Genomic DNA, 72,089 nt, shown 5'->3' on the forward strand with positions numbered 1-72,089 from the left:
GAGGGCAGTCACTCTAACTGTGCACTGTTGTCTTTTAGGGCAAGGCATTCAGAACACTGCCATGTAAGTGGTGGCTCTTACCTGAGGGCAGAGTAGGTGGCATCCATTTGAAAATACCTGGAAATATTTGTCAGCCATTTTACCTCCTCTGTCTGTCTTATGTAGCCATTTCTCTGTCTGCTGCACCCTGTAGCCATTTCTCTGTCTGGCCCAAGTGTTTATGTAAGGTGAGTGACGGTACTAGAATTTTGTAAACACTAATTGGAACACATAGAGATGTTCAAATTTGAATATTAATGAGGCAGGAACCAATTACAAGGCTTGCCTTTATTTTCAGGTGGTAGAAATGGCTGCCATCAGCAAAGAGGCACCTTTTAAATGTGGTGATTCTCTTATATTTAGCAGGGAAAGAGCAACCGGCCTATCCACCCCCAGCACAGCATCCCTTCAGTGGCTGTTGCTGGTGTCTATCTTATGTTTGTTTTTAGAGTGTGAGCCCTTTGGGGACAGGGATCCATCATATTTATTTATTATTTCTCAATGTAAATTGCTTTGGAAACTTTTGTTGAAAAGCGAAATATAAATATTTGTTGTTTTTCCTGCTTCTTTGTGTTTGCGTGTGATGGAGCTAGGACCCTGGCAGCATCAGCTCTCAGCTGCAGTGTCTCATAGTGACCACTGGGATTTTTAGGGTCATGGATAAAAGTGCTGGACTCCTTCCCTTCTTTGTTCTTCCAGTGTTAGTCTCCATTTTCTCTCTCCAGAGATGGCTGTTTGTTTGGGTCTTTCTCTTCAGCCATGAGCTACAGCTGAAATTGAGCTGCAGGCTTTTTCACATTTGTTCGTAACCTTTTTCTTTAAATAAATCTTTGTAATTCTTCAATAGTAAAGAACTGTATCAAGACCTCTTGCTTTTCTGCTTTCTCACCAAACTGGTTTTGTTCTGCTATTTGGGGACTGAACAGCCATTCTTCCCCTACAGTTTGGTGGGGAGGAATGCAACCTCTTCTTTCTCTCCCTTGATCTCTGATCTGATCTGATCTGTATGCAAAGCATTATGGCTCATTCCCAAAATGACATGCCATAAAACATTGGAAGGAACAGCAAACTGTAAGCCTCGACTAATTAGATTAGAAACTGGCATAAGAAACTAGAAAGTTATTTTAGGGCATATGCATGGATTTCTGAGTCCAAACTGCTTTTCAAATAATTGTAGAAGTGGCTTTCCATGTGGGTGTGGTGTATGTAGAGAAGGAATGGATTATGGTTGAAGGAAGATAATTTTAAAAGTCAATTTCCTTTGCAGAGAGCTAACCAGGTTTTTATCTAGATTGTGGCCAGTATCTGTTACGTTAATATGTCCACTGGTGGACTAAGGATTAAGGATCTCTATAAAAAGCATTTGTTGCTTGCTCAGATGGACCCCCAGGCTAAGTGGTGGGCACCCAAGGTGGGCAGAGAGTGGCACCAAGCAGGCATGGAGTAGGGAGAGGGTGTCCCAATGCATCTTTGTTTCCCATGGAGGCTATTCTAACACACTGCTGTGTGTGAGAACTGCTGGGATCAGGCCTGATCCTGGTGGGACAGCAATGCCTAGCCCCACCTTTGAACTCACTTTTAAATCTCTTAGCTCAAGAAAGCCATTAAGTTGACTCTGGGATCATGTATTCACTGGTGCTCTGTTTAGCCCCAGCAGATAGACGCGGGCGCCTAGAGTGCCCATCTCCTGGGGGAATCCCCAAATTCATTGTGCATGTGTTGTGGTGCATTGTGGGATGTCCTGGCCTCTAGAGCTCCACACTGTGGCATGAAGCGCAGATCGTCTGGGAGTGCAGTCCGCGCTCCCAGCAACAGAACAGCACTTGTCAGGGGGGAGGTGAGTTTAACCAGCCTTCCCATCTGCCCATCCGCTGCCTCACCCACCCAGTCATATGAACAACCTCATGGTGTCCTCTAAGTTATAGGGAATGGTTCATAACTGCAGCAAGCATCATTGGAAAAAAAATCATTGATTTTTCTATTATTTATGTATGCATTTTTGAAATAGGCAGGCAGAGTTCCCCTTGTAACATCAGAATGCGTTTATTCTGCACTTTTGTAAATGGTCTCTGCTTTACCTGTGGCTTATATAGTTTCATTTACTTTTACATGTATAGTCTGTTTTCCTCCAAGAAGCCCAGAATAGTGCACAAGGTTACATGTATCTTCCCAACAGCCCTATGAGGAAGGTTATGCTGAGAGATAAGTGACTGTACCAGAATCACCCAGTGAGTTTTATGGATGAATGGGGATTTGAACTTGGATTTCCCCAGTGCAGTCCAGCACACTAATCACCGTATCACTCTGGCTCAGAGTTCTTTCTGGTTGTTGTTGTTTATTTGCAGTAATATTCATTTTTGAAATAATCAGGCAGACAGATCTGCGCTGGCGACTGCCCTGCCCTGCCCACCCCCCACCTCAGGAACCAGCAGCTGCCACTGCTGAAGATTACATCTCTGTGTTGGCTTCTCCCTCAGTCCCTGTAATGTTTAGGCACATTTACCTGCTTCTATGATATATCATCACATTATGCTTTCCCCTGCCCCTTCTGCATAGCAGTGGCTGCTGCTGGTTAAACAAGGAAACTTAAAATATGATTATGCTACACCGGGGCATGTGTAATGTGTACCTTGCATTTCCTGTCTTCTAAGAGCTGGTTCATGCATAGTACATATATATCACTTGATTTCTCAGCACTAGATTGCTCTACACTCAAGCTGAATGTATGAATAGGCTGTATTGATAAGCACTGTTTCGGGTTTTTAGAAAAGCTCTGTCTGTGGTGTTTTGTCTGTGATGCACATTCACAAATGCAAGTCACTGCTTAATGCTGTGGTTATCAAGTGATGAACATTCTCATGTGAACTGACTCCTATGTATAAGGCTGCTATATGGAAGAGCGGTCTCCTGTACCTTTAAGACATCCTCAGAAGAGCAAATTTCAGCAGGTGCAGCTTGTCATAGACAGGGAAGAAGTAGGGATGTGCATGGAACCAGTTCCATGCACTCCCAGGAGAGCGGGTGGGGGGGGGGGGTGTCGCTTTAAGGGAGAGGAAATTCATGTGCATGGCTCATATGTGCATGTGTGTCGGCCATTTGCATGGTGACACTGGTCCAGGCTGCAGGGAGGCACGCTGCAGTCTGCATGCCTGCTTTTTGGAAGAGCACCAGTGGGGGGGGGGAGAGCAGTGGGGTGGTGGCTGGCAGGTAAGCAGCACCTGCCCTGCCCCTTAAAGTAATCCCCATCCCCCTCCAAACCGCCTTGAACGCTGGTTTCCGGAACTGGTTTGGCACTCCTAGAATGGAGCACTGACCAATTCCCTGCACATCCCTAGGAAGAAGAGCTGCACTTACTGAAATTCCTTCTTCTGTGCATCTATTAAAGGTACAGGAGACCTGTCCTCTTTTCCATTTGGCAGCCCTACCTACATCGAGTACATCTATTGGGGCTACATAGAATATATCTATTGGGCCTTCGAGTATTCAAGTATTGGAGCACATCATGTATGAATGTTCATATGATACCTTCAAATGATATACCCTATAAGCCTTTGTAATAGTGGAGGGCTAAAGCAAGACCCGCATGTTGTGTACTGTCTGTAGGTCCAAGCTGTCGTTAAGAAAATTTATAAACTGCTTTCCCACAAACTAAAGCAGTTTACATAGCATACGGAATGGGAACATGAGAAAAGGATTGGGAAAAGGTTTTGTGCCCCAAAGAGGCTAACAATCTAAACAAAAAACAGGGAGATACCAGCAATGGCCACTGGAGGGGTGTTGTGCTGGCTTGAATAGTTGCTCTCCCCCTCCTAAATACAAGAGCACCACCCACTCTGATAGAGGCATCTTTGCCTATATAGTAAGTGTGGGTGCAAAGTTCTCTTGTGTCATATTGAACTGGGTTTTCAGGGTGTTTTCTCCCAAACTTGCATGTTGTAGAGTACTTGTGCACACCTTCCACTCACTTCAGTAAGGATCGGATGGGGGCAGAGAATCTTCATGTGGATAAAGTCCAAATTATTTATTGGAAAAAAGAGCTGTCTTATCCATCAGCAAACGCAGAGCAAGATGCACAAATCATAAGAGACACAGATCATGAGTCTGCAGACTTCATTTTTATTCCAGTAAGAAAAATGCTTCTTGTTTGAAAGTCAGTGAGCATGTACATGCTCGGAAATTGTTTACCATGTTTCAGAAACACAAACATAAGGCTGCACTAAGCTTGATCAGCCAAGTCTGACTGTATTCTCTCTAATACAGCATAGTCTGCAAGCAGCATGAAAGTATAATTTGCAGATGCCATTGGGAAAAGAAGATGAGCCTTTCTAGTCATTAAGAAGCTTCTTTCTTCCACTTTAAAACGGAAGCCTACAAAAGAAATAGAAAACATTTCAGTCGAAGGCAGAAAATGTCTGCCAGCATCCTGGTGACATGCAGAAACAGTGATACCATTATCTTCTACTTTGTAAAGCAGAAACCAGCTGCTTTGGAAGCACACTAGAGTACCCTGTTTGATTATTTCCATTTTGGATCACAATCTTAAGCATAGCAATGTCCAGGCTTCACACTGAGCACTCTGGTATGTGTGAAAACCTAATCACAGATAGCCTTGCTATAAAATAAAGCCAAACCTTTTGCACATCATTAGTGCAAAATGACTGACAGATCTGATCCATTGGCCAAAATCTATCTGGATGCCCTCCTATGCAAGCCCACTGAAATGAATGAGAATGTAGAGCAGTACTGCACTTTTTCTCAACTCCCATGCATTTCAAGGGGATCAAGTGAAATAGCATCAACTGGATTTGAGGACAGGTCCTAAAGGATACTACCTGTATGTTTAGTTTTCAGTGCTCCTTCTGGATGTGCTGTCTCCTACACACCTACAGACTTACTCAACTGACTGATCCAGACAATATTGCCTCCCAGCTATGTATTCTGTGTTGCCAGATTATTGATAATTTTCTGGTTTTGCAGTCCCAGGCAGCCACCAAACCTCCTGTTAATCAAACCTCTGGGTAGTCATCATAATGGGATAGTGATCAGCACTTGATTGGGTAAATCAGTGTTCTAGGGAAGGCCTTCACAACATATGACCCACAAAGTCAAACACAGCCCACCAACCATGAGGGACAGAACCCGCCCCCCTATGTTTATCTATGGGCAATTTTTTCTTCATTTCATTCCTGCTGAAGAGGTCTCTGCCAATCAGGGATCATGTACTGGATGTCATGACATCAGGACACTACGGGCTGGTTCACAGGATTAAAACTATAAGGCCATTCACACGTAATACAAAAGCAGAGTTGAAGGGACCTCAGGCTGAAATTTTTGTAAGTCCAAATGCGTGCAACCACAGTTCAGACCTAAAAGTGGCCTGAGGTTTTCCTTCCGAGACTCTGATTTGTACCACGGGTTTGTAGTGAGTTCTGCTGCCGCTACCTGCAGTTTGGCAGTGCCTGTATTACACTGCAATCCCACTCTGTTGCAGCCAGAGTTGAGGGAGGAAGCTCCTCCCTTGCTTCGGCTGCGATTGGCTGCCAGGGCTGTCCTTCAGTCAAGAAGGAAACCCATGCAGCCAATTTCCCCTCTTCCCTGCAGTCTTCTTGACTGCAAAAACCACTCTGTCCATTATGTGTGAACGTGGACAGGAGTGTGTGTGTGTGTGTGTGTGTGTGTGGGTGGGTGGGTGCGGGCGGGCGGGGGGAGCGGAACCATGGGTCCACTGGACCTGCGCTTCCACGCTATGTGAGACTGTAGCTCATGTCTCTTAAACATTAAATCCTAGATCTGTGTGGCATGCACACTCCCAGTTTCCAGTGGGAAACCCAGAAATTTCCAGCAATGTTGGATTGCCAATCCAACACATGCCAATTTGATATTTACCGAACATCAATAGCTGAAGATCTGATTTTAGATTATCAAAGTTAGGTAAATGTTGGGTTGGCACAATGTCAATCTGACACTGCTGAAAATTTCTGGGTGCACATGTCCAGAAGTCAGGAGTCCATGCACTATGCGAATCTAGAATTTAACATTTAACCGATATTATCTTAATCATGTGAACTAGCCCTATCTAGGAATGAGATTTGGCTATTTGCTGGCATCACGAAATGCAAATTAAGTCCATTTAGAAAGAAAACAATGCTTCTAGTATAGGGTCAATCAGGAGTCACAAATGATCAGGGTTTCACTTTCACAGCCCTTTTGCAACGATATACACACACACACACACACACACACACATATATAGAAAGAGAGAGAGAGAAAGAGACACACACACACACTCCAAACATGGGGGCAGAATATGATTCTGACAAAGGTTTGGCTCACCCCCACCTGAGATAACATCCTTAAAAAATGGAAGCTTCACTGCAAGCACCTTGTGTCATTGCTCAGCACAAATACCCATTTTGGATTGCAGAATCTTATTTTTGCATCCTTAATAAGCTTTCAAGGCCTTCAAATAGATTTAGACAAGGGTTGGTGCAGGGAAAAAAGGATAGAGTTGGGGGTAATTTAGTAATCCCAGGAGGTTCCCCTGAACATAGGAGGGTTTTTTTAAAACATATGTATTAATTTTAATGGGAGGTGCACAGGAATATCACCACTAAACTGAATGGTAGCTGTACAATACTGCTCTTGTATGGCTCTCATTAACATATGGGGCTTACACAGGAAAACTTCCAAGTGGTTTGTGCCCATTGTTTTCTGTTACATATATAGCACATTCTCATGCTCATATAATGCCACAGACTTGCCTGAGTACAGGTGTTGATAATGGAAGAGCTTATCGATCATAGCTAAATAATCCATATATACCTGTTGCTCTTTTGTCCATAAAGTTATTGAAATTCTAGTTAGTTTCCAATGAGATGCCCTATTAGCAATCAGTCAAAATGTATGTTCAACAGTGAATGTAGAGGTTAAAAAAACCTCTCAATTATTCCACTAACCCAAACCCTCTCTGAGTTCATTCTGGCTCTGGCAATGTTATTGTTACCATGGTTCTGATATTTTAAAAGCAGTGTTTTATCTTGAGAGACAAAGGTGCAAAATATTGATAACTAAAAAGGCTACGTATTTTTGTCTCCAATCACAGGTGCTAGTTTATTGATGACTTTGTTACAGGCATGTTGATTCATTAAGATACATTTGTTGGCAAGTTTCTATTGATATGTAAAAGCAACACAGGTAACTAGATATCAATATTTTCTTGCATCTATATATCCTTAATGATGCAGCCAAATGGCTGTGAGTTAAAAATGCACTTCATCAACAACAGAGCCAGCATGGTGTAGTGGTTAGAGTGCTGGACTAGGACTGGGGAGACCCGAGTTCAAATCCCCATTCAGCCATGAAACTAGTTGGGTGACTCTAGGCCAGTCACTTCTCTCTCAGCCTAACCTACTTCACAGGGTTGTTGTGAAAAAGAAACTCAAGTATGTAGCACACCGCTCTGGGCTCCTTGGAGGAAGAGTGGGATATAAATGTAATAATAATAATAATAATAATAATAAAAACTATCATAACAAAGCAGGCTGGATGAAAGAGGTCGAAAAAAGTAACCAACAAATGCAAGATCTAATAATAACACCAGAATTAATAAGTGAAAGAGCAAAGAAAATTAAAAATTGGACTGCGCCAGGCGACGATGAACTGCATGGCTTTTGGCTTAAACACCTAACAAGCCTTCATAAACAACTATCAAAACAGTTCCATGGAATTTTGCAAGGAGGTGATATTGAACAATGGCTAACAACTGGGAAAACTCATCTCATAATGAAAGACCCAGCAAAAGGTGTAGTTCCAAGTAATTACAGACCAATAACCTGCCTGCCAACCATGTTCAAATTATTAACTGGAATAATAGCAGATGAAGTGATGCAACACTTATTAACTAACAAACAGCTTCCAGTTGAACAGAAAGGAAATTGCCCATACATGAGAGGCACAAAAGACCAGCTGCTGATTGACAAAATGATTTTAGAAAATTGCAAGAGAATAAAAACCAATCTAAGTGTTGCATGGATTGACTACAAGAAAGCCTTCGATTCATTGCCTCACACATGGATACTAAAATGTTTAGAAACAACTGGTGTCAGCAAAAACATTCAGATATTTATTTTAAAAAGCAATGAGCATGTGGAGTACACAGTTAACAATCAATGGCGAGACACTTGGACAGGTTAGCATTAGAAGAGGCATTTTCCAAGGGGACTCACTATCCCTCTGTTGTTTGTAATCGCCATGACTCCACTTTCACAAATACTAAACAAAACAGGCCTTGGATACCAAACATCTAAAACATCAAGTCAAATCAACCATCTGCTGTACATGGACGATCTGAAGTTGTATGGAAAGTCCCAGTCAGAAATCGAATCACTGCTAAACACTGTCCGTATATTCAGTAGCGATATAGCAATGGAGTTTGGACTAGACAAGTGTGCTGCATTAATAATGACGCACACCAGTGCCGCTAAATTGAATGCCACTCGATCTTCCATGGCAATCAGGAAATTTTTCTGGGCACAAGGTGGTGGCTATATTCCGGCAGCTAATAAAGCCTTTCAGGCTAAAGTGATACCTCAGCTGCTATATGGGATTCAGGTTAGACCACCAAAAGACTTACAAGCTTTAGAAAAAGTACAATCGGGCTTTCTGAGATCACTACTGGGGGTACCAAAATGTGTCCCGAACTCCTTAATACGGCTGGAGATTGGGCTATGGAAATTGGAGACCAGGGCCTGGCTGCTCATAATCCTGTATTGGATTAAGACTTATCTTCACCCGGCAGGACTTATACCTCATCTCCTAGCCGCTACCCCACAACCCCGTTGGTGTATGATGGTTGAGGAAAGACTCCGGAAGATGGGCTTCTGCCCAGTACAATTGTTAGAACAGGGCAAGTCAACAGCAAGATCCCTAGTCAAACAAAGGCTTAGGGACATAAATTTCCAGGAGGAAAGGGCCTCCGTAAATAGGCCGCTACAATTCCTAAGCACTAAGAAAGACTGGGTCACAGCCTCTTATTTCTATACAATCTATTCACCAAAGCTGCGCTGGGCGTTTACAAGAGCTCGCTTGAATGCTTTACCCTCAGCGATGCTAGTAGGGAAATTTGAGAGAAAACCCTATGAGGAGAGACTATGCCTTTGCGGAGCTGCTCCCAAAACACTGACGCATTTACTGTTACACTGCCCACTTTATACAGATGAAAGAGATTTATTTTTATCTCAGTATCTGAAAGATCTCCAAAGCCACTCAGTGGAGACAATTCTTATATGCTTATTAGAAGACAGGGACCCAACAATATCCCTGGCGGTTGCTAAATTTTGTTACACATTGACCAAACTAAGAGAAGCTAGAGCACAGCAATTGGTTACTGTCAAAGATTCCTGATTTTATATATTTGATGACATTTTAGACTTTGTCTCCATTATTTTCTTTTTACTGTGTATATTCTGTGTATATTGATGTTTGATCTAAGATCGTAAATAAACAACTAACTAACTATTTTAAAAAGCAATGAGCACGTGGAGTACATAGTTAAAAATCAATGGTGAGACACTTGGACAGGTTAGCATTAGAAGAGGTATTTTCCAAGGGGACTCACTATCCCCTCTGTTGTTTGTAATCGCCATGACCCCACTTTCACAAATACTAAACAAAACAGGCCTCGGATATCAAACATCTAAAACATCAAGTAAAATCAACCATTTGCTGTACATGGACGATCTATAGTTGTATGGAAAGTCCCAGTCAGAAATTGAATCACTGCTAAACACTGTCCGTATATTCAGTAGCGATATAGCAATGGAGTTTGGACTAGACAAGTGTGCTGCATTAATAATGAACAGAGGGAAAATAAGAAAAACAGAAGGAATAGAACTAGCCAATGGAAGCAAGATAAAGAACCTGGAAGAGAAAGAACGTTACAAATACTTGGGCATTCTCCAGGCTGATAACATTGCAGACACTGAAGTTAAAAGAAAAATTGGAAGTGAGTACATCAGGAGAGTTAGAAAAATCCTCAAGTCCAAACTCAATGGCAGGAACACCATACAAGCCATAAAGACCTGGGCTATACCTGTTATCAGATACACTGCAGGAATAATAGACTGGACCCAGGCAGAGCTAGAGACGCTAGATCGTAAGACCAGGAAAATCATGACCATCAATCATGCTCTGCACCCCCGCAATGATGTAGATAAGCTATACCTCCCTAGCAGCTCAGGTGGAAGAGGGATGCTACAAGTCCATCAAACAGTAGAAGAGGAGAAAAGAGGCCTTGAAGAATATATCAAGGACAGTGAAGAAGATGCACTTCAAATGGTCAATAATGCGAAACTATTCAACACCAATGAAACAAAGCAGGCCTACAAGAAAGAACAAGTCAAGAACCGAGCAGAAAAATGGAAAAATAAGCCTCTGCATGGTCAATATTTGCACAATCTAAGTGGAAAATCAGACATCACCAAGACCTGGCAATGGCTTAAGAATGGCAACTTGAAGAAAGAAACAGAGGGTTTCATACTGGCTGCACAAGAACAGGCACTAAGAACAAATGCAATAAGAGCAAAAGTCAAAAAATCCACCACAAACAGCAAGTGTCGCCTTTGTAAAGAAGCAGATGAAATAGTGGACCACCTAAGCTGTTGTAAAAAGATCGCACAGATGGACTACAAACAAAGGCATGACAAGGTAGCAGGGATGGAACATTGCAAAAAATACAAGCTACCTATAGCCAAAAATTGGTGGGACCATAAAATTGAAAAAGTTGTCGAAAACGAAGATGCAAAAATATTACGGGACTTCCGACTACAAACAGACAAACATCTGCCACACAATACACCAGATATAACTGTAGTCGAGAAGAAAGAAAAACAAGTTAAAATAATCACCATAGCAATACCAGGGGATAGCAGAATAGAAGAAAAAGAAATAGAAAAAACAACAAAATACAAAGATCTACAAATTGAAATTGAAAGGCTGTGGCAGAAAAAGACCAAAATAATCCCAGTGGTCATTGGTGCCCTGGGTGCAGTTCCAAAAGACCTTGAAGAGCACCTCAACACCACAGGGGCCACAGAAATCACCATCAGCCAATTATAAAAAGCAGCTTTACTGGGAACAGCCTATATTCTGCGATGATATCTATAATAACAACATTGACAATAAAATTCAACCATCCTAGGTCCATGGGAAGGACTCAATGTCTGGATAAAACAAATCAGTCAATAACACCTGTCTAACTGTGTAAACAAGAAATAATAATAACAGCAACATTTAATGCAAGGATTCCCAGCTTTGGATCCCCAGATTTTGTTGGTCTACAACTTCCATCTTCCTTGTCCTTTAGCCATTATGGCTGGGGGTAATTGGAGTTGTAGTCCCAGTATTTAAAAGTATTGAAACCTAAATGGGTTTCACCAATACATCTGATATTTCAAAAGTAACCCAAAACAATGTTATCATACAATAGAAAAACACTGATACCTAAAAGATGTACATGATGTGAACCTCTATATATGCTATAGGACTCGCAGACAGTATATTAACAACATTTAATAGAATAACTTAGCTAAAATAGCAATATAAAACAGCAAACAAAAAATAAGCATAATTAATATACATATCAATCAGAACCGGAGTACAAGCAATTGCTATGTGTTATAAACACATAGCAATTGATGTCCGGTGATGTCCGGTGACAGTTTTCAACAGTTTCCCCTCTTCCTGCACTCCCTACAACCCCTCCTACACTCGTCTAGATGGGGTTCTTCCTCCATTCTGAACCTTGAGTGGATCAGTCATAGGAACATAGGAAGCTGCCATATACTGAGTCAGACCATTGGTCTATCTAGCTCAGTATTGTCTTCACAGACTGGCAGTGGCTTCTCCAAGGTTGGCATCTCTATAAGCCCTATCTTGGAGATACCAGGGAGGGAACTTGGAACCTTCTGCTCTTCTCCATACCCTAAGAGGAATAACTTACAGTGCTCACACATCAAGTCTCTCATTCAAATGCAACCAGGGCAGACCCTGCTTAGCTAAGTTCCAGTTTGTGACTCCTGAGGATGTGGACATGTTGCTTGGAATGGTGTGGCTTACCACCTGCCCTCTTGATCCTTGCCCGACATAGCTTATACTATCTGGCAGGGAGGTGTTGTAGAGGGCCTGGTAAAGATTATAAATGCTTCTCTGAGGGAGAGCAGGATGCCTCCTTGTCTTAAGGAGGCAATCATTACACCGCTTCTGAAGAAGCTTGCCTTGGATCCCTCAGAGCTGATCAACTACAGGCCTGTCTCCAACCTTCCATGTTTGGACAAGGTGATTGGGAAGGTGGTGGCCTGTCTGCTCCAGGTGGTCTTGGAGGAAACTGATTCTCTAGACCAGGGTTTCTTAACCTTAGGCCCCCAGATGTTGTTGGACTACTACTCCCATCATCCTCAGCCACAAAGGCCATGTTTGGGGATGATGGGAGTTGTTGTCCTACAACATCTGGGGGCCCAAGTTTAAGGAACCCTGATCTAGACCAGTGTTTTTCTCAACGTTTTTGGAGTCATGGACCGGTACATTATTCGTGCATAGTTTCCCAGATGAGCAGTTAGTAAGGGGATCATCCCCCTCACCCCAACTCCACACCCAGGCACCCCCCCAAAAAACAATTTTGGGCAGCTATCCGGAGCTCATTTCCAGACAGCCCTTGTTGCTGGATATCGTTCATTTCAAGGAAGCGAAATGAACGTTATCCAGCAGCGAGGGCTGTCTGGGAATAAGCTCTGCAGAGCTCCCGCCGGCCCCTGCAAGCCTGATTTTTTTTTTTTTTTTTTTGCAGGGGGTGATTTTTATTAGTGATGCTTCATGGCCCCAACAGCTCATGGACCCAACACCTTGCGGACCGGCACCAGTCCGCTGACCAGTGGGTTGAAAAACACTGATCTAGACCCATTTCAAACTGGCTTTTGGGCAGGCTATGGAGTGGGCTATTTGGGCGGGCTATGACTGCCTTGGTCGGCCTGATGGATGATCTCCAATGGGGAACTGACAGAGGAAGTGTGACTTTGTTGGTCCTTTTGGATCTCTTGGCAGCTTTCAATACTATTGACCATAGTATCCTTCTGGAATGTCTGAGGGGATTGGGGGTGGGAGGCACTGCTTTGCAGTGGTTCCACTCCTACCTCATGGGCAGATTCCAGGTAGTGTCTCTTGGAGAATGTTGTTCTTTCCTATGGTGTCCCTCAGGGCTCCGTATTGTCTCTGATGTTGTTTAACATCTACATGAAACCGCTGGGAGAGATCATCAGGGGTTTTGGTGCAGGGTGTTATCAATATGCTGATGCCACTCAAATCAATTTCTCCATGTCAACATCAGAAGACATAACCTCCCTAAATGCCTGCCTGGAGGCAGTAATAGGCTGGATGAGGGATAACAAACTGAGGCTGAATCCAGATAAGACCGAGGTATGTATTGTGCAGGGTCGAAACTCAGGAGACGATTTTGATCTGCCGGTTCTGGATGTGGTCACTCTCCCCCAGAAGGAACAGGTACACAGTCTGGGGGTGCTTCTGGATCCGAACCTCTTCCTGGGGTCCCAGGTTGAGGCAGTGGCCAGAGGTGCTTTTTATCAGCTCCAACTGATAAGCCATCTGCGTCTGTTTCTTGGGATGAACGACCTCAAAACAGTGGTACATCTGCTGGTAACCTCTAGGCTGGATTACTGCAATGTGCTCTATGTGGGGCTGCTTTTGTACGTAGTCCGGAAACTGCAGATGGTTCAGAACGTGGCAGTGAGTTTGGTCTCTGGGTCATCTAGGAGAGACCATATTACTCCTGTGTTGAAGGAATTGCATTGACTACCGATACTTTCCCGGGGAAAATACAAGGTGCTGTTAATTACCTCTAAAGCCCTAAACAGCTTAGGCCCTGGGTATTTGAAAACTTCTTCTTCACCACAAGCCCCACTGCCTGCTAAGATCATCTGGAGAGGTTCGCCTGTGTCTGCGGCCAACTTGTCTGGGGGCTGATCGGGAATAGGCCTTCTCCATTGCTGCCCCTGGACTTTGGAATGTGCTCCCTGTTGAAATAAGAGCCTCCCCATCTCTGGCAACTTTTAAAAAGGCACTGAAGACACATTTATTCACCCAGGCTTTTAATTAGATTTAAATAATTTTAATACTGGCTTCTAAATGTTTTTAATCTTTTAAATGATTTTAATTGTAAACTGCCCAGAGACCCAAGTTTTGGGCAGTATAGAAATATTGTAAATAAATAAAACTAAATAAGGGGACAAGTCATGCTTGCTACCACAAGACCAGCTCTCCTCTCCAGTCCTTGGATGTACACATCAGAATGCACCCAGGGCTGGTCCAAGGATTCCTGGCGCCACAGGTGAAGCCTGGCTTCGGTGCCCCCCATCCCCTTCAGCCATGCAGGCACCTCCACTCCATTCACCCATATGGGCAGTTGCCTCCCATCATCCAAGTGGGTGTGCAAGTAGGTGGGCAGTCAGTCTCCATTGTCCAAGCTGTTGGGTGCCTGGGTGGGCATTCCCCCATTCGAGCGGACAGGCAGTCCGTGTCACCCTTGCACCTCCCCACTTTCTTCCTCCACGCTCTGCTGTCTTCACCTGCTGGGCATCTGGCCTGTCATGGCATGTTATAATGATGTCACTGTGCAACATGGCAAGATGATTATAATGCACTGTGGCAGTCCAGCTGCCCAGAAGCAGTCAGCAGTGGCAGGAGCAGTGGGCAGAGGCAGCAAGGAGAGCAAGTGGGTGGCTGGGTGGGTGACACGGATAGGAGTGCCTGCCTGGTCACTCACCTGCTCACTAGCTCCAATTGGAATCTGCCCATGGGGGGAAATGAGGCAGGGGCACAACAGTGCACCCCACAGGTTGCCACTACAGGTGGCTGCCTAGGTCTGCCTAGCAGCTGGACCAGTCTTGCTTTTGGCTTGCAGGGTGGCATGTGACCAAAGCCATCAGCGCCCCTCCGTGCTTGACACCCTAGGCAACCACCTAGTTCGCTTAGTAGCAAATGCACCTGGTTCAGATGCTTTCTGATACTGACAGGGGCTTCTGATTTCCATGTTATGGCAGGAAATGGAACCAGTATTGGACAAACAGTGAACCACTGCTAGGTGACAAGCAGCACCACACAAAGTTTCCAGGCACCACAAGTTCCTGTGAAAGAGAAACACAAACCTCATTGCTCATTTGCACTTTGGTGCCCTGTCAATTCAGTCATCTGCATTTGAGCCAAAAACGCTCCGAACAGTCCCCCAGGATGGCTGTTCAGAACAGAATCCATCACGAACTGGTGCAGAAACCTTCATTTGTAATTCAAAGTACAGTATAAACAATTCAGATTTCCATGAAGGTGATTTTTCATTCAGGGGATGCTCTAGCCACCGGGGAAAGCTCTGGAAAGATAAAATGCTGTTCAATTATAAAATTTGCCTATGGCATGGGCCTTTTCTATGCATTTCACTCTCCCCAGAGAAGTTTCTACAAGGTTTGTTTGTCTGTTTGTTTTGTTTGGCTTCTAACTAATCTCAGGAACCTCATTTGTAACATTCTACAAGCTTCCAAAGGCAAATGTAATTTTAAAAAAAGGGGAGAGACAAAGTGGAAATGCTGAGTCCGTCAACATAAATTATTGACAGTGCCTTAACTTAACTTACTCATCAGGATTCACTGTTAATGATCTGTGGATTCTAGTTTTAAATTTGCTACAGGGTGCAGGAAGCATGCAACTTGAATCCCTGCATTCAGAAGGATTTCCCTTCAACGTGATCTTTCCAAATCTCTGATATTCTGTTAAATGCCACAGCTCTTGAAAAATGAGACTGTCAGTCACTGGATGTGTTCATCCACGGGACAGCTGTTTGTACAGGAAACATGAGTCAGAATTCTAATCACGAGCCAATGACTTGGTGTTTCAGATTATCTTTTGTCTTACATTGGGCCAGATTAGTCAATATTTCATCTGCCAGTCTCACCGCACACTATCAGGATGTGTATATGCCATGAGTACACATATTCTTCCCACCTCCCAGCATGCCGGGGAGGGTGCCTTTCCTTAATCACAAAAGGCAGAGGCCAGGGACGTTGGACTGGCAAGAAGTGGTGGGGTATATTTCTTACCATTCCAGCTTTGCCTCCCTTGTGTTTTCAAATAGGCAGAGGACAGGATACGGAGAGGAAGAAGAGCAACAGTATCGGGTGCTCTCCCACACACATACCAGATAGGGGAAAGAGGGGTTTCACTATCCCTGCACGGATTGGACTGGGGACTCCCAATCAGACCCTTAAAGTCTTTGCAAGACTCCATACATAGAGGGAAGGCCTTCAGAGGAAGAACTTCAAAGCCTTCAAAGGGAGGCTGCCAGTAGCCCTTCCTCCCTTCCCCATGTTCTTGCAAAGTCTTGCACAAGTTGGATTTGGCCATTGCCAGCCCTTGCAAAGAGCACAAGCAGAGGAGAGAAGTCGCCATCAGTTTCCCATCCTGAGCTTGCTCCCCTTACAAATTGCCTGGAGACTGCAGCTAGGACAGGTGTGGCTTTAGGGCAGCATCCTGTCCTGGTCCTCCTCCCTTTGTAAATCTTAGAAAGGGTGCCCAGGGCAAGGAGAAGAAGCTGCTGGAAGCAGGCTCCTCTCCTCAACTTGTGCCCCCTTTAAATGCTGGAGGGGTATGGCCCTGGCCTTGAGGAGGAGAGTGAGGTTGGGGTGAGGTAGCATATGGCACTGGTGCCCCAATATCGCCTCTGGTGCCCCAGTACTTTGGGCTGCCCCTGGTCTGAACTGTCCCAGTGTTAATAATCTCCAAGTGTTAAGCCGGAGTTGGTGTATTCAGAAGCGGAGGGAGGCTGGTGGTGGCTCCCTGGCCCTGGCCCCCACATCTGATGCTCTGTTTGGGAGGGAAATCAACCCCACTGCATTGGCAGCAAGGCCAGGAGCAGCTCTCCTTGCCTTTAAAACGCAGGGAGAGTCACTCCAGACGTGCTGCCAATGCAGCATGATCTCATTTCGGGCCCAAATTGGGCTGCACAGCCCCACATGGGAGAGAAATAACGCCCCCTGCATCTGACATCAGACACAGGGGCATGTCTGGGGCTGTGAGGCATGGCCCCTGGGGGTGGCAGCCCAGGTTCTTTGAACCCGTTCGGCCAATGGTGGCTCCATCCCCAGGTATATTCCAGGTATTTATTATTAATTATTAATTAATTAATTATTAGATTTATATACCACCCTTCCAAAATGGCTCAGGGCAGTTTAAAACACGATAAAAACAATTAAAACAAGTTAACAGTTAAAATCAAACTATAAAAACAGAATAAAACCAATTAAACAATTTAAACAGCTAAAAAAACCCTTGAAATCAGGGCTGCAATTTAAAACAATTTAAAGCAGTTTGTCAATCATTTAAAAACCCTGGAAGGCCAGGCCAAACAGATAGGTTTTAAGGTTTTAAGGACAGTAATGATCTCAAATTATGAATTTGTGCCGGAAGTGCATTCCACAGCTCAGGAGCTGATACAGAGAAGGCCCGCCTCTGCGTCAACACCAGACAAACCAGTGGCAACTGGAGACAGACCTCCTCAGATGACCTTAACTTGTGGTGGGGATCATGTAGAAGAAGGTGCTCTCTAAGATAACTCAGTCCTAAGCCATTCAGGGCTTTAAAGGTAATAACCAGCACTTTGTATTTTGCCCAGAAACATGGGGGTGGTGGGCACCCTCGCTCTGGGCCACCCCAGCACCCCCCAAGTGCCATTATGGGGCTGCTGAAACCTCCATTCTTCCCTATGGAGCAAAACCTTAAAGCCACTTGTGGTTTGCTGGGTTGGCCCAGAGTGAGTGGTTAGCACAGAGGGCGCTAACCACCCCTATGGGTTGCTAACCCATGGGGTACTGGGTTTTGTTGTTTCTGAAGTGTTCTGAGTGTAGATTCTTTGGTAGCATATAAGATTTTCAATGACAAACCATGAATCCACTCTCATTGCTAACCTTAAAGACACATAAACTTCAAACATCACTTAAAAATCAGCCCTTTGCCCAATTCTTTTCAAATAATTCTGATAGCTTCCTTGCCCACCTTGGGAACTACCACCCACCACACTCTGCTCTAGGCTACCCCTTTGCCCCCGATGTGAAGCTATACATTTGCTGCGATCCTCATTATTCCCTATGAGGAATTCCAAAATACTTTTAGAATTCACCAATAATCAGAAGAGTGTCCGATTGCCTTGGGGTTTTGTGGGTGGTAGGCACCCCTGGGATTTGAAACCATGTCTGTTGGGTTCAAGTCTAATATGCTATTCTCTACATTGTCTTATTGACATACAATTTTGTCAATCCAAACCTAAAGTGCATTAGATGGGGACATTGAAAACTGTCATTGGACATCAACTTGTGGAATTCCCTGCCCCAAGATGTGGTGACAGCCAACAACCTGGATGGCTTTAAGAGGGGTTTGGATAACTTCATGGAGGAGAGGTCTATCAATGGCTACTAGTCGGAGGTCTGTGGACCACCTCCAGCCTTGAAGCCAGGATGCCTCCGAGTACCAGTTGCAGGGGAGTAACAGCAGGAGAGTGGGCATGCCCTTAGCTCCTGTCTGTGGGCTTCCCAGAGGCATCTGGTGGGCCACTGTTTGAAACAGGATGCTGGACTAGATAGGCCTTGGGCCTGATCCAGCAGCGCTATTCTTATGTTCTTAAAAAGCTCAGATATATGGGGGAGGCAGTGCTAGGATCGGCCTCAATCTTGGCGATGCACATGAGCAGCCCTATCCAGGTAGGAGTGGCCTAACCTGGGTAGGGCTACTCGTGTGCAAAGTCTCACAATATAATCGTTGCTTATCATGCCAATTGGGTTGCTACTATACATATACAGATATGTGTGCAATATGACACATATCTGAGAGCTGATGCAACTTAATGACTATTGGTGAAGAGTGTGAGCTATGAGCCAGGATGTCTTCAGTTCAAATCTTGCTTCATTAACCATTTTCTCTCAACTTCCCTGTCTGAACTATGTGGAAAAGAATACTGGTTTATTTTACAGGGGTGTTGTAAGAGTGATTGAGATAACACACGCAAAGCAGTTTGAACATCTGAAGTGTACTAGCATTATGCAAAGAATATTAAAGGAAACATGAGGTAACTTACAGTTAATAACACGTTGTTTGAAGGAACAGAGGCTGACATACTGCACAATGTTACATAGTGGTGGAATGTAATGATTGTGCAAGAGTGCTATTGCATAAGTGAAAAATTGCACAAATGAAATTGTGTGACAATGACATCATTATACATAATTTTCCCACTTACATTCCACCACGTGTGTAACACTGCACAGTATGTCAGTCATGAAGTTTAGTGGATTGGACCCCCACACACAATATCATGTAAAGCCTGTTGACTGCTGTAGAAACAGATCACCAATATGCATAATCCAAGGAGCTGAAGGATTGCAGAAATCAGGGGAAAGTGCATGCACATTTTTAGGCATGACCACTCGGCCCATAGAGCATTTGTGTGATGGTTGTAATGCAGGCCTGAGCAACTTCAGCCCTCCAGTTGTTTTGTACTACAACTCCCATCATCCCCAACCACAATGGCCAATAGCCAGGAATGATGGGAAATTGTGATCCAGCATGTGCAGGAGGGCTGAAGTTGTGCAGCCCTGCTGCAATGTATATACATTACACACCATATCATTATGGAGTCCACATCATTATCGAGTCCCACACTATATCATTAACACTCCTCCCCCGCCCCTGCACCCCAAAGTCAAATGTCTGAAGTGGGTCAATATTGTTAGCAAAAACCACTCAATGTTTAACCTCTTTGTTAGGGTTGTGCATATTGGGTTTTTTCAGTTTTGTTTTTGTTCAAAATCAGCCAATCTGAAACACCCCCAATTTTGTTCTTTGTTCGAAATCGCAAAATCCGATTCCGAAATGTTTGGGATCTTTAAAAATGGCCCCGGGCAAAACTAGAGGGTAGGGGTGGTAATGCCCAATGGGTGGAAGCTACCACCCAAATTGGAATTGGGCAAAGGGCTGATTTTTGGTGAATTTTTGAATTTATTTTCTCATAGGGAATAATGGAGGTTTCCGCAAAAGTATAGCTTCACGTTATGGGGAAAGGGGTGGCCCAGAGCAGAGTAAGGTGGCTGGTAGTGCCCAGTGGGGGCAAGGAAGCTGCCAGAATTATTTCAAAGGAATTGGGCAGAGGGCTGATTTTTAAAGATTTAATGGAGTTTACACATCTTTAAAGTTCTTCCCCATAGGGAATTATGGAGGTTTCAGCAGCCCCATAACTACACTTGGAGGGCACTGGGTTGTCCCAGAGCAAGTGGTGGTGTAGAGCACATAGGGTGCCAACCAACCCCAGGGTTTGCTAATCCACGGGGCACTGGGTTCTGTTGTTTCTGAGATGTTTTGAGTGTAGATTCTCTGGTAGCATATGAGAGTGAATTCATGGTTTGTTGTTGAAAATCACCCTTTCTGCCCTGAATCCATCCCAAATAACATCAACATCACACATCATCAACAACAGCAGAGCTATGCAAAGAACCAGGCAGATTTCCAAAGGCCATGAACACCCTCCCCACACCAGAAATGCAACTGGTCTACACACAACAACAATGAAATGCACTCTGCCCCACGCTGTATGCAAACTGCCTCACTGGCCAATGAGGGTAAATTTTACCTTTAAATTTCCTTAAAAGGAATAAGGAGACAATTGCCAGCAAATCAGCCCATGCTTTCGCTGGCCAATCTGCAAGCTGGAACGGCTGGAAATTCAAACAGATGTCAAAATTCAAAATGGAGACTGAAGGAGAAAGACTTCTCACGATTGCAAAATGGAGTTCCAAAACAGCTGAAACAACAAAACGTTTTGTATCCGAAACAGGGACATTTTGTTTCGGCTACAAAATTTTCTGTTTTGAGCATTGGGTGTTTTGTTTTGGCTACAAAACAGCCAAAATGGCCTGTTCTGAGCACAAAACGTTTTGTATCCGAAATGCACACCCCTCCTTTTTGTACATTAAGAACTGCTCTGTTCATAATATTGTTAACCCTTTATTTTAAAATTTGAATCTCAGTGAAAATGGATTAGTACTGCAAACCACTCCTTAAAGACTAAGTAGTATCAGACTTCTGTCCTTTTGCAATATTGTCAGATATTCTTTTGGGGTGAACCAAATGTGAGAGAAGGGGTGAAACTGCTTCTGGACCAAGTACCAAGGCATCTTAAAGTGCCTCTGAGTCTCCCCAGATAGGAGCTTGTGCTCTGTGGATATAATTGTTCTGATTCTCCTCTTGCTTCATTTGTTGTGGACTCAGGAGTAAACCTATTGAATTCAGTGGTGTTTTGTTGATTTAAGCAAGGGGGGGATTAATATTTTATCAACCTCAACACAGCTCCATTGAACTCCCACCTTTGAAAAGTACAGGGATCTCGACATGTCATTTTTAGTTCTCAAAGAAGAAGTGGGAAAGACTGCGGGTTCTCTAAAAAGTCACAATAGGTGCCTCTGTCTTGACCTATTGAATCTATCACCACAAAATAAGTCTAAAGATATCAAAACACTTTGTGCACCAGTGCTAAAGGCTGCTGTGATCCCCCACTGTCATTAGATCTTGGTCAAGATGAGTCTCTGTTGCCTCCCAGCATTTTAGAAGTGGAGGAAGAGAAATCCTCTTGCCAACAGAAAATGTAAAAGCAATTCTAAATTCTGAAGAGAAAATGCAAAAGAAGATAATTGTGTGCTAACTGTGCCCAGATTAGCTAATTTGATAATTATCACAGAAATGTTCCCTCTCTTCATAATATTAAACACTGAGTGTTTACAATAGAGCTGTTCAAAGCAGAGAACATTCTGCTGTGGGAAACATTAATTAATTTTGTAAATGCGAGCTTTTAATTACTAGAGTGCTGTGCTTTTCTAACTGTCGGTATGACAGAAGATCTCTGCTCTCTGCTTGAGGAAGGAAGAGGGGTGATCTCGACCAAGGGAGCACATTCTATCCATTTATTTGTGAGATTTAACTGTAAGGCATCTTACAGTTAAATTCCATGCGGGGGAAAAAAGGATCACTGTGTTTATTCCACAGAATATCATTTAGCATTAGACTACCATACATGTCTAAAGGAAAACAATGCTTATAGTCTAAAGAAAATGAAAGCATTGTTACTTCTGAAGACTAAAATTTTAGGTGTGACAAGCAGAGTATAGTTCAAAATAGTAATAAATCTCTCCTGGAGCGTTTTTACCTGTCTGGAAATAGAGTGCTTTCCTTCAGAGAAAACCTATATGCCCTCTCAGCCTGAGAATGGAATTGAAAGTGGAATTCTTTTCTTCCTGGGGTTAAAGGTGATGACATGTCTCATCGAAGTTCCGTTCAAATGTAAAATCTTTTTTCTCCAGCTTTGCTTTCCAACAGAAAATCCGAACATATAATAAGCATGCAGGAAGCCAGGGAGGGGAGATAGGAAAAGACCTATACCTGGTTCAGCTGGACTGACACCCACCCCGCTTCACCAAAAAAGACATGTAAGACTAAATGAAGAGGATGGGCAGCAGAACTGGAAGAAGGTGGTGAAAGGCCAGAAGCAAATTGCTCAACCACGTTACAGCCTGAAAATTGAACATAACTGCCTTGTACTGTCAAACCATTGGTCCATCTGGCCCAGCATTGTCTACTCTGCTGAGGAGCAGCCCTCCAGAAACTTGTGTTTTGCGTGGTATACAAATATGATTTGATTGATTGATTGATTAAATTAAATAATCTTAGGCAAAGGTCCTGCTACTCAAGATCTCTTTTAAGTGATTGGGTATTGAATTTGGGACCTTCTACTTGCAAAATGTGTAGTCTCCAGTGTGCTTTGTTAGCTGTCGCTCTACCTTGTGGTAGAGTGAAATATAAATATGAATGAATGAATGAATGAATGAATGAATGGAGCAAGAATGTGAGAAAGATGCTCCTTTTGTGAAACCAAAGGGAGTGGCAAAAAAGCTACAAAATTATTGCCATTCATGTTATGTCTTGCCTTCCAGCTGCAGCTTCTGCTGTGGTTAAGTGCAATATTTCAAAGAAAATCCTCCTCCTACATCTTGTACAAAAAAGAATGAATGTTTTTAAGGTGTGGTGGGGGGAGAGGAAAAGAGAGAGAAAAGCCATTTGATTTCTGTTGCACGTACTAACAGAAATTTTGCTGCAGAGGGAAGCCTTATTTGAAATACAGTTTTAAACTTAAAAAGGTAAAATAGCCTTTAGGGACAGACTTTATCTCTTGACTATTTTATGTAGTGTACTTTATTTGTTCCGAAGCAATGTAAGAGTTTCTCTGTATTTCTTATCACAGCAGGGCCATCAAGGAAAGAACAGTCATTATTGTCTGTTCACAGATGGAAAATGGGGCATAAGTGACTGATCCAAAGCCACAATGCAGAAGGGGACAGAAGTTCATATTTTCCAGCACATAAAATAGTCCTCCTTCCTGTGATAGGAGGTTCCCAGGCTGTGGGAATAACTAACACTATGCAGTTAATACAGTTGTTTTGCACCTGCAGGTATAGAGGCAAATAACACCTGGGTGCTTTCCAGATTACACCCTGCAATGGGGTCATGACGAATCTCTGAAGTGCGCTTCCACACTTCCTGTTTTTTGACACTGCAGTCCCTACACTGACAGTAGGCTGCCATTCATATTTCCAATGCCTTCTTTCAAATTTAATTGCTGCAATATAGTGCTATGATGTCATCTATCCAGAGTAAAAAGGTTACTTTTTTCCTGGGTTGTTAGTTTTTGCGAGACTGCTTCCCCTGCTGTTTATGTTTTGAAAGCGATTTGCCTGAATGGAAGCATTTTGCTGCTGTTGAGCAGCTAAGCTGTAAAGCGCCCAGGTTCAGAGAACATGCCGCTTCCCTCTGTCATGGACATCACCAGGTCTAGCATCAACATGCAGCACCCTAGGGCAAATGGCGAGGGCCCACAGGGTGGAAGAGGCCTACCACTGATGCTTCACCTCCTTTTCCATTGGTGTTGAAGGGCTCCAGTCCCCTGGTGCTCTTTAGCACCAAGGGATAATTTAAAGGGGGTGCTGAGAAGAAGAGAAGGCAGGGAAAACATTGAAGCATGCAATAGCTACATATTCCTGTTCCATATGCAACTGTTCTGTATTCCTCCTTCCGCTGCCACAGTCGGTGATGTCTGAAGGAGAGATGGCAAAAGTACTGGGTGGCTAGAGTGCCATCTCCAGCCATCTGGCATTTTAGTCTCCCCTCTCTACTCTCACCTCCCACCCTAGGCAGATCCTTCAGTCCATCTCACAGCACCTATCATACATTATCCCTGATTTGAATGGGCAAAAGCTTAGATAGCCTGCCTTGATATATTGGCTGAATTTGGATGTAATAGGAAACCAGAGGACTCTTCATCTCTGGTTTCCCGAGCTGCATGTCCGAATTGAGGAAACTGGAATTAAGGGTGAAAAGGGACCCAGGATTTTCCTCCCCAAACTCCACTTGGAACCTTTGGTCAAAGGGGAGTTTTTTCGCCGCCCTTAACTTCAGTTCTGTGGCACCAGCATTACATCTGAATGCTGACACCACAGTTTCAGCCCCATGGAATCAGAGTTGAGGAAGGAACCTCCTCCTGAGCCTTCTGATTGGCTGTGTGGTCTGTACTTCTGTCAAGAAGGAAGCCAGAACAGCCAGTTCCCCCACCGCTCTGTGGTCTCACTGACTGCAGAGAGACAGCTCTCCGGAACATCCGAATTCAGACTGGGGAGTGTAGGGATTTGTAGTTCTGCATTACATATGAATTTGGCCATCTTGTATATAAGCACTCCTACAGAAAATTATTCTCAATCTTAATTATGATGCAACAATACTAGAGGTTGTCCCCTCCCCCCCACAATAGGGATGGCTCTTTGTTCACCAAAAGCACAGGATTTCACACACATTTATTTTGTTTTATGCAAGAGAAGGAACAATTATGATATCTCAACACATTTTCCACTTTGAAAATGAGAAAAATACAAAGTTGCAAAGATAAAATCAGGGAGCTGATAGCATATGAAACCTTATGAAGAAAATGTGGAATGACTTCCTATTGATGCAGAATACAAAGGGAAAGCAAATATAACAGCCGTGTGTGTGTGTGTTGAAAGATCAACTAGATAGATACTGTGCTCCATAACAATATTGCTTTCCAGGTTATAAATTGTGTGGCAGTTATAGTTCTTCTAGATTTTGCTTATCCAGTAATGGCTCTTGGTATCTAAGCTCAGTCTCTGCAATCCTCAAATGTATTATTTTCCTGGTTCATATCTTTCCCCCTTTGGGAACTAATGCCACATTTGTGCTAATATGCGATATCAGATTCAGCATTGTCTTTATGCCTCAAAATATCTACCTATGGCCATATTGTCACTTAACAGTGATAATAAATACTGTTTACATCACATTAAACCAATTAATTCTATTTTTAAAAAAGTATATAAACAACAATAGTATAATTGTTTACACTAATCATAAACTATTACTATAACAACAATAGAATAGCACAACAGTACTATAAACTACTTTAGGCAAATATGTACCACAGACTTAAATTAACTGAACAGCTGTTTCCTCTCCCCAGAGAATCCTGGAAAGAGCAGCCCTGTGAGGGGAGCCTAGCAATGGTTATCAGAGAATTCCCAGCACCCTTACTGAACTACTAGTCCCAGGATTCTTTGGTGAATGTCATGACAATTAAACTGGTATAAAACTGTGATTCATTATACTATAGACATGCCCGTAATGTTTTGAGTTGGTGCAAAATGTCTGTCCCAACTCGAAGTCCAATTAATGCTCTGTTTGGTGTGTATGACGGGGCATCCCTCTTGCAGCCTAGCCCAGTACTTTGGCCAGACCTATATTATCTATCTATCTATCTATCTATCTATCTATCTATCTATCTATCTATCTAATTTGTACACCGCCCCAAACTTCCATCTCTGGGCAGTTAACAATAGCATAAAACAAATTTAAAACATATACAAAAACTAAAAACAGTTTAACAAAATAAAAATAAACAAGAAATTAAAACCTAAAAATTTAGGAAGCTGAGTAAGCTTGGGTGAAAAGATGGATTTTCAAGTGTTTTTTTGAATATTGCCAGAGATGGGGAGGATCGTATCTCAGCAGGGAGCACAATCCACAATCTTGGTGCAACAACCGAGAAGGCCCATCTCTGTGTAGCCACCAAATGAGTTGGCGGTAACTGAAGACAGACCTCCTCAGATGATCTCAATGGGCATTGGGGCTTGTAGTGAAGAAGACGCTCTCTTAAATACCCAGGGCCTAAGCTGTTTAGGGCTTTAACTAGCACTAACCCTAACTAGCACTTTGTATTTCGTCCGGTAACCTATTGGCAGCCAGTGTAGCTCCATCAGAAAAGGAGTAACGTGGTCTCTCTGAGATGACCCAGAGACCCACCTGGCTGCCGCATTCTGAACAAGCTGAAGTTTCCGGACTACGTACAAAGGCAGCCCCACATAGAGCGCATTACAGAAGTCAAGTCTGGAGGTTACCAACAGATGTACCACTGTTTTGAGGTCACTGATCTCAAGAAACGGGCGCAGCTGGCGTATCAGCCAAAGCTGATGGAAAGCACCCCTAGCCACTGCCTCAACCTGAAAAACCAGGGAGAGGTGTGAATCCAGAAATACTCCTTTTGGGGAAGTGTGACCCCATCCAGAACAGGGAGATTGACATCGTCTCTAGAGTTCTGACCTCGCACAATAAGTACCTCCGTCTTATCTGGATTCTGTTTCAGTTTATTCTCCCTCATCCAGCCCATTACCACTTCCAGGCAGGAAGAATTAGGGAGGATATGCCAGCTCCTGAAGAAGTTGACATGGAAAAGTAGATCTGGATGTCATTAGCATACTAGTAACACCCAGCTCCAAATCTCCTGATGATCTCTCCCAGCGGTTTCATGTAGATGTTAAACAACATCAGAGACAATACGGAGCCCTGAGGGACACCATAGGAAAAAACAACATTCTCCAAGAGACACTACCTGGAATCTGCCTATGAGGTAGGAGTGGAACCACTGCAAAGCAGTGCCTCCCACCCCCAATCCCCTCAGACGTTCCAGAAGGATATTATGGTCAATAGTATTGAAAGCTGCCAAGAGATCCAAAAGGACCAACAAAGTCACACTTCCTCTGTCAGTTCCCAGTTGGAGATCATCCATCAGGCCGACCAAGGCAGTCTCCACCTCATAGCCCGCCCTAAAACCAGTTTGAAATGGGTCTAGATAATCAGTTTCCTCCAAGACTGCCTGGAGCTGAGAGGCCACCACCCTCTCAATTACCTTGCCCAACCATGGGAGGTTGGAAACATGCCTATAGTTGCTCTGCTCTGAGGGATCTAATGCAGACTTCTTTAGAAGAGGTCTAATGATTGCCTCCTTAAGACAAGGAGGCATCCTGCCCTCCCTTAGAGAAGCATTTATGATTTCCACCAGGCTGTCTATAACAGCCTTCATGCTGGATAGAACAAGCCATGTTGGACAAGGGTCAAGAGAACAAGTGGTAGGCCTCATCACTCCAAGCAGTTTTTCCACATCCTCAGGAGTCACAAACTGAAACCGATCCAGTTGAATCACATAAGAGGAGTTGTTGGACACCTCCAGTTCAGACATCAAATTAATTGTAGAGTCTCCATCTAGGTCGGCCCAAATCCGAGAAATTTTATCTGCGAAAAACTCTTTAAACACATCACAGCGGGTAACTAATGATTCCAAATTCTGGTTCAAGGGAGCGGGGGCAGATACTAATCCCTTCACAACCCTGAACAACTCCGCTGGACGTGAACTCGCAGAGGCAATATGGGCAGAAAGGAACCGCCTCTTTGCCGCATGTATTGCCTGAGCATAGATCTTTAAATATGCTCTATGTCGCAATCTATCGGATTCGAGTCGAGTCTTTCTCGATTCGAATCATATATGAATGCGATAGGTGAGGAGTACTCTCTTTGCAGTGTGCTCACTGAATTGTACCAGTGCAATAAAAAGTTGCCATACTGCATCAACAATCTTCACCAAATAGCTACAACAACACAGTTTTGTGCTCCTTTAATTAATATTTGGAGGGTAGTAGTGTGGTGGTGGGTGGGGAAGACTTGTATATATCAGGTGAACTTAATGGCCGTTTGTATAAAATTGCCCAGTTCCCATGTGATAACATTTGCATTGTGCAGGGAATTCACACTGTCAAGGACCAGTCATGGTCCCTTCTCAGAAAAGAGGCGAGAGCTGATCTATGGAGAGGAGAGCTGGTCTTGTGGCAGCAAACATGACTCGTCCCCTTAGCTAAGCAGGGTCCACCCTAGTTGCACATGAAAGAGAGACTAGAAGTGTGAGCACTGGAAGATATTCCCCTCAGGGGATGGAGCCGCTCTTGGAAGAGCAGAAGGTTTCAAGTTCCCTCCCCAGCAGCATCTCCAAGATAGGGCTGAGAGAGACTCCTGCCTGCAACGTTGGAGAAGCCGCTGCCAGTCTGTGAAGACAGTACCGAGCTAGATGGAGCTATGGTCTGACTCAGTATATGGCAGCTGCCTATGCTCCTATGTAAAGGAAGTTAACACAGCACTGAATGTTTTAACCAGGCCTGGCATTCTCAATGCACCAATTTGGTCTTGTGAATTAGCCTGCAGAAATCCACATGCATACTAGAGTTCATAGGAAGTTAGGAAGCTGCCTTTTACTGAGTCAGACCATTGGTCCATCTAGCTCAGTATTGTTTACACTGACTGGCAGTGGTCAGCTTCTCCAAGGTTACAGGTAGGAGTCTCTCTCAGCTCTATCTGGCAGTTGATGCTTGCTGCCACAAGACATTTGGAGGTTTCTGTTTGGTCAAATATCCAATAACTTTGAAGGAGGAATTTTTTGTTTTTGTTTTTGGGTGATGTTACAGAGTGTTTCCAGGTGGGCTTCACTCATCACTATATGGGATTCACCAAAATCTTTAATGCAGGTTGTAATCAAGGAGTGTCTTCACACGAGCAGTGTTTGTGGGGAGAGCAGGTTTGACCTATTTTCCCCACAGACGATCGCTCAGCCATCCCTGGGTGACCAGATTGGCCACCCAGACAATTACCAGTGGGGTTTGGGGGCCTCCCGGCTTCCAGAAGTCCCTGAAAGCACCGCACAAGTGCATGGTGCTTTCTGGGGAGCCTCCCGATGCCGGTAGGCTTGTTGTAGCCTCCCCATCGGGGGGGCTACTCAAGAGTCGGTGTGACACAAAGCCGTGCTGTACCAACGCACAATCACTTAGCCCACTTTTCTGGAGCCCGCATGCCCAAAATCTGGGTTAGAGGTAGATTACCCAGGAGGGTTTGCCACCGAGCCCACGACGGGAGCCACATGGCTCCCATTGGTTCTCATGTACGGCTACAATCAGTCTGGGCTTCCCTGGCCCGATTTTAGCTGCACGTGAGAATAGCCTCAAGCTGTGTTTGAGGTATCATCTGTCTTTCACCATTACTGGTTGTCCTATTGAGTATTTGGAGCTGGTAAGGAAACTCTCTATGTAATGGGCAAAGTTGGTAAGACCTGTGACTATTATTGAACCAAAATTGCACTTAAACGAAATTTCTCAGGTGTGTTCCAAACAACCCTGGGGCACACAACATACTCCACATACATATGCACTCAAAAAAGCTATTCTCACATGCAGCCTAACCTGGGTTAGGCTGGGTGTGTGAAGTGCCGGGATCCACACGGATCTGAGCGGTCCAGCCCAGCTTAATCTTACTTTTAATCTTGGCTTTTAGCCGGGGTCGTGTGTGTGATTGTGGCTATAAGTAGCCTGAGCACACACAGAGATGGATACCTTGAGTGCCTGTTTCATGGGGGTATCCCCTAGGGATGTGCACGAACAGGTTCAGAGACCCTTTTACGAAAGTTGCCTGGCTCGAGGGTTCGAGGGCAGGGGTGGTGGAGGCTTTAAGGGAGAGGGAGGACGCACTTACATCCCCCGCTGGTGCAAGTCTTGCTAAAAGCCCGTCAGAGCGACAGCAAACCTCCCTGCCGTTATGTGGAAGTAACTGGAAGTAGCAGTGGTGACTGTGTGCATTGCTCAAGCACATGCACATCAGGTGCATGCGCACGACTTATGTGATGTATGTGTGCACACGAGAGTGACTTGCACAGTCGCAGCTGCTACTTCCAGTTACTTCCAGATGATGTCTGAGTGGGGCAGCAGGGAGGTACGCTGGTGCCCAGAGTAGCTTTTAGCGAGACATGCGCTGACAGGAGAAACATGGTGGGTGGGTAAGTGCATCGTCCCCCCCCTTAAAGCCACCACCACCCCTGCCCTTGAACTGGCCCCCACAAGTTCCGTGCACATCCCCACTTCGTTGTGTGGTCCATTGTGAGATACATGGAAGCCAGGATGACACGTCCCAGCTTCTGGAGATCCTTATTGCATGCAGCAGTGCAGATCATATCAGGAGTGGAGCGAGGCTGGCGGTGGACCATGTGTAGCTGCCGCCGTGGACCCCAGGCCCCGCCCCCATACCTGACATCAGACACGGGGCCCGGCTAGCCACGCCCCCACATCTGACGTCACATACAGGGGCATGGTCTCCCTTCCAAACGGGGCCGCGCGGCCCCATTTGGAAAGGAGATTGGCCCACGCTATGTTGGGCAGCGTGGGCCAGAGTGACTCTCCCTGCCTTAAAGGCAGGGAGAGCTGTTCCAGCCACACTGCCAATTCAGCACAGGCTGATTTGTCTCCTAAATGGAGCCAGGTGGCCCCATTTTGAAGGGAGATGCATTGGCAGTGAGATCAGGAGTGGCTCTCCTTGCCTTTAAGGCGAGGAGAGAGTCACTCTGCCCACGCTGCCAACACAGCGCATGCCTATTTCAGCTCCAAATGGGGCCGCTTGGCCCCATTTGGGACCGAAATAGTGCCCCCTTGTCTGATGTCAGATCTGGGGGGCATGTCTGGGGCCACACTTATGGCCCCTGATTGGTGGCAGTCTGGGTTCTTGGAACCCGTTCGCCCAATGGTGGCTCCACCCCTGGATCATGTAGGAGCACAGACCATGCTTCCACCAATGTGGGATGCTCATCTAGGGTGAAGGTAAGTTTTGTGCAGCCTTCCCCCCACCACCCCTGCCTGCCACGTTGATCATGTGAATACCCTTAAAATGTCTTGAGCAGTTTGCACACAAATGCACCACTCACCATTCTCAGTCACCTGATTTATGCTTACACTATGCAAAAAAGGTCAGCATAAGGAGGGATGAATGTGTACTGATGAAGGGGATTAATAAGACTTGTGTTTAATGAAAATCTTGCTATAGAAAGGGTACATTTAGAGTCTATAGAGTGGAAACGTTATTCCTCCAGGTGATCTACTTCTGCCAATATGTGAAAGAAGTATGTATGAAATGATTAAATTGCAGTATAAGGAGGGTTCAGGTGAGACTAATTCAAGGCACAGTGAGAGAGAGTACAGAGCAGCCCTCGATTTACACCTAGCAAAATCCCCAGCTGTGGATAATTACTTTGTCTCCCCCTCATCTTTCCTGCAAAGTCTCATTACCTGAGATCAGCAATGTGTGGGCACAATGGTGGCCTATTTCTGATGGGAAAAGGAGTGTAGTTAATCTTAATTATTTTTCAGTGATACATGCATATTAGAAATGGAATGGTGCTGATTTAAATTGAAGCTTGTCTGAAAACTGTGATTGACCTGTGAAAAGGTCCTAATGCGTTTAAACAGATGACTGTATTTCTTAGGAATTCTGACCGGCCAAAGACTGAGCATAGATCTGCAATTTTTTAAAAAAAAATCTAATTGTATGTGTCATGTATGCATATGCATATATGAATAAGTTTTCTAAAATTATTGGCACATAACCACACCCTTGAATGTTGCTCTAGAGCTCTGATTCCATGGGAAACATTAGCAGAATTTGAGCTTTTGTGCTCTTTTATGATATTTAAGCTCATACATTTTTGAACTTTTATAGATTGGGATTTAAATTTAAAAGCTAATTTTTGGATGGGATAAATTAATCTACATAAATATTGTTTAAACCCCACATCCATAATATTTTTTTATTTTAATTATGGCTTGCCTAAACAAGCAGAAGGTTGCCAGTTCGAATCCCCGCAGGTACTATATTGGGCAGCAGCTATACAGGAAGATGCTGAAAGGCATCATCTCATCCTGCACAGGAGGAGGCAATGGTAAACCCCTCCTGTATTCTACCAAAAGAAAACCACAGGGCTCTGCAGGCACCCGGAGTCAAAATCGACTTGACGGCACACTTTACTTTACCTTTATACAACGATCATCTCTGGGTCAACACAAAGCTGAATTTCTTTTAAACTAAAGTCACCCTGATATATATCACCGGTGTATCTACATATTTCTGTATAAAGCTGCTTGTGGTTGATAATAAGCACTTGCCTGCTTATTCATGGAGGTATTTGTAGAGATTCCATGGTGTACGCCAAACAGGAAGCTAAAATGTGGCACACGCATAGCCCAAAATGTGGCACACGCATAGACCAAGGCACCCTGGTTACAAAGATTTGAATGGAGAAATGTGTACCTTTGTCTCTTAAAGTTGAGCCATTAAGTGTGCCCCAGAATTGTCAAGGTAATTCAACTGCAGTTGGAAAGATGAAATATGGTACATAGGTAGCTCTATGCATCCTGATTTCTAGAAAAGTCTGAAAATTAGACATTTTTACATCTAGTCAAAACTCAGGGCATGAAGGCTTCAGCACAGAAGACTCTAGCACAGGGATTTTCCACTTTTAAAAATCTCCCCGTTTCAAAGTTTCAGCCCATGCACGACCCCCCCCCTTTTTTAACCATCCCGACAGGTCTTCCCTTACCCCTTTACCTTACCTGGTGGCAGCACAAGCCACCACCACTGCTCTTCTTCTGGGTCAGGCAGAGCAGAGCGAGCATCTCAGCTGCTCCTGCTCCTCCACATCTACAGCAGAGAGGAGTTGAAATGGGCTGACCGGGGCGGTGGGAGGGGGAAATAGTATTGCGGACCACAGCAAGTCAGCAGGGATGAAGCAGCTGGGCAGGAGGTCATAGTATAACAACGTATGCTTTTCTCTTCCTCACTACCATTGCTCTCACCCTCTGCCTTTTCCACTCCTGCTCCCCCTGCAAAAACAAACAAACAAACAAACAAACAAACCAGACACACACACAAGTGACAGAGGAAGGGTGTAGTTGGGAGTGTTTTGCAGAGGGCAAGACATTCTAGGCCAGCACTCTACTATCTATCCTCCTCAAAGCACTTCCCTTCCCTTCCCTTCCCTTGTCACTAGGTTTTGTGGGGGAAAGTGGGAGTAGAAGAGGACTGTGGCAGCAATAAGAAGAAGAGCAGCCTTGGCGGGGTGGGGGGGGGTGGAGAATGACAACTTGCTGTGTACCTTGTTAAGTACTCTGAAGGGCACATGTGTACTCCCAGTTGGCAACCACTGTTCTAGCACAAGCCAAGCCATGAATTATGAATTGTTAATTTTTCATTGATCTTTTGCACCCTTAAATGAACTTTGGTGAGGTTATCTGTAGCTAGCAATCAGGAATTGTATCTTGCAGAATGAAAAATTGTTCATAATTTGCTAGTGTAACCTGCACACACAAGAAGAGCAAGTGGGGGAAAGTTCAGAAATACCACTGCTTGTTGCCAGTAGGCATTATATTTGGTCATCTCAAGTTGAATATATTTGAACAAATACAATATTTTAGCACAGGTACTGGATATAAAAGTGAAATTCTGGTGACACGCCATGATAAAACGTAGTGTAGTGGTGTATCAGTGAATGCCAAAGTATAGATAAGACCATTGACCTCATTATTCCTGGCATCTTTTTTAACCCTCGGCTAGCAACATTTTGGTGCCTGTTGGTACCAACATGTTGGTAGCTGTTGGCTACTAACAGCCACCTAATGGTGCAGTGGGGAAGTAACTTGCATAGGGAGCAAGCGGATGCTGGTTTGAATCCCCACTGGTAACACCTATATGAGCCAGCAGCGATAAAGGAAGATGCTGAAAGGCATAATCTCATACTGCTCAGGAGATGGCATTGGTAAACCCCTCCTGTATTCTACCAAAGACAAACACAGGGCTCTGTGGTCACCAGGAGTTGACACTGACTCGAAGGCACAACTTTACCAACTTTACCATATTTTTGCATCTGTGTCAACATATTCCCTCTTAAAGAGTTGTCTGGGGCTTTGCCTTCCTTTCACAAATTCCTAAGCAAAATAATTCATGGCTAGCTCAACAATACATTTATAATCAGTGATTTTTGTTCTCCATTAATATTTATTGTAAAGCATTCTTAATTGCATTTCATACTTAAAAGCTACCACATTTGAAAAAAATGATAAAAATCATAATTGTAATTCTGTGCACATGAGCGCGCGCGCACGCGCGCGCACACACACACACACACCATTTAACTGATCTAATTAAATCAACGAACTATTGCTGCAGTTTGTTGATAGGAATCTGTTTTAACTGGCGTATGTGAGAACTAGTTTATATTGATCTCCTCACCTTACACTCTCAGATGTAAAATCTGAAAAACTGTAGTTTAAACTTGCCAGTGCTCCATGTAGATTTTCATTTAGCCCTCTAGGCATTTGAGAATGTCTCAATTTCTGATATACATCCAAAATATCTGCCCAATAGAGTATTTATGGGTAGGCATAGATTGCTCGAATGCATAGATACACTATGCAAAACTGTGCCCTCTTTGTATGGATTTGTATATCTTAGGTGAGCTTTACAAACTGCCTTGGGCTGGGAAATAAAAAAAATTCAGTGGCATCACTAACAAGATTTAGAAATACTTTCTTAATTTTATGTTCATGACTGTGCAAATGCAGTTTCCTCATGCTGCTTCAAAATGGTATCAGGGCTGCTTTTGAAATCTGCATCAGTCCCAGGGTGGACCATTACAATACAGAAACTTGTGCATCATGTCAGCCACTATGTTTTCATAAGAACATAAGAACAGCCCTGCTGGATCAGGCCCAAGGTCCATCTAGTCCAGCATCCTGCTTCACACAATGCCTCTTAGAACCCACAGACAATTGCTGAGGGCATGCCCTCTCTCCTGTTGTTACTCCCCTGCAACTGGTATCCAGAGGGATCCTGTTTCAGAGGCTGGAGGTGGCCTATAGCCCTCAGACTAGTAGCCATTGATAGATCTCTCCTCCATGAAGTTATCCAAACCTCTCTTAAAGCCATTGCTGGCTGTTGCCACATCTTGTGGCAGAGAATTCCACAAGTTGATGGTGTGTTGTGTGAAAAAGTACTTCCATTTGTCAGTCCTAAATTTCCTGGCAATCACTTTCATGGGATGACCCCTGGTTCTAGTGTTTTGTGAGAGGGAGAAGAATTTCTCTCTCTCTACTTTTTCCACATGATGCATGATTTTATAGACCTCTATCATGTCTCCCCACAGTCGTCTTTTTTCTAAACTAAATAGCCCCAGGTGTTGTAGCCTTGCCTCATAAGAAAGGTGCTCTAGGCCCCTGATCGTCTTGGTTGCCCTCTTCTGCACCTTTTCCAGTTCTACAGTGTCCTTCTTTAGATGTGGCAACCAGAATTGTACACAGTACTCCAAGTATAGCCACACCATAGTTTTGTATTAGGGCATTATAATATTAGCAGTTTTATTTCCAATCCCCTTCCTAATGATCCCTAGCATGGAACTGGCCTTTTTCACAGTTGCCGCACATTGAGTCGACACTTTCAACGAATTGTCCACCACAACTCCAAGATTCCCCTCCTGTTCAGTCATTGACAGCTCAGCATATATGTGAACTTCAGCGTATATGTGAAGTTGGGAGTTTTCATCCCAATGTGCTTCACTTTACACTTGCCAACACTGAACCGCATTTGTCATTTTGTCACCCACTCACCCAGTTTGGAAAGATCTTTTTGCCAATCTGTTTTGGATTTCACTACCCTAAATAGTTTGGTGTCATCTGCAAATCTGGCCACTTCACTACTTACCTCAACTTCTAGATCATCTATGAATAAGTTTAAAAGCACTGGTCCGAGTACAGATCCCTGGGGGATCCCACTTCTTACTTCCCTCCATTGCGAAAACCCTCAATTCATGCCTACCCTCTTTTTCTGTCCTTCAACCAGTTACCAATCCACACATGTACTTGTCCCCTTATCCCATGACTACTTAGTTTTTTCAATTGTATTTGATGAGGAACTGATGAATAAGTGTATTCTGTCTATTGTATGTATCGTGGCTTTATCTTGTTAAACAACATGCAAGAACTGCTTTAAACCTGAAAAAATTAAGTGAAATATTACAATCTGTGTAATGTGGTAGGACATGAGGGAGGGAGGGGGAGAGGGAGGGAGGGAGAGAGAGATCATTACATGACATACCATTCCTATGTCAAAAGAATATACTGTATATGTGTATGTTAAATTGTACTGTTAGTAATCTGCTTCAACTGAGACAGAAGCTATTGTTGCCAGCACTGCTTTTCTGAAGGCTCTCAGAAGCCTCTCTGCTTATGTTTGGGATTACAGGCTTGTAGTTCCCACTCTTAACATGCTCAGGAGTCTCATGGGATCACGGGCTCTGCATTTGATGGCATATTGTGGACAGGTCACTTAGCAGGCAGTGGGATGATCACCCCCCGATCACTCCCAAGCACTGTGAATACAACTCCCTTCCCCATCACAAAAGAGCTAAGTGGTGGGCAATAGGAACTCAGAGGTGCTCTCATTAAAATTACCGATTGGTTTACTGGGTCCTTCCGACTTAACCGATACTGTCCTTACATGTCCATTTATTCCATTTACATTCAGGTTGCTTTTGATCATTCATGCCATTGTATTTGACACAAGCACAGCAAACAAAGACAATGGATCCTTTTGAGATCCACCGGAATTTCCCTCCTCAGCAAGAAGGAGCAGCCAGTATTTTGCCTCAGGGCCCATTTTGGGCTATAACTGACCCTGTTTTCTTGAACCAGCGGGCTTCATTTGGTCTCTACCCTGTGGATTCACCCACTGTATGGGCGATAGATTTGGCACCCGCCATAACACTAGGCCGTGTCTTGCTCTTCATGCCATTCTTGCTCTCAGCCTCCAGATCAGCCTTCCTTGCCGGCCCAATCTACCCAGATCACCTCACTGCTATGAGAAGCTAGCGGCATGAGAACACACACCTTTTGAATTTACCCTTGCTGCCCAACCCCCAAACTGCTTTCAGTTCTTCATCACCTAGTTCCATCCCTGAGGAAAGAGGTCCGTTGGTTGCACCTGAGCCACAAGGGTCTAGTCACCACTAAAGGAAGCACGAGGTTGTATGATAATCACTGCATCCTTCTGGCCTCTCTCTATGCTATCCTATCCTTAGCAGTCTCCCTGTGCCATGCACAGTTGTGGTAGCTCATGCTCAGTTGCATCTGGGTTTGAATGTTGTTGTTTTCAACAGAAATGCCTTGGGATCTGTCTGCAGTACATATAGTTCAGCATTCTATTTCCAGCATGTACAGAAGCCAAATATTGTTGTTGTTGCTGCTGCAAAAATAATGTGGGAAGAGCGCCATAGGCCTGCCGGTAAGCGCCTTCTATTTTACTTTTAGAGGAGCTTCTTACTTGCAGCTTCCCCACCTCCCTTGACATAAACTTTTTAAAACTTTGGAATTAAAGGGGAATCCTCACTGGACTCCCCTTTACAGTGGCTTGAACCGGCAAACACAGGCAAACAGGTTTTGCTCCGGTTCAATTGCGGACTAGACCCCTTCTGCAAGGGCCTGTCCAGTCTGCGCTCAAAATAGTCAAACCAGCCTGGTTCATGATGGACCAGTTCAATTGTGGACTGGTTCGGCACACCCCTACCTCTGGCAAGTTCAATGCATTCAGTCAATTTGCTTTTAATCAATGTAAGCAACACTTCTTTATTATAAGATGTCATCACAAAACATTTACTGTATGAGAATGAATTTCCTGCCAATGAGCACATAAAGGCAACCATTTTATGACACATCTGCACCTATGTAGTGAAATCCTCCTTACGACTTTGCAGTATAACCAACCAAGCCACTCTATGGCAAAAGTAATATCCTCAAGCCAGTTTGGACTTTTATATGGACTCTCAGCCTTTCTGTATTGTGCACTCAATCATAAAAATACATACTTACTGCATATGACTCTGTTATATTACTTCCTGAAGATTATTGTGCAAATTACATGAGTGCACCTCAGACTGGCTGCAATATAAAATGTGCTAAAGTATTTGCTCTAAAGATTTGTAGCCTGGCTTTTTAGCCTGGCTGTTAGCCGAGGTTAAGAGCTCCCTTAACTCAGGCTTGCTGCTCGGGCTGCTTCCAGCCTGGCCACACACAGAGATGGGTCTCCTGGGCTCAGTGCATGGTGCATGGTGCATACATTGTGTGGTTCCCAGAGGCTGGGACGCGTTGTCCTGGCTCTCCGAATGTGGATCGTGTTGGAGCCTAGACGGCACTCCTACCAACATTTGACCAACTGTCTGGGGGAAGTCGAGTGAAACAAAGCCTTTCCCCCGCCCGCCCAGTGGTGTGGACGACCTCTGTATTTGTTTTATCACATTATCACATTTATCACATTATCACTCCTAATTGCTCAGAGAGGCATATCTAGAATCTGTCTCATTTGGTGTTCACAACAACCTTATGAAACAGGCTAAGTTCAGACATGACTGTCTGGTTCAAGGTTGCCTAATGAGCTTAACAGCTGAATGTAGATTTGAACCCAGTTCCCCTTTGTACAAGTCTATCAATCTAGCCATTCCAAGACACTGATCTATTTAAACTATTATGTCCAACAACTGACTTTAATCAGAAAAAAGAAAATAGTCAGTTGCCTCTGGGTATGTGAGAAATCTGTACTGAGAGAACATATCTTGCATGAGTGAAATGAATGTAGATACAAATGAGCCATACCTCGAATTCTGGAGTTTTTGACCCAGTTTTGACAAATAGCAACATTCTCTGTGGTTTATGGCTTATGTTCCCCAAATATTAGTATCAAGGATCTTTCTTCTGTGTTAAAAGAAAAAACTTTGGTCCTGATGGTGTTACCTTGGAACATCCTATATTTTGAAGAGATACAGCCAGAATGATGAGGTCTCATGAGGCTTTCTAATCTTGTATGCCTCACTGAGATGATATTAATCATTCAGTGGCGCATTCAGGCAAGGGAACAGTTGCCCACAGGGTACAGAAGTTCCCACAGTGACAGCCTAAGTGCATCATTACACAGTGTGATCTGCAAATGCAGGAAACTTTAAAAATTATTTTTCCTCTCTCTTCCTGTTCAAGAAGAAGTTGAAGGAATTTCCCATTAGAAATGGGCAAAAGGAAATCGAATATCACGTCATTCTCTAATACCTGCTACCAGTGTTCTCTCTAATGCTTTCCATCTGTGTGTGGAATGAGTTTTGTTCTGGGTGGCAGTATCAAAGGGAGTGTGTGCGCACATATGTTCAGAGTGGAATCTTCTTGGTTCAATCTGAGTGGGATCTAAAATTAACTGAGCAGAGATTAAAAATCATGGGAGCACATGCACACATGCATGCCTTAGAGTGAACACGGCCTGCTACTCATGGTAATTTTGCCTGTATGGCAATATTTGTCTGTATTTTGGATACAGTGGCTGCTACACAGAGCAAGGAAGGACCAGTGCAGCAAGAACAGCACTTTTTATTGATTGATTGATTGATTGATTGATTGAATTTATATACTGCCTAATACAGAAAGAAAACTCTTCCAAGATCCCTACAGAAGGAATCTACCCACTATGGGGGTAGACATTTTTCTGATATGTAGCCAGTACTAGTTGTCATGTAGAGGAAGGAAGTATCCATGCAGTAAGAGGAGCAGGTTATCAGCACTTCCCAACTAATTCACCAGTGCAGCAGAGAAGGGCATTTTTGTCACTCTCCCCTATAGAAGAATATAGATACATGTTAAAGTGACAACAGAGGATTATAAGCAAATCATGGAAGAAGAGCTGGTCTTGTGGTAGCAAGCATGCATTGTCCCCTTTGCTAAGCAGGGTCTGCCCTGGTTTGCATTTTAATGGGAGACTATATGTGAGCACTGTGAGATATTCCCCTTAGGGATGGGTCTGCTCTGGGAAAAGCATCTGCAATGCTTGCATGCAGAAGGTTCCAAGTTCCCTCCCTGGCATCTCCAGATAGAGCTGAGAGAGACTCCTGCCTGTAACCTTGGAGAAGCTGCTGCCAATCTGTGTAGACAATGGTACTGAGCTAGATGGACCAATTGATTATTTATTTATTATATTTTATACCGCCCGATATGTACATCTCTAGGCGGTGTACAAATTTTAATACTAAAAATCACATGTTAAAACCCAATAAAAACAATTTAAACCAATGATTAAAATGATTAAAATTCTAATTAAAAGCTTGAGAGAACAGGAACGTCTTGAGTGTCTTCCTGAAAACAAACAGAGAAGAAGATGCTCTTATTTCAGCAGGGAGCATATTCTAAAGCCCTGGAGCAGCCACAGAGAAAGCCTGGACCAGAGTCGCCATCAGACGAGCTGGTAGCAACTGTAACCGGACCTCTCCAGAAGATTGTAAAAGGCGGGAGGGTTCATGACAATGGAGGCACTGTCTTAAATAGCCTGGACCCAAGCCATTAAGGGCTTTCTAGGTAATAACTAGCACTTTGTATTTCACCCGGAAACATAACGGCAACCAGTGTGGTCCTTTCAAAACCAGTCTTATATGGACCCTTCGTGTTATCCTAGAGACCAATCTGGCTGCCGCATTCTGTACCAATTGTAGCTTCCAGACTACATAGAAAGGCAGCCCCACATAGAGCGCATTACAGTAGTCAAGTCTGGAGGTTACCAGCATATGTACCACTGTTTTAAGGTCATTCACCTCTAGAAATGGATGTAGCTGATGTATCAGTCAAAGCTGGTAGAAAGCACTCCTGGCCACCATCTCAACCTGAGAAGCCAGGGAGAGCTTTGGGTCCAGGAGCACTCCCAAGCTACGTACCTGATCTCCAATGGTGTGACTTGGTATAAGGCAGCTTCTATGTTCCTGGATAGCTGATGGTTACAGGTTTTTAAAATGTACATATTGACTTCACAAACCCCCAAGCTTGTGATTGCATTTTAGGTGTCTTCTTATTTTTAGGTGTCTTCTTATTTGTGCTTTTATGGTCTCCTAGCACTGTACCCTTATACAAATGCCTTTTTAAAAAACCTTAAAAAATCAGGAAATCACTAGCAAAATATGACCTCCATTTCCCAAGAAAGGCGTACAACATTTTACAGACTCAATAAAGTATTATTGGATGATATGCTCTAGTACCACATTAATCTTCCCTTCTCTTTCCTTCCCAGAGTTCTTCTCAGATGTGACTTTTGAAAAGAATTCAAAATGATCAATAACCTCTTCTACATTATTGGCATTCCTGCAACTGTTTAGTAGGGATATTGAAGTCTCCCCTCCTCCCCCTCCCCTGCATTTAGTTATTTAATTCATTTTCATTATTTAGAAATGCATTCGTTCACTAATTCATTCGGGAAAATCACATTTGTTTCATTACTCAATAATTATGATTTTACTCAGTTTTGTAACATTTTCATTCCCCATCATCTCAAAAGGAGTAAAGCCACTCCATTATAGCTTCTGAGGAGTTTAGCAATCCTGGTTTTCAGCAGCCCAGATTTTTGCCCCCAGCATTTATTTTCCAGGGAGCAATGGCTGATATATTGCACAACATTATGTGCATGTTGCAACATAAAGTTGGTGCAATTGCACAAGAGCACTGTTGCGCCAAATGCAAGAATTGTGCAAATGCAATTGCTCAGTTGACAGCCCTCATTTTAGCAGCTAAATGCAAGAATTGTGCAAACACAGTTGCACAATTGATGGACATTGGAAATAATCATCTTCAATTTCTCCACTGCATTTGAAAAAAATTTTTCTTTAGCACAACAGCAATCATGCACAACTGTGCAAATGTTGCACCTATGTCAGCCAGGGTCTTTAAATTCCCCATCCATGGAGTGGGAAATTAAAGATGCTGCTCCCTGAAAAACACCTCCTGTGGGGCAGGGATGCTGCTTCCTGTAGGGTACCCGTGGGGCAGGATAGATCCTGGAGATCTCTTTTAGCCATCTGAAAGTGGGTGATGAGGGCAAGCTTCCCCAAGTAATTCCATTAGAGTCTATGGGGAATGTAAAGACTGTACCTGTATTTGAGAGGGGAATGTAATGAGGATCCTCTTCCCCAAGTAATTCCATTAGAGTCTATGGGGAATGTAAAGACTGTACCTGTATTTGAGAGGTGATATGCCACCCCCACTGCTACTGAAAATGCCCTCTTATCTATGTTTGGTTAGATTCACTCATAAGCTCCAGTTCAGACATTATGCCTTATGAGTGTGCAAATGTCTGTACACTTGCACACATGTTTATGTGAATGAGTGTACCTGGGTTCATTTTAAAAGTGAACCTGGATACAGGCCCTTCATTCAAATGCATGGTACAGATAGGAAGTGTACTTCTATACCTGCATTCAGTATAACATGTGAATGACTGTATCTGTGTACACTGTACATTTGTTGTACAAGTGTTGAACATAATGTGTGAATGGGCCTATAGTGTTTTTTGCCACATGAGTTCAAGCCATCTTTATAATTGTTTCATTGTTCTCAACTCAAACCAAAGAGTTCTATTTGGAGACAGAGGGTGCTGGGGAGTTATCATGTCAGCTGCCCAAGTCATCTTCGCATCTCTGCCCTGAAGATTCCTCAGACTCCCTCATGGCTGCCAGTTGAAAACATTTTTATTTTGGCATCCATCTGTTGCTGGACTGTCCATGTTTTGCTGTTCTTAATTGCGACATTTTGAATTGCTTTAACTGTGTGTTATTGGTATTTGCATTTTGTACACTCCTTTGAGCTTCTTAGGGAAAGCAGTTTATACAACCATTACATAATTGCCCCTGCTAACTGAACAAAAAAGGCACCTTTTGAAAGTGGTGATTCTCTTTATTGAGTAGGGGGAGAGCAACTGGCCCTCTTCATCCCCAGCACAGCATCCCTCCAGTGGCCGTTGCTGGTGTCTATCTTATGTTTCTTTTTAGAATTGTGAGCCCTTTCGGGACAGAGGGCATTTCCTCTATTTATATCGATGTAAACCGCTTTGGAAACTTTTGTTGAAAAGTGGTATATTAATAGTTGTTGTATAATAACTGACACAACTCCTTTGTCATCAAGCCTATGTTGGTGCTGCATTGAGAATCTGGGTGGGCACAGCTGAGACAAATATATCTGTCCCGGCGTACCCATCCAGCTTTCAGTAATACAGAGCAGGCTGGCCCTTGCATCCAGGATCGCTATCTTATTATAGACCAACCTGCCATTTAGCCACAGCTAAATGTGTGTGTGTGTGTGTGTGTGTGTGTGTGTGTGTGTGTGTAGACTTCAAAAATGTATACAGGACAATTAAACAAGTTTAACTGATTAATCTAACCAATTAATTGACCAAATGTTGGCATACTAGTTAATATACAAAACGATTGGGAGGAAATTCTTTGGGGTGGGGGGAATACCCAGAAACAGCTTGGTCAGAAGCCCTATTCAGACATTACATTACATGTGCATATCCCATGTGTTTGTGTGAATGTTTCTACATGCATTCATTTTAAAAGGGAACCTGGGTACAAGCCCCTCAAAGGCAGACAGATAGAAGCTTAATGATGAATAGGCAGGGCATTGTTCCTTGCTAAGAGAGTAAAGAGGCACCTTTTTAAAGTGGTGCTTCTCTTTATTGAGCAGGGGGAGAGCAACTGGCCCTATCCATCCCCAGCACAGCATCCCTCCAGTGGCTGGTCTCTCTCTTATGTTTCTTTTTTAGATTGTGAGAACTTTGGGGGTCAGGGAGCCATTTTATTTTATTTTATTTTATTTATATCTATGTAAACCGCTTTGGGAACTTTTGTTGAAAAGCCGTAAATAAATATTCATCATATTTGTATTCGTAAAGGGGAACCTGGGTACAAACCCCTCAAATGCAGATAGAAGTGTACAACTGTGCATGTGTTGAACATAGAATGCCCCTCCTGAGGCCTCATGCTGCTGGGAGGGTGATTTGTTCCAGCCCCACACCAGTCAGGCCCAAGGAACACAGTTACTGGGTGATGGCATCTAAGGGGCAGGGTTCGGATGACCGTTCAGGCAGCTCCCCGCCCTGAAGTTAAGTTGGGTGTTTTGCTCGGTTTCCCTCCCTCCCTTCCCTAGGGGTAGAATGAGTTCTGGCTGGTCATCCTTTTTGGGGCCGAATAGGCATTTCTGGCTCTCAGCGGATTTGCCCTGTTGGGAGTTTTTTCGCCTACTCTGTTCTGCTTTTCCTGTCACTTGGCAGGGACAGTGCAGGCTAGGTGGTGATGTAGTTGGGATTTATTGGTGAGCACCCTTGAGCAGTTAGAAGGGTAGATTGGTCAATCGGTCCCTTGTGGTTTTGGCAGCCCAGAAATGCTGATTTGCCATGAAACCTGCTTCAGTGCTTCACAAACCTCAGGGCTGCATGGCTTGGGATGTGTGAAGACCTAGAAGTTGTCCAGGCCCCTTTGGGGGTTGACTATGAAGATTATGAAGTGGGTTTTTCCTGCTTCTTTCTGAGTCAGGGTGTGTCGCCCATGCAAGGTGCTAGGAAGGACAGTTAAGTCTGAACCTTGCCTTTGTTAGGCCCACACTGTCGGGGAGTGGAGTGCTGACCCTCCTCCAGTCCGCTAATTTGAGTTAATTTAATTAATAAAGTTGTGGCCCTTATACTCATAATACTATTGTTGGTGTTTTTCTTGGGGCTGGGGTGTGGGGACAATGTGAATAATTGCATATGCAAACCACGTGCAGATCTACCATTGTGTGCCGATGTGCTCTGCACATGGGTCACTGTAGGCCCCACCCACCAACTGTGCTGCAGCCCCCCTCTTCTGTCTGCCCTGCACTACTGTAGGTTTTCCCCTCTGGCCCCTGCAGCCCTCCTCTAACCACTGCCATTGCCGTGGCTGGCTTCCCTTTGCCAGCCATGACTCGGTATAAATGTGTCACAGTCCAGCACATGTTATCACTGGAACGGTGATGTCATTATAGTGCGCCACGGTGATGATGTCATTATATTGGCCAACATAGGGAAGCAAGCTGCTGCGATGATGAGCAGAGGCCAGTGGTGGGCAACCAGTGGCAATGGCAGCAGCAATGGGTAACACAGGAACATAGGAAGCTGCCCATATACTGAGTCAGACCATAGGTCCATCTCGCTCAGTATTGTCTACACAGACTGGCAGCGGCTTCTCCAAGGTTGCAGGCAGAAATCTCTCTCAGCCCTATCTTGGAGATGCCAGGGAAGGAACTTGGAGCCTAGATGCTCTTCCCAGAGTGGCATATCTTACAGTGCTTATACTTCGAGTCTCCCTTTCATATGTAACCAGGAAGGATCCTGCTTAGCTTAAGGGGACAAGTCATGCTTGCTACCACAAGACCAGCTCTCTGTATCCAGTGAACCTGGATACAGGCCCTTCATTCAAATGTATGGTACAGATAGGAAGTGTACTTCTATACCTGCATTCAGTATAACATGTGAACGACTGTATCTGTGTACACTATACATTTGTTGTATAAGTGTTGAACATAATGTGTGAATGGGCCTATAGTGTTTTTTGCCACATGAGTTCAAGCCATCAGAGGCCCCTCCCAGTGGGTGGAAAGGGGAGCTGCGGCATCAGTGGTGAAGGGCCACCAACAAATTTAGACACAAGCCACAATCAGCACTGCTATACCACTAGTGCATACAGATCTGTCTGTAACCCTGTTCATATGTAATTTTCCACACACATACAAGTGTACAGTATACACAGTACTGTTATTCACATACAATATGCTGAACACAAGTGCAGCAGTACACCTCCTATCTGTACATTTGAGAGGCCTTGAGAGAGGCTCATTTGAGAGGCTCATTTTAAAAATTAATGCAGTCATCCATACAAAAACATGTATGAGTGTACAAACTTCTGCATAATATCTGGGTAGGGCTTATGTGTGCACTACACACAGATTGTATGTGCTTTGAACATCATTTGAATAGGCCTAGAGTTGGCAGGCCTACCTGTGATTGGTAATGCCTCTTTGAGACCTCAGGCAGAGAGAGGCCTTTCCCATCCCCGCTTTAACTGGAGATGCTAGGGACTGAATCTGGGACATTCTGCACATGATGCACTGATAGGATTGCCAACTATCAGAGTTTTGGAGAAAGCTTCTGAATAGAGTTATCTCTCGCCAATCATGGTTGCCCCAATCATGGTTTCGAGTATCCGCAACTGGGAAATTCTGACTGGTCTCGCCAACCATGACCTGAGTATCTGCGGTTTGGCAAGCTTTTTGTGTGATGGTTTTTTGTGTGTGTGTGATTTGGGGAGGTGGGGCAGAGGTTCAACCCACTCATCCCTCTTGTTGACCTTGCTGTCTACTTGTGAATTAAAGTGATTTTTACCAATTGGATGGAGTACCTTTTAGGGATTTGGGGGGGTTAAAAATGTTCGGAGGTTTGCTCTGTGCACTCCTCTTCCTGCTTCTTGGCAATTTTAAAGGAGTTTGGGGAACTTTTGAGCATTTTTTGGCTTTATTTTTCAGTCTTTTCACAACCACGTTTCCCCTAACCCCATTTCCCATACACTGTAATGCCTTGCTAACCACAAATTTGCCATCAGCAAGGTTTTGCCGGAATGGAACCCTCGTGGTTGGTGAGGGATGACTGTCCCCATCTTTTTAGAGAGGCTCTTTAATATTTTATCTGCAGCTATATCTGGTGGCTTTTTAATTTTTAATTCTTTTTAACTCGGTAACTTTCCACTTTGAAACCTGAGTTTAACTGGATCCTTTCAATTATTTCATATATTTTATTAGTGTCCTATTGCTTTATTATGTTTTATCATGTTGTAACATTTTTGTGAGCTGCCCCGAGCAGCATTGCACTGGAGGAGTGGGATATCAATAGTTTAAATAATAAACAAATGAACAATGGCTGAAGCTATTCTCAGGGTTTCCCCCGGCCCTGCAATATTTTGCATAATGTCAAGCCATTAAGATCGCCAGGATTGCCTTGCAGTAGTCAACTGATTCCTGGAGACTCCAGACCTGGATGTTTGACAACCCTATGCACTGAGCCAAGGCCAAGGCCCCTCCCCTAATCCCCCCAAATGTACAGTAAATGTTTACTGCCCATGTATAAACAGTAAGCAGGAATTCATAAAGGTTGGTTAGACAACACAGCTCAGGAAGGTGTTTTGTACTGGGGCAGATCTGAATAAGTGAGATTACATTTAATCAGAGTTTACAGCATGATTCAAATTTAAAAGCTTTGCTCTTATCTCTGAAGGGCAGAGGGAGAATCTCTAGTAAGGACATATTGTTCACTCTTCCCCCCACTTGCTACTCACAGGTTCTCAGGACAGCACAGAGGACACAGATGAGCTATTGTTGTCTCACACTCATTTAGCTTTACTGGAAGGAAATATGAAAGCAATGCTAATTAGTATTTCACTGTATATACATGCAGCTGATAGCCCCTGTCCCATTTGGATACAGTCACTGGGTAAATCTTACGGACCTTTCTTGGTCCCTTCTTTCCAAATATTTCTCATGGGCAAGAGTTTAGTTCCTCTCAGATATTCCTCTCAGATATTCCTCAGTCAGTGTGGGCAAACAACGGTTTCCCTGGAAAGGAATGTAATTAGTTAAGGCACACATGAGTAATGTGTGACTGCATAATATTTTGCCTCTAATAGTTTTTATTTATGGCATTAATTGATTTTAAAGTGTATAACCTGTCTAATTGTGCATATAAGGCAGCTAACAAGTCAAACAGCAAAAATTATGGTAGGCATCAAACCACAAGAAAAATGACAGTTCTCTCTCAGTGAAAGACCGCACGGTAGAAGCTCTTGCCATGCTGGGCATTCAGTAGAAGAGCAGCCCACAGCAGGGAACTGAAGGCCCTCTACTCTGCCTGATAACCTAGGCCTCATTTGTGCTAACTTGCTCCTTTAAAAATAAAAAACTTCTTATTTTGGAATTTAGAAAAAGAAAGAAAGAAAGAAAGAAAGAAAGAAAGAAAGAAAGAAAGAAAGAAAGAAAGAAAGGAATTTAGAACAGGAAGAAATGTATATGTATTAATGTTTAAATTATATCTTCAGTTCATAAAGTTAATAAAGTGTGACCTTTTCCCTCAAAGGTCTCTATTTGTGGTTGCTGTCTCATAGGCGTTCAGTCAATTCTGCTATTTCAGCTCCTTGGTTTTTAGGCACATAAGAAATAATAAATAGCATATTATAATTATTTCAAAGTTTTAGTCAGCTATTCCTTTGATGCGGTGCAGGTTTATGGTCACACCATTTATGCACAATCAATATTTTTGCTGCAGTTAATAAACTCCAGACTAACTCATAGTGTTCATTTCAAAGCACTCCATCCAAGAATCCAAGCAGAATATTCAATGGGTTAGAAGGCAATATCTAATTAGTCATCATATTAATTGCATATCTAACCTTTCTCCAGAAGCTCTTGATTTGAGGGAAATCAAACATTCAAGAAGTCAAGAGAAGGAGTAAGTGCTGGAGAAGGGTCTGGATAGCCCACTACCTCCTGAGGAAAAGCAGAGGCTGGAAAGTATAGCATCTGATGAGCAGATGGAGGGGAAAGAAGTGGGTACACCGGACCTGCCTCTTCCTTGGCCCATCTGCTATTGTCTACTCATTGGCTGACATCCTGACTTAATTACTCATTGGACATCCTATTGAAATTAGTAGTCCTTTAGAGTAACCCTAATACTGAGTAACTTAGTCTGGATGTCAGCCAGTGATTTCAGCCACTATGTGAGAAGGGCCCTCACTACAGCGATAGGCAAGTAAGGGGAGGGGAGGAATCAGTTTTCATTTGATGCATTTATATCCTGGTTTGTTTCTTCCCCCTCATTTGAAAATGGCAAAGAGGTTGTTCTTACGATCAGCCTAAATTGGGCTAGGAAAGCCAAGCCTAGTCTTTGCTGATCGTAAGAACCACCGGGAGCCATGCAGCTCTCAGCAGCAGTGCAGCGGCAAACCAGGCAAAGAGGCCACTCTCTTAAATGGGGTTAGAATAGCTAGTGCTCTCTTAGTCCCATTATCTTGATTGTCTGCCAGCCCCGGCTGCTTGCATTATGTGGTTCATTATGGGAGTTCCAGGGGGCGGGATGACATTTCCCAGCCTTAACCTGGGTGCAGTTGGCAATCGTCTGGGTGAACGATCCGTTCACCCAGCAATGACAGAGGGTTCATCTGTGGGGAGTAAGTGCTAGCCGCCTTGCTCCCTGCTCTCCCTCGAGCCCTTTCTCACTGATTGTGAGAAAGGGCTCGAAGTGTCTTACAAAATACCAAATAAAATGTAAGTATCAAACCAATTAAAATACAAACAATATAAACAAATCAGCAGCAAGATACAAATAAAATGAATGTACATACAGTCATTCAGACAAAAACATGAACACCTGAACACGTTCGTCACAGAACCAAAAGACCATTTTAGCCATCTGTATAAAGACAAAAAGAAAGAAAGCCAGCTTAACAAGTGTGGCTCTAGAGTGAGGCAAGTAGTTTACTCCCCATTTCTGTTTCAGAACTCAGGTGGGTTCTGCTGAAACCCCATTTCTGTTTCAGACACAGCTTACCCACCCAGAAATGCACTTTGACCTTATTTGCCCCTCCCCCCATTTTTAGTGCTGCCACTGCAAGCTAATCCTCTTAGGAAACAGTTGTGATGCCACCACTGAAAAGGCCCTGTTTCTTGTACCGCCTCTTTGAAATTCTGTTAATTGTAGGCCAGCACACAGATTCTTCAGAGCTGATCTTAGGGTCTGGCCAGGTTCAGACGTGAGGAGGCATCAACCTCCTCCCTATACTCATTGCTTTGTGTTCCATCTTCACATGCGCTTCATATATTCATCTGCGTGGAGATTATAAACTCCATAATACTATTATATTCTAGACACACTGAGCTCAGTGCAGCAGAAAGTTCTATTGTTCAAGCCCGTCTGAGTGAATGAGAACTGTCAAGAATACAGAGCTGTTCAGGAGACTTTCTCAAGGGATTGGGCCCTATATTATTATTGCCTCCCAAATGCTTAAAACGGCAAGTTCCTTACCAGCCTTGACATTCTCTTCTGATGGAGGATTGGGTTTCAGCATGGGATTAAGTAAATAAGTCATATTAAAATGACAAAATGGGTAAATAGAATATAATGTGAAATGAAATGTAAATTGGATTTTGGCAAACACTTTTTATACAGACCTCCCGTCAAACCCCATCAGGCTGTTTCCAATTCCTACTGTGATTTCGGCTTGCAGTTCTATTACATGTTGCCACTCAAGGGCATTTCGATGTTTTCTCTCTCTGGAAATTCATTTGCATTTAAATGATTTGAAATAATCATAAAAGCCAAGTGCTATGAAGTTTGAAATTAGTTACTGTCTATAAATTGCAATGCCATTAAAAGATGATTTTTGAAGAGCTTTTGCAGTCTCAAATGTATGCAGATTAAAATCTAACAAAGTACACCTTGTTACAAAACTGTAAAGAATGGGGGTGACACAAGCTTAAATTGATTTATTCTCCTACTAGTGCCTATAAACTTTACGTAGTTAGCTTTATTTTAAAAGTACGAGAGAGAAACTTCTTCATCTGTGCACTGAATACAGTTCTGCTTGTGGGTTGGCATCTGGTGAGTGCATTCAGAATCTGACCCTCTGTGTCTAATCTAACTGCTCTATTAAATTTCATGAAATGTTGTAGGAATCATTTAATTTTTATGGTGAGATTAAAGGAGTGGAACATAGCCAAGATCCTCCAGAGTAGGCAGCTGAAACTTTGCCTATGTTTTGGGACTGATGAGTCATCGCACTTGGTTGAGGATTCCTCAGTGACTTCTACCTGAGGAAATAAGGACACCAGCTTACCTACAGCACAGGGAGCTGTGCATCCAAGAGGAATGCAAGCTCACTGGTTGTGTTGTACTCACCACTCCATCCATGCTTCTAGTGATGGTGGAATAGATTCTGCTGTGTGAATGATGCTATACATTATCGCTGCTCTGCCTGACTCCCAGCATTCCCAGTGGGAGTTGGGTGGAGCAGCAATGATGCACAGTGTCATTCACACTGCGTCTCTTCCACCTTCGCTAGAAACGCTGGTGGAGTGATGAGTCCTGCACAGTGAGCAAGCTTGCATCACTCTTAGGTGCATAGCTCGCTGCACTGTATGTAAGCTACCTTAATTTGGGTGGCTGCAGATCAGTTGTGTGCATGCAGGAAAGTAGCTAAACATGCTGCCAATCCAAGACCATCTGGTCATTGTGGAAGAATTGTCCTAAGTCAATTCACCTTATCTCTTCTAGCTAGCTGCTCAAATTGCACACAGAGCACAGCCAGCTGGGAGAGAATGGGAATGCAAGTTCTTGTTTCAAGTTCCACCAATACAGTTGGCCAGAAGATAGTGCTGGTTCAGAGGGGTGTGCACAACATCAGTTTCCCCAGTTTGGTTCAAATCCAAACTGGATTTGAACTGGACCAGACCGGTTCAGTTTAGGCCTCCGCCAAGCCAGCCCCTGGTTTGGTTCAAATTCCAATGGGTTTGGGCTGGCTCAAAGCCCTACCGGCAAAGGGGAATCCGGTGAGGATTCCTCTTTACTGGTAAAGGTGTGGGGTGGTGGTTTTCCTAACAGTAGAGGGGAATAAATAGAAGTACTCACAAGTTGAGCTGGCTGCAGGAGTTGCGGGGTGGGTGGGGGATGGCTCCCCTGACCCCCACCAGCCTCCCCCTGAGTCTTCTGGGCCAGCAGTGGCCTGGTTTGGGCCCAGTTTGGGACTCTGTGCAGGCGTAAAGGCCATTTTTTAAAACCTCCATGCATGTGCACAGGCCATTTGCATTACCATGCAAATGTGTAGGCACGCAAATGGTCTGTGCGCATCTGCGGAGACTTAAAAAATGGCCTCTATGCCTGTGCAGAGGCCCAAAATGGGCTGGAGAAGGCCCTAATGGGCCTGAACCAGGCCACTGCTGGCCCAGGAAAGTCAGGGGGCGGCAGGAGTCAGGGGAGCCAGACACCCCTGCAGCCACCACTAACGTGATTTGTAAGTACTTCTACTTACTCCTCTCTATGGTTAGGGAAGCCCCCCCCCCCTTTTACTAGTAAAAGGGAACCCTCACCCTTTGCTGTTAAAGCTTTATGCCGGTCTGAACTGGCTGGTTCAGTTTGGTTCGGACTCAAACCGAACCAGTTCCAGGCTGAACCTTTGCACGAGGATGAACCTTTACACTGAGCTGGCTCAAGTGCGAGCCTGGTCAATTTCGAGCCAACTCGCACATCCCTACTGGTTCAGCATTTTAAAAGAGGCTGCCAATAGGTTTCCGGGCAAAATACAAAGTGCTAGTTAGCCCGAAACGGCTTAGGCCCTGGGTATTTAAGAGAGCATCTTCTTTACTATGAGCCACAACGCTCACTGAGGTCATCTGAGGAGGTCTGTCTCCAGTTACCGCCGACTCATCATAGAGACGGGCCTTCTCAGTTGCTGCCCCAAGATTGTGGAATGCGCTCCCTGCTGAGATACGATCCTCCGCGTCACTGGCAATTTTTTAAAAACATCTGAAAACCCATCTTTTCACCCAAGCTTTCCCAGCTTTTTAAAACTGTCAGTTTTTAATTTTTATGGCTGGTTTTTAAATTGTTGCATTGTTTTAAATTTTTATATGTGTTTTAATTGTTTTATGTTAACTGCCCAGAGACAAAAGTTTGGGCGGTATAGAAGTTTACTAAATAAATAAATAAATAAATAGATAGATAGATAGATAGGCATACGTTGTTTCTGACTATAACAACTGCAGCTTATATGTGTGGGAAACTAGGCTTACATAAACCCTGCTGGATCAGACCAAGGTTTCATTTAGTTCAGCACCTGGTTTACATCAGTGGCCCACCAGAAGCTTCTGGAAAGCTTACCAGCTGGCCCCTGCTGTTTGAACCTCAGCAACTTGTATTCAGAAGCTTATTGTCTCTACTTACACTGGAACATAAGAAGCTGCCATATCTTGAGTCAGACCATTGGTCTATCTAGCTCAGTATTGTCTTCACAGACTGGCAGCAGCTTCTTCAGAGTTTCAGGCAAGAATCCCTCTCAGCCCTATTTTGGAGAAGCCAGGGAGGGAACTTGAAACCTTCTGCTCTTCCCAGAGCGGCTCCATCCCCTGAGGGGAATATCTTGCAGTGCTCACACTTCTAGTCTCCCATTTATATGCAACCAGGGCAGACCCTGCTTAGCTAAGGGGACATGTCATGCTGCTACCACAAGACAGATAACATCTCTCAGATTCGGGCCGAGCTGGATTCCACAGTTACTGCAGAGTCTACTGTGGAGGTGTCCAGCAACTCCTCTTAAGGGATTAGATTGGATCACTTTCGGTTTGTGACTCCTGAGGAAGTGGATAAACTGCTTTGGACTGTGCGCCCTACAACCTGTTCTCTCGACCCTTGCCCAACTTGGCTTATCGCATCAGATAATCATATAATCAGGGAGGGTGTGGTTAATATTATTAATGCTTCTCTGAGATAGGGCAGGATGCCTCCTTGTCTTAAGGAGGCTATTATTAGACTACTCTTGAAGAAAGCTACGTTGGATCCCTCAGAGTTAGCTAATTACAGACCTGTTTTTAATCTTCCATGGTTGGTCAAGGTGGTTGAGCGGGTGGTGGCCTCTCAGCTCCAGGCAGTATTGGATGATGCAGATTATCTAGACCCATTTTAAACTGACTTCATGTGGGCTATGGGGTTGAGACTGCCTTGGTCGGCCTGTTGGATGATCTCCAACTGGCTGTCAACAGAGGGAGTGTGACTCTGCTGGTCCTTTTGGATCTCTCTGCAGTTTTTAATATAATCTACGATGGTATCATTCTGGACTGCCTGGAGGAGGTGGGATTGGCTGTATTACAGTGGTTCCACTCCTACCTCTCTGACAGATTCCAGATGGTGTCACTTGGAGACTGTTGTTCCGCTAAGCAAGAACTGAAGTGTGGCGTCCCACAGGGCTCCATACTGTCTGCAATGCTTTTTAACATCTACATGAAACCACTAGGAGAGATCATCCGGAGGTTTGGTGCTGGGTATTATTTCCAATATGCTGATGACACCCAGATTTACTTTTCCATGCTGACCTCATCAGGAAATGGCAGATCTTCCCTAAATGCCTGCCTGGAGGCAGTAATGGGCTGAATGAGGGATAACAAACTGAAGTTGAATCCAAATAAGATGGAGGTACTGACTGTGGGGGGGACAGGACCCGAGAGATTATTTAGATCTGCCTGTTCTGGATGGGGTTACACTCCCTCTGAAAGATCAGGTACACAGCTTGGAAGTGCTCCTGGACACTAAGCTCTCCCTGGTTTCTCAGGTGGAGGCGGTGGCCAGGAGCACTTTCTATCAGCTTCAGTTGATACGTCAGCAATGTCCATTTCTAGAGATGAAAGACCTTAAAACAGTGGTACATATGCTAGTAACCTCCAGACTTGACTACTGTAATGCGCTCTATGTGGGGCTGTCTTTGTATGTAGTCCGGAAACTACAATTGGTTCAGAATGTGGCAGATTGGTCTCTGGGATAACACAAAGGGACCACAACACCGGTTCTAAAAGAACTGCACTGGCTGCCAATATGTTTCTGGGTGAAAAACAAAGTGCTGGTTATTACCTATAAAGCCTCTAATGGCTTGGGTCCAGGCTATTCGAGAGAGTGCCTTTTTTGTCATAATACCTGCCACCTGCTACGATCTTCTGGAGAGATCCAGATATGGTTGCCACTGACTCATTTGGTGGCGACCCAGGACCAGGCTTTTTCTATGGCTGCCCCAGGGCTCTGAAATAAGCTTCCTACTGAAATAAGAACATCTCCTTCTCTGTTTGTTTTCAGGATGAACCTAAGACCCTCCTGTTCTCTCAGGCTTTTAATTAGAATTAATTATATATATATTTAAAAACTTCTTTTAATAATTTTATTCTATTGTTTTATTGTCATGTATTTTGATTTGTGACTTTTAAATATTTTAAATTTTGTACACCGCAGCGCCTAGAGATATACATATCAGGTGGTATAAAAATATGATAGATAGATAGATAGATAGATAGATAGATAGATAGATAGATAGATAGAGACCAGCTCCCCTTCTTAACCTACCAGGCATCATCAGGCTCTGCCTTCAGACGTTTGACCAATTTTGGTTGTTATAAAAATATGTTAAATATAATAAAATAAACAAATAAATCAGATACTCCCAAAGCAATCAGACACTCCTGAGATTTTACATGATTTTAAAATCCCCCCCCCCAATGTTTTGCATTTTTCCCATAAGGAATAATGGGGATTTGAGGATGTCCCAACTGCCCCTCTGGGTTTAGGTGCAAGGCAGGTATAGCCATAATTCCCCTCGGGAGTCCCAAGGCAGTGAGGTTCATGGTTTATTTTTTACATTTTTAAAAAAGATTTTAGCCTGCTTCAATGCAATGAATAGGAGTCCCTCCCCCATTCATAAGTAGAAGAGTGTGTGACCTTAACTGCTGTGAACTCAGAACTCAGAGTTCAGAGCAATTAAGGTTACACACTGTTCATTGCATTGAAACAGGCAAAAATCATTTTTAACATATAGCCAGCGTGGTGTAGTGGTTAGAGTGCTAGACTAGGACCGGGGAGACCCAAGTTCAAATCCCCATTCAGCCATGATACTAGCTGGGTGACTCTGGGCCAGTCACTTCTCTCTCAGCCTAACCTACTTCACAGGGTTGTTGTGAGGAAAAACTTAAGTATGTAGTACTCTGAGCTCCTTGGAGGAAGAGTGGGATATAAATGTAAAAATAAAATAAATAAAATAAAAAATAAACCATGCACCCCACTGCAGTTGGGGAATCCTCAAATCCCCATTATTCCCTATGGGGGAAAAAAAATCTTCAAAAAATAAAACTTCAAAAAAATAATAATCTAAAATCACAGGAGTGTCCGATTGCTTTGGGGTTCGTGGGTGGTAGGTACCCCTGGGTGCCTACCACCCATCCCGGGTTTGTGCCCCTAGGTGCTCTGCATAGGAAATAATAGGCTGATTTGAGTCCCCATTATTCCCTTTGTAGAACCTTTTAGAACCAGTTCGAGTTGGGTTCAAATTTGAATCGAACCAAGGGGAGGGTTCAAGCAAAACCAAAACCAAACCTACTCACCCTGGTGCAAATTGGGTTTGAATTTGAACCAAACAGGCCAAGCTGGTTTTGTGCACATCCGTACCCCAAACTGCCCTGTGTTTAATTCTTTCCTTTCTCATAACATATAGGCATATTGACACATCTTGTTTCCCTGCTCCTGCCTGCCATTGTTGTGGAATAGGTACCACCCACCCCTGGTTTGTGCCCCTAGGTGCTCTGCATAGGGAATAATGGGCCAGTTTGATTTGCCATTATACCCTATGGGGAAAATACAAATAATTGAAAAATCTTTTAAAAATAATCTAAAATCGCAGGATTGTCCAATTGCTTTTGGGTTTGGTGGGTCGTAGGCAATCCTGGATGCCTACCACCCACCCCAGGTATGTGTCCCTAAGTGCTCTGCATAGGGATTGATGGGCAAGTTCAAGTCCCCATTATACCCTATGGGAAAAATGCAAAAAGAAATTTCAAAAAGTCATTAAATATCGCAAGAGTGTCTGATTGCTTTGGGTTTTGAGTGGTGGTTGGTACCCATGGGTGCCTAACACCCCAACTCAGTTTTGGAGACTAGAACCTTCAAACCAGTTTGAATAGGACCAGGTTCTGTTTAGTTCAAACTTGGACTGGCATAGCCAATTCAGTGCCCTGCTTGATTATAGTTTGAAACTTCGAACCAAACCTGTTCAAATTCAAACTGGTTCAAATTCAAACCTGTTTGCACACCTCAAGTTTTGGGTGGCAGATTTATGTTCAATATAATGTTTACTTTCTCTCTCTTAAATCTGACATACAAGAACATTTAGGAGCATTGGAGTCTAGAAGTGGGGCATGTTAGGGCAGATTGAGCCAGTTCTCATTAAATTCAATGGGGCATACTCCCTGGGAGGGAGTTGATGGCTTTGCCACCCCTATCAGAAAAGGTCCTGTGTACACCAGTGTTTAGAAGGGCTGTGTGAAGCAGCCCATTGCACTTCAAGGACCAGCTCAGAGCTTCAGAGGGGTCCCCTATTTATTTTGGGCCTGCTCTAGGGGTCTCACTTAGCTTCGGCCTAACCCTCCATCCTTCTGAAGTAAAGTTTCCACCCCACTCCTAGGACAACTCATGGGGGCAAGGGGGGCAGAAGACAGTGCATTGTCATTTAGTTTTGCTCCCATCTGTGCTTTGACTTTATAAATGACTTTTTTTCTTTCCCTGGAATCCTGGAAATGATACGGTTTCTCTTAGGATTTGTAGTCTTTTCTAAGACTGCAGCCTGGTTTGCATTGCTTCGGACACAACCAGTTGATGTTTGGGACTGAAGTTGAATAGGCCCCTGAAGCTTTGCACAACCCTAAATGTAACTCATCCTCTTAAAGTGCACCAAGATTAATTGGCATGTAATGGGTTTTAATTGACTTTTAGTGGGGTTTAATTGGGTTTTAATTGACTTTTAATGGGGTTTTAATGAGGTTTAAAGGTCTTTAATGGGGCTTTACTCTGTTTAATTGGGTTTTAATTAGATTTGTTCTACTTAATGGCTTCTAATGGACATTTTGATGGACATTTTGATGAAGTTTTAACTGGTTTTAATCGACTTTTAATGGGGTTTAATAGGTTTTTAGTTACTTTTAATGGTTTTCAATTGGACTTTAAATTACTTTTAAAGGGACTTTAACGGACTTTTAGTTAGCTCAATAGACATTTAATGGAATTTTAATTAAATGGAGTTTTAATTGGTTTTTAATTTACTTTTAATGATATTTAATGTGGTTTATACTTTTAATGAGGTTTTAATTTATTGCTAAGGGTGTTTAATGAGGTATTAATTGGCTTCCAGTTCTTTTTAATGGGGTTTTAATTGACTTAATCAGAGTTTAATTCATTTTTAATTGGGGTTTTTGTGACTTTTAATGGGACATTAATTGACTTAAGTTGGTCTTAATGGGGTTTTAATTTTAATGTGAGAGTAATTGGGGTTTAATTGAATTTTAATGGACTTTTAACATGCAATTGATGTTTAATTGGTTTTTAATAGGGGTTAATTGAGTTGTAATAGGTTCTAATTGACTTATAATGGGGTTTTAATTTACATGTAATGGCTTTTAATAAGTTTTAATGTACTTTCAATTGTGTTTTAATGGGGTTTTAATTTACTTTTAATTTTATTGGGTTTTAATTGGGGCTTAATTGACCTTTAATGGGGTTTAATGGGTTTTAATTGAGTTTAATGGGTTTTAATGGACTTTTAATTGAGGTGCCAAACTAATCTCTGCTCATGCCTGCCCCCACTTGAGTAAAAAAGCAATAATAAGGACTTTGGCTTGTGTGTCTCAAGGCCAGACATGGAGGTTATCACAACAGTCACCAAGATCTCTCCCTCCCTCCCTCCCTCCCTCCCTCCCTCCCTCCCTCCATCCATCTCTCTCTCTCTCTCTCTCTCTCTCTCTCTCTCTCTCTCTCTCACACACACACACACACACACACACACACACACACACACACAGCTGCCACTGTCCATTTCTTGCCACAGTGCTAACAAAACAAACAACAACTCAAGGAAGGCAAGCACCCAAGTTCTGCTTTTGTCAATCTGAGATCCAGAAACACCAGATAGTACTGTCAGTATCCTGTCCATCCGGTGTCCAAGTCAAGGTCGCTGTCAAGGTTGCAGGCAGCTCCTTGAAGTCCTCCCCCATGGCCTGCAAAGAAAACTCAAGAGAATACTTTACTACAGTATCAGATAGCATGGTTCCAGAGCAAAAGGAGTGCAAGGCGCTCCCGGGGAAGCCGTTACAGCTAGGACAGCTGTCAGGACTCAGTCAGGTAGCAGAGTAGCAGCAGGAAAAGCCTGGGTCTCTAAAGGCCAACATGAAGCTGGGGTTTCCTCTGAGTCGGAGACTCAGTTGTAGCAGGCTCAAAGAGATCTGTTGCTTCCAGCAGCTAGTTACAGCCTTCGAGCTTGATTTATAGCCGGACTTAATTTTTCTCCGCCTTCATCCAGCTGACACAGATTCAGGATTTATCTGGTTTGTAAAGCAGCTGTCTCCTTCTCCTGAGTTCTTCCACCTGTTGTCTGTGTATAAACAGTCTCCTCTCACGAGGAGGCAAAGGTGCCTCAGTGTTCTGCTCTCCATTCCCTGTCTCTGCTACTTCTGATGGTCCCGGTTGTCCTGAAGCTTCAACTGGACCTGCCTCAGGTATCTGCTGTGGGCTGACAGCTGGGCTCTGCCCTTCAGGTTCCCCTGCAGCTGCTGGCAGACTGCCAGCTTCCCCTTCTTCTTCACTATCTGAGTTCAGAGGCATGATAAGTTATAGCAGCAATAGCACAGCATTCTAAGTGCTGAGAAAAGAAAACCACAAAACCAAACCTTCCTTCCTCCTCTCCTGATTAACCCTCTTCAAGAGAGGCACATTATAAAGGCTTTCTCTACCTCCCAGTCACTTTGAATACATTTTGAAACTCCATGCTTTTGGGCTCCCCCTCCCTCCTACCCCCAGCCAATGGGGACACAATTGCTCATGGCAACACTTGATTTGTATTATAACAAGCCAGTTAAGAAGCAAGGAGATCAAAAGCCAATCAGAAGCCAGTGCTAGAAAACCAATCAGCAAGGGGAAAACAGGCTTGCAAAGTGGCACTCAAAATGTGAAAATGTTTCTATTGAAATGGGCTTGTTTTGTTCCGAGCTTTAAACAGGTCTTTTATTTAAAGGGAGTTTTGTTTTGAGATCAAAACAATCAAAATGGCCCATTTCGAGTTGATATGTTTAGACATTGGAATATTTTGCATTTCCCTAGCAACTGTCCATGTTTTTCTTTCATGGTTAAGTAGGTTTATGATTTGGCTTTCATTTATTTCCTCTTGAAAGCAGACGGTGACTCTGAACATCTCATTTATTACACAGGGATTTTCCTGCTTAGATTTGAATTTGGATTGCAGAAAGACATTGCTGCATGCATGAAGATTAATGTACATTTGAAGCTTTTCCCTCTGTTATGTATACAATTAGAACAAGAACCGATTATGCTAGGATAATGCATGCAAATTTGAAATCTAAGGACACAGATATCATTAAAAATTGCAACAGAAAACAGGAACGTCAGAGAGAGAGCTAGTTGAATAAAACTGCACCTGTTTAAAGAAATAAGCAACTGATTATATTTTAACACAACAGTGATGGTTTAAAATAAAATTTAAAGTTAGAACACAAATTAGCAGTAGCTGTAGTAGAAATCAGCTCTGAAAAGCAGATGAGGAAAGCATACAGTCAAGGGAAGGGAGGCGGGAGATATGTTGGCTAGCATTGAAAGAGCTACTTTTGGTGTGCCCGGTAGGATTTTAACTGGAAGAGGTAAACATCTCTTGCTTTCCTAACCAGGTCTCAGTGATATTGTCATTATCAGTTTGGCAACCTCATACATGATCAAGTGTTGAATGACTGATGTTTTCCCATTCACTACCCTGGCATTCAGCAACAGCACTTTCAGGCCCACTATGTTGCTAATGTGATCAACAGAGAGAGTTCCTAAGACTGGAGGAGGGACTAGAAGAGGAGATAGCACAAAGTTGCCTGACTCCCTATCCCCTTACTTAGCCTGTCTGCCCTCCATCATCTTACTTCCCGCTATTCACAATCATCCAGTGCCCCACCCCCCTATCCACCCTATAACTATCTATTGGAAAACACATTTCCAATACAGCAAGGAAATTAAAAACAACAACAAGCCAACCAACAAGAACCCTGTCATTTGTTATGTGCTCTCTGTGGCCAGATCTCATTAGTAATCTAGCAGCTATTTTCTACTGAAGTTTCCAAACACTCTTCAAAGGCTGCCCCATGTAGAGTGCATTGCAGCAATCCAATCCAGACTACGCCCGCAGAGCTGTAAATGATTGCTTATGCCTGAAGCTGCCTCTGCTTGCCTTCTTTGAGTGACACAGAAACAACACTTCAAACAGTAAGCTGACAATACAATTTAATTTTCACCTACAGGCACACTGCGATGACTCAGAGATAAATTTAGTAGCAGCGATTTACAAAACTACTGGAAAATAGAACATTTGTTTGACATCAGACTTTTTAAAAAAGTTGAGCTAAATATGAGTGTTCAGTAGTCACAGCTCTTTTGCTGCGTATGATTTCCATCTGTAATACAGCCTCTGTGCTGAGGAAAATTTTGTTTTACAGCTGGTGCGTATAAATACGATTCTTGAGAATGGTCTACAGAGCACTATTTCAGATGTTGTGATTTTAATATATTCACTGTAAACTTGTAACATGTGACAATGGACCCACATTTGGTTTGGTGTCAAGATCCACTTGACTCAGACTCTGAGGCTGCCCTCTCAGAGGAAGCGGAAGAGCAAGCTCTAGCTAGGACTCACAACCCTGACTAGTCCTCCAGGTCCCACAGACCCTGAACAGCCAGAGCTCACCCTTCCTATAGCCACTTGTCAGAGAAACCTGGGGACACCACGGATGCAGCATCCCCTGCATCATTTCCAGGACTTCCTCCATTGCCCGCAGGAATGAAGGCAATGCAGGACCAGAGCCAAACACCAGCACCTGAGGCAGTGCCTGCCTACCTGAGGCCTCCCTATCTCAATGGGCTTATTCAAAAGGGGGGGAAAGCCAGCTCGGGTGCCTGCTTCAGACTGGAGCTGGTCTGAGTTCCAGGACTGGGGTGGGACTCCTGGCTCCCATGTAAGTCTCTCATTCAGGGCCAGACTTTTACTGGAGCAACAGCTCCATATAAAGCTCCTCACAGAAGCAGCTCCCGCTCCAGCTGTGGTTGCTGACCACAACCTTTGCTTGGCTCCTGCTTTTCTTGGTTCAAAGTCCACGGAGAGGGCTTTGACCCCATCTCCCAGACTCATAACTTGGCTGTGTTCTGGGTCCTGATCTGGCCTTCCTCACTTTGCTGGTCCTGAGCCCTGACACTGGGGTTTCATCTTTTGTACTCTGTAACCTGCAAGTCAGTCTGAAGATGCAATGGAACAGAAAGATTGTATTTTCTTGCAGCACCTTCTTGTAACAGTTACATTTTGGGGTGTATTTATGCAATGTCACCTGCATGCTTGATACTGGAGTCATGTTAGTTCATTGGACTTATTTGGCAGAGTTACAAGCTCTATATGTTATAACAAAGTGGCTGGGATCCAACATGAAAGCCTCCATAAGTGACTAGCATTTCCGCCTCTGAGCATGCATCTTACTGTTTTCTTTGAGGGATTTCATAATCACCTTAAGAACATAAGAACAGCCCTGCTGGGTCAGGTCAAGGGCCTATCTAGTCCAGTATCCTGTTTCCCACAGTGGCCCCTCAGATGCCTCTGAGAAGCTCACAGGCAAGAGGTGAGGGACGGCATGACCTCTCTCCTGCTGTTGCTCCCCTGCAACTAGTATTTAGAGGCATCTCGCCTCTGAGGCTGGAGAGGGCCTATAGTCACCAGACTAGTAGAGGCTATGATTTGTAGCTTGGTTTGTAGTAGCTTTGATTAATAGTAGCTTGATATGTTCCCATATGGGAGAAAATAATGGGATGGATCTGGAAGTTGGAAATTTTGTCACACATTTTAAAGTTATAAGATGCAATATAAATTTTCTGGAATAGGAAGTACTTCTCCATACATCTGGGGGATCTTTAATGGCTTTCAAAAAGCAGAATGCTTGCCTGATAGCGGTGTACTTAAAGCCCTCAAGTAGCTTTGAAGGCATTAGAAAATGTGCAAATGATACTTGAAAGGAAATAAGCTTTCTTATCTAGATACTGCATATCTTTGATTCATTATGTACTAGCAATGGATTCCTTTCAGATGTGTTATTTAGCAGCTGACTTGCTGGCATGTGTGTCTTCACAAATTACTATAAATAATTTAAAGCTCAGACTATAAACTATGGCTGAATAAAAGAACATAGCATGTTTCAAAATACTTTCATGAGTCTTTTGCTGGGTAAAGCTTAAAGATCAAATACAAATGCAGTTTTGAATTTAATGTCTTCAGTACAAGGCACCAGCAGAGAAAAACAAAGAGTTCTTGGGCTACTGTAGCTTTTAAACAAAGTGCCTCTTTGTAGTCATGCAAAATAGTAAGACAAACATAAGAAAATATTAAACACTTTTTCTTGTGCTGTGGGTTTGACTCATCTTTATGAAACCATTTAGTCAGCAGGTATGAAGAGACTTCAGCTCATCATTTGCTGTATATTATTTGCCACTTCAATATGAATGTAGTTATTTTGAGATTTTGTTGATATCTCAGCTCAGACTTGCAGCATGAGGTAGGCCAGTTTGTCTAAACTTGCCCTCTGCACTAAATTCAATCTCTGTTTTGGGGCCTTCCAACTCTGTACCTGCCATCTTTTCCATGGGTAAGACCTAATTTTACAGGTAACTGTGTGTGCAGTCCTCTGCTATGTATAAGGATATATGGACTGGGACATTATCTCAGTGTTGACTATCTAATAAGAATATAATAGGATCTATCTGACCAAAGCTGCCATTACAACAAGATGCACAGTATGTATACATCTGAAAACTTTGCTCGGCTTCTTGCAGTTGTGTAGAGACTGCCTTCTCCTTGAGGAAATCATTGAATAGAAAAAGCAGGTCTTGTCCAGGACCAATCTGTCTCATTCAGTACAGCAAGTGTTATTTACAGCAGCTGTCATACAGAGCAATGCACTGGGGCAGTGAGAGAGCAACCTAACAGAACTTCCCAACTAACTGCATCGCTGGAGTGGAGAAGCGGCAATATTTTTTTTAACACAATCTCCTTCCCCAGGAAGCAGTGTTCCCTCTAACAGGGATTCCCAGACGTTGTTGACTACAACTCCCAGAATCCCCAGCTGCAATGGCTTTTGCTTAGGGATTATGGGAGTTGTAGTCAACAACGTCTGAGAATCCCTTGTTTTGGGATTATGGGAGTTGTAGTCAACAACATCTGGGAATCCCTGTTAGAGGGAACACTGCCAGGAAGCTCTCTGTGCTGACCAAAATATCTTCCTAAGGGTTGCACAGCCCTGGGGAACATATTTTTGGGTGACACAGCTTCCTGGAGAAGGGAAGGGCTTCTGGCACTGCCCGGATCCATCCTTGCTCTGTTATGTCAGCCAATATATCTTTGTATTTTGAAAATGATTGCCGTTGGTAATTTGTCTCAAATGCCTTGGGATAAATTTTGTGAAAGGTAATATAGAAGTCAAATTATAAATGAATAAATAGACTTTCAGCTGTATGTACTGACTTTAGATGTGCCATAATTTTCTTTTCCCAAATGGGTGCATAATATATAGTCCTCTGTGTTGCAGAAGTTCTTGGGAAGCATCTGGGATAAAAGCCCATCAGTTGCAAGTTGTGATCCTGCTTATGCTCTCTAAATCCACTTACTTGGCCTTGTAACATTACTTCATATAGGACTTTTGGTAGACACAGTAGAGCATTGACCTTCACTGCCCTTTTTCTTCAAGCAGGACCCAGGGGCAGAGCCACGATTGCACAAATGGGTTCAGAGAATCCAGGCCACAGTGCTCAAGGGCCATGACCCTCACCCCAGCCATGCCCTCTGCATCAGACATCAGTTGCAGAGGTCATGGTTTTGTGCCCTGTTTGCGAGCAAATTCCAGCTAGTGCTGCATTCACTGCACAGCAGGGAGCAGGTCTTCCTGCTTTAAAAGGCAGGGAGATGTATTCCCAGCCAGGCTGGGAAGCCGGTGCTGGCTAAACTTCTCCAAAATGGAACCACATGGAATACCAGACTATGTACCACTGTTTTAAGGCTGTTTATCTCTAGAAATGGGTGTAGCTGCTATCAGCCATAACTGATAAAAAGCACTCCTGGCTACTACTTCAACCTGAGGAAGAAACCAAGAAGAGCTTTGGGTTCAGGAGTACTCCCATGCTACATACTTGTTCTTTCTGGGAGAGTGTAACACCATCCAGAACAGGCAGATCTAAACTACCTCAAATCCTGACCCCCCACAATCAGTACCTTCATCTTATTTGGATCCAACTTCAGTTTGTTATCCCTCATCCAGCCCATTGCCACCTTTAGGGATTTAAGGCCTCTGTGGGGAGTCTGTGCAGGACTGGGGCCAGGGTTAGTGGCTTGACTTCCTGGTATCACCTGCCCAGCTCTGGGCCTTTATAGGAAAACTGCCTGTGTCTTTCCCTTTGTGGGAGCCACTTCGGGGAATAATGAGGGCCAGGCTGTTTGGTTCAGGATCCCTTGTGGTGTGTAAAGGTGGGTGGGTATTTTAAATCATCTTCTGTTTGAAATCTTGGGTGAGTTGAGTTTAAATGTGTCTGGGTCTGTCTGAAGATGGGAAGGCAGGGGGTGTATCCACTGATTATAGGGCAACTATTCCAGTGGTGCTGGGAAATAGAAGTAATGTTGACAGGTCAGCAGGCCATTGCAGGGGAAGGGCAACCAGAAACTGTCTGCTCTTTGACCTTGGAAAGCAATGCCAACCACCCACAGAGCCTCGTCTTGCTCCTTTGTAATGCCAGGTTGGTCCAGAATAAATCTGAAATCATCCATGATTTGATTCTGGATGAAGGGGCCGATCTGGTATGTATTATAGAGACTTCGTTGGGGGAGGCTGGTGGTCCAGTCTGATCCTAGATTCTTCCTCCAGGATACTCTGTTGAGGATCAGGGGAGGGGAAGTGGGCGAGGAGGTGGAGTGGCAGTGGCCTATAAGAACAATATCTCCCTTGCCAGGATCCCTGTTGAAGTGTCTGACCATACAGAATGTGTGTACTTAAGTTTGGGGAGCAGAGATAGACTGGGACTTCTCTTGGTGTACTAATCACCCTGCTGCCCAACAGAGTCCCTAAGTGAGCGGAGGGACGTGGTCTTGGAGTCTCCCAGGCTTGTGTTGGTTGGGGACTCCAATGTTCATTTTGAGACCAATTTGTCTGGGGCAGCTCAGGAGTTCATAGCGGCCATGACAACTATGGGCCTATCCCAAGTGGTCTCGGGACCGAAGAATATTGCAGGTCACACGCTTGATCTGGTCTTTCACTTGAACAGGGTGGTATTCCTTGGGTGGGGACTCCTGTGATTTCCCCATTGTCATTAATGGACCACCATCTGGTTAAGGTTGGATTCACAACTACATCCCACCTCAGCAGGGGCGGGGGGCCATTAGGATGGTCTGACCAAGAAGGTTATTGGATCCAATAGGATTCCAAGAAGCCTTGGAGAGATTTAGTGTTGTCTCTTCTGGTGACCCTGCTGACACTGTGGTGGAGATTTAGAATAATCAACTCACCAGGGCAGTGGACAAAATCGCTCCTAAGCGTCCTCTCTGACCCACTTCAAAACTGGCCCCTTGGTATATGGAAGAACTATGGGGGCTGAAGCGGCGAGGTAGAGTGCAAGTGGAGAAAGACTCAACTCAAAATGACAGACTACTACATAGATCACATTTGAAAATCTATGCTCAGGCAATCCGTGTGGCAAAGAAGCGATTCTTTTCCTGCTGTATTGCGTCTGCAAGTTAATGTCCAACAGAGCTGTTCAGGGTTGTGAAGGGGCTAATGTGCACTCCTTCCCCCTTGAATCAGCACTTGGAACCAAAAATTACTCACTGTGACGTTTTAAATGAGTTCTTTGTGGACAAAATCTCTCGTATTTGGGCTGACTTGGATTCAAACTCCACAATTGTTACAGAGTCTGATGTTGAGGTGTCCAGCAGCTCCTCTTGTGTGATGACCCTGGATCAGTTTCAGTCTGTGACTCCTGAGGATGTGGACAAGTTGCTTGGAATGGTGCGGCCTACAACCTGCCCTCTTGATTCTTGCCCAACGTGGTTTATACTATCTGGCAGGGAGGCTGTTGTAGAGGGCCTGGAAGAGATGATAAATGCTTCTCTGAGGGAGGGCAGAATGCCTCCTTGTTTTAAGGAGGCAATCATTAGACCGCTTCTGAAGAAGCCTGCCTTGGATCCCTCAGAGTTAAATAATTACAGGCCTGTCTCCAACCTTCCATGGTTGGGCAATGTGATTAAGAAGATGGTGGCATCCCAGCTCCAGTTGGCCTTGGAAGAAACTGATTATCAAGATCTATTTCCAACTGGCTTTCAGGTGGGCTATGGGGTGGAGACTGCCTTGGTCAGCCTGATGGATGATCTCCAATTGAGAACTGACAAAGGGAGAGTGACTTTGTTGGTCTTTTTGGATCTCTTGGTGGCTTTTGATACTATTGACCATAGCATCCTTCTGGAACGTCTGAGGAAATTGGGGGAGGGAGGCACTGCTTTGAAGTGGTCTCACTCCTACCTCATGGGCATATTCGATGGTGTCTCTTGGAGACTGTAGTTCTTCAAAATCTGAACTTTCTTATGGTGTCCCACAGGGCTCTGTATTATCTCTGATGTTGTTTAACATCTACATGAAACCACTGGGAGAAATTATCAGGAGATTAGGTGCAGGGTGTTATCAATATGCTGATGACACCTAAATCTATTTCTCTGTGTCAACATCATCGGGAGAAGGCATATCCTCCCTAAATGCCTGCCTGGAGGCTGTAATGGGCTGGATGAGTGATAACAAACTGATGCAGAATCCAGATAAGACGGAGGTACTTATTGTGTGGGGTCAGAATTTAGGAGATTATTTTGATCTGCCAGTTCGGGATGGGGTCATGCTCCCCCAGAAGGAACAGGTAAACAGTCCGGGGTGAATCTGAATCTCTCTCTGGTGTCCCAGGTTGAGGCAGTGGCCAGAGGTGCCTTTTATCAGCTTCGGCTGATATGCCAGCTGCGTCTATTTCTTGAGATGAACGACCTCAAAACAATGGTACATTTGCTGGTAACCTCTAGGCTGGATTACTGCAATGTGCTCTATGTGGGGCTGCCTTTGTATGTAGTCCAGAAACTGCAGTTGGTTCAGAATGTGGCAGCCGGGTTGGTCTCTGGGTCATCTAGGAGAGACCATATAACTCCTGTGTTGAAAGAACTATACTGGCTGCTGATATGTTTCCGGGCAAAATACAAGGTGCTGGTTATTACCTATAAAGCCCTAAGCAGCCTAGGCCCAGGGTATTTAATAGAATGTCTTCTTCACCATGAGTCCCACTGCCTGTTAAGAGACACAAGTTTTGGGCATTATAAAAATGTGAGGAAGGAAGGAAGCTATACCTTTCCTGACGAGTTTTATATGGAGAAATAGATCTGGATGTCATCCACATATTGATAACACCCTGCACTAAATCACCTGATGGTCTCTCCCAGTGGTTTTGTGTAGATGTAGAAAAGCACTGGAGACAGTATGGTAGCTTTCCAAAATATATCCAGTAGCTTTTGCTTTGAAGAGGAACAGTCTCCAAGTGATTCCATCTGAAATCTGCCCAAGAGGTAGGAACAGAACCACTGTAAAACAGTGTCACCCAGTCCCAACTCTCTCTGCTGACCCAGTAGGATACCATGGCCAATGGTATCAAAAGCCACTGAAATATCCAAAAGGAACAACAGAGTCACACTCCCTCTGTCAGGTTCTGGAGATTATCTATTAGGCTGACCAAGGCAGTCTCAACCCATAGCCCACTCAAAAGCTGGTTTGAAATGGGTCTAGAGAATCGGTTTCCTCCAAGACTGTCTGGAGTTGAGAAGTCACCACTCGCTCAGTCACCTTGCCCAACCATGGAAGATTAGAGATGGGTCTATAATTGCCCAACTCTGAAGGATCCAATGCAGGTTTCTTCAGGTATAGTCTAATGATGGTCTCCTTAAGGTAGGTAGACATCTTGCCCTTCCTCAGAAGCTTTTATAATATTTGCCAGGCCCTCTCCAATAATCCAATTGTCAGATAAAATGAGCCAAGCTGAAGGGTCAAGAGAACAGATAGCAGGGTATATGATCCAAAACAGCTTGTCCACATCCTCAGAAGTCACAGACTGAAAGTGATACAGTCTAGTCCCATAAAAGGAGTTGCTGGACATTTCCCTAAGAGACTCTGTAATAAATAAGGAATCCAGTTCGGCCAAAATATAAGAGATTTAATTCATGAAAAAGTCATTAAAACATCATAGTGTGTAACTGATGGTTCAAAATTCTAATTCAGGGGTGAGGGGGCATGTACTCTCACAATCCTAGATAGTTCCACTGGACATGAAATAGTAGTCACCATATGGGCAGAAAAGAACTACTTCTTTGTCATGCATATTGCCAGAGCATAGATCTTCAAATGTGTTCTATGTTGTGATCTGTCGGATTCAAATTGAGTCTTTCTAAATGTGTGCTCTAGTTGTCTATCTTGTTGCTTCAGCTCCTATAATTCTTCTAAATACCACAGGGCTAATCTTGAATCTGGTGAGAGAGGATGCTTAGGAGCGATTGTCCAAGGTGCACCTAAGTAATTTTGGAGCTTGGACCTAAAGACCTTTGGAGCCCCTCCCACCTGCAAGTTAAGCATCATCCCCCTACACACACACATACACACACACACACACAGTGACACACGCAGTATTTTTAGCATGTGGGCTTTTGATAGCGAAAACAGCAACTGTTGAGACCCTGGACTTTGGCCCTGAAGTCCAGGGGTAAGAGCACCTCTGGCGATTGCATTTAGTGAGTTTATTATTCCATGTTTGCACCAGAGCATCTCAAAGGCTTCGTTTAATCCTATTGGATCCAATAGCCTTCTCAAGTGGTTATTCTTTTTAAGAGAAACAGAGCCCTATCAAGCCCCAGTGCCATCTTAGAAGATGCTAACTGACTGCTGGAAAGCGCAGTCATTACCAGTGCTTTCCCCAATAGTGCACCTTCCAAGATGGTGCCAGGGCTCAATAAGGCTCTGTTTCCCTTAAAAGAGTCCCACCAGTTGGCTTCTAGGCATTGCAAAGAAGAACACTGCAGTAGAGTAACATAAAGAAAAGAGACAGCTCCATATCCCAAGGAGCTTAAAATCCAAATGTAAATGTTGACACTTGGGGAGAGAACAAAGGGGAGTGCAAGGTAAGCATAACAATGAATGTGAACAAATGAAGCTACATGTAGGTAATGAAGTTACATCCCCAGCTGGGAATGAGAAGAGGAGTTTAAAGCCAAAGGCTCCGCGAAAAGATTACTTCTGAGATGGGATTTGAGGGAAGACAGCATGGGAGTTCCCACACAGATACTATGTGGGAATTCTGGGAGGAGTTCGGGTATACAGAGCCCTGGCTTGGCCTTTGCTGCATATACTCACACAATAGCCTGGCTTATGATAGCTCAGTATAAAGCACATACTTTGCATGTAGAAGGTCATTGCTCTAGTCTCTTCAGTTAAAAGGATCTTGGGTAACAGATAGACTGATACATTGCATAGTAACCCCTGCAAATGTGACAAAGAGGTACCTTTTAACGTGGTGATTCTCTTTATTTAGCAGGGGGAGAGGAACTGGCCCTATCCACCCCCAGCACAGCACCTCCCGTGACTGTTGCTGGTGTCTATCTTATGTTTCTTTTTAGATTGTGAGCCCTTTGGGGACAGGGATCCATCTTATTTATTTCTTATTTTTCTGTGTAAACCACCCTGAGCCATTTTTGGAAGGGCGGTAGAGAAATTGAATTAACAACAACAACAACAATAATAGTTACTGCCTGTTGGAGTAGACAATACTGGGTTAATTGACCTATAGCCTGACTTTCTATAAGCTAGCTGCATATGTTTATAGTGATTGCAGGTTATTATGTGTAGCTGTGGCTGCCATGTGTGTTGAAAAGGATATAATAGATTACCGTCAATAGCATAGGGGGTGCACTTTCATCAGGACAGTTCTTGAAGCCCCATGGCCTAGAGTAGTACTAGTTAATGGTCTCAGGTGTAGCATGTGTACCAGCTGCTACTTTGCAGTGGGTTTGCAAGACTTATTAACACCATACTGCTGAAATATCTAGGGGTGTCATATCGTGCAAGTGGGAAATAGGGGTTCAGCGTCACAGCCATCTTATGTGAACTATTACATAATACATGACAGGGCTGCTTCAGATGATGGGGAGGACCAGGGGCATAGCTAGGGTAGAGGGGGCCCATGCTCACCCCTTTCCCTCGTGGCCCCTCAGAGAGAAGGAGATAATGAAGAAAATAGGGAGGGATGAAGCTGGGAGGGGTTCCTCAGGAGCTCCCCCCCCCGGGGTTCTTTGAATCCATCCGCTCAGTTATAGCTACACCTCTGGGGAGGACCAAAGACCAGCAAAGGGACTACTGCCCAAATAGCTCTGCTTTGTCATTTTGCATGGAGCACTCAAGATCACAGACAACATGACAGAATTTCGTGTCTACATACCTCATCTATCTAGCTCAAAGGGACCCATTGAGCCCCCCCCCCCTGCACACACACACAAATCTTGGAGCTGATACATATGTATGGTCTATTTATAACTGCTCAAGCATCACTATATATTAATTGCTAACTATTCCCATGTTTGAAAATGTCTGTGTTTGGTAAAGGAAGAAGAAGCCCTCTCCCTGTGGCTAACATTGCAAATAATGAATATCAAGATGAATGGTTTCCACTTAGCCTTTAGCTGTTTGGTTAATGTGTTGAATAATTACAAGGGACAAAAAAAGAATAAGAAGAAGTGGAGGGTGGAGTGATGAGAAGTAGCGTACAAGGCAAAAGTTATGTGTTATGTTGGGAGTGTATTCACTGGCCTAATAAAAACACACCTGACATTT

The 72,089-nt window shown here is 43.9% G+C and overlaps 1 long non-coding RNA gene across 1 annotated transcript; it reads right to left on the minus strand.

Annotated features, from left to right (window-relative positions):
- Nucleotides 1-4,237: 4,237 nt before the first annotated feature.
- On the minus strand, nt 4,238-47,887 carry LOC128326424 (uncharacterized). Its single transcript, XR_008308040.1, has 3 exons — nt 47,791-47,887; nt 47,621-47,684; nt 4,238-4,407 (listed from the first exon to the last, which is right to left on the minus strand). It is a non-coding gene; the product is annotated as an uncharacterized LOC128326424 (long non-coding RNA).
- Between the last annotated feature and the right edge of the window lie 24,202 nt (nt 47,888-72,089).

The sequence above is a fragment of the Hemicordylus capensis genome, chromosome 5 (genome assembly GCF_027244095.1).
Source record: "Hemicordylus capensis ecotype Gifberg chromosome 5, rHemCap1.1.pri, whole genome shotgun sequence".
NCBI classification, from domain to species: Eukaryota; Metazoa; Chordata; class Lepidosauria; order Squamata; family Cordylidae; genus Hemicordylus; species Hemicordylus capensis.